Source organism: Mesoplodon mirus (genome assembly GCF_964341445.2).
Source record: "Mesoplodon mirus genome assembly, chromosome: 15".
Taxonomy (NCBI): Eukaryota; Metazoa; Chordata; class Mammalia; order Artiodactyla; family Ziphiidae; genus Mesoplodon; species Mesoplodon mirus.
Genome location: NC_138991.1, coordinates 28,698,980 through 28,770,372, shown reverse-complemented (window position 1 = coordinate 28,770,372; position 71,393 = coordinate 28,698,980). Strand labels below are relative to the sequence as shown.

At 49.4% G+C, this 71,393-nt stretch overlaps 1 protein-coding gene across 1 annotated transcript; it reads right to left on the bottom strand.

The window, feature by feature from the left end:
• Positions 1–22,944: 22,944 nt before the first annotated feature.
• STK35 (serine/threonine kinase 35) lies at positions 22,945–68,709 on the bottom strand. Its single transcript, XM_082644654.1, has 4 exons — positions 68,246–68,709; positions 67,054–67,654; positions 53,387–54,136; positions 22,945–27,510 (listed from the first exon to the last, which is right to left on the bottom strand). Exons 1-3 carry the CDS (start codon positions 68,549–68,551, stop codon positions 53,424–53,426), a joined length of 1,620 nt encoding a protein of 539 aa, XP_082500780.1. The 5' UTR covers positions 68,552–68,709; the 3' UTR covers positions 22,945–27,510; positions 53,387–53,423.
• Between the last annotated feature and the right edge of the window lie 2,684 nt (positions 68,710–71,393).

Here is a 71,393-nt window from a genome sequence, read left to right as displayed (position 1 = left end):
AATCTTCTGCAAACACCTGCCTATGTGTGCCTTTCCCCACGTGGCATGTCTGTGTCTCTGGGCCTCTGCCTCATCTTGTCTCCCATGTGATTACGTTGCCTGATACTAAAATCAGCTCATCATTTCATGTCGGTCACATCCTGAATGCTGACTTTAACTATAATTGCAGCAGGCAGACCATAATACATTTATTTAACATACCTTGAATTAGGACCTCCTGCATATATTTGCATGAGATTTGCATCTATTTGATTGGACTGGAAAAAAATCAACAGATGTAGATCTTGAATCAGGCAGCCTGGAAAGGGGCTGAGCAGCACCCAGCTTGGCCCTGTGCCTGGGGCTGCACTAATCAGTGGCTGAGCAGACCCTCATCTCTGCTCTGCCCACAGGGATACCTAGGCAGGAGCTGGGGCTCTAATCTGAGTCTCTTCTCACCCCAGGACTCACCATGCCTAGGACTGGGGTGATGCCCCTCTAGAGTCCAAATCCCCCTCCTACACGTGTCACCCCAGACCATGCTCCGTGAAGGCCAACATCACCTCTGTCTTGTCGCTGCTGGATTCCCGTAGACTGTTGGATGAATGGATGAGTGAACAAATGGATGCACATGGTCTGGTCTATTTTCTAGATCCTGCCCCTTCCTTGCTCAAAAATTTGTGGTGGCTCCCTATGAACACAGGATAAAACCTAGGGCTTCGGGGCTTCCCTGGTGGCGCGGTTGTTGAGAGTCCGCCTGCCGATGCAGGGGACACGGGTTCGTGCCCTGGTCCAGGAAGATCCCACATGCTGCGGAGTGGCTGGGCCCATGAGCCACGGCCGCTGAGCCTGCGCATCCGGAGCCTGTGCTCCTCAAGGGGAGAGGCCACAACAGTGAGAGGCCCACGTACCGCAAAAAAAAAAAAAAAAAAAAACAAAAAAAAAAAACACCAAAAAACCCAGGGCTTCATTCAAAGCCTTTCACATCTGATTCCAAATGCATGAAGTACAAAGGCTGATTGCGCCCTACCATACCAGGCCTCTGACAATGATCCTGAAATTTGGCTTGGAGAGGTGAAGCGGTGAGCTGACTTGCCTGAGTCACACTGTTTCCCACTTCTCCTTCCCGCCTTCCTTCTGCACACCTGGTGAGAACATTTTGAGGTTCAGGCCTGGGGCCAAAGGCCCGGGTAGGGAGGGAAAGCCCAGCAATGATAAAGAGACCCCACCTGGGAGGGGGCTGGCAGGAATCCCTGGTACCTGCAAGGAAGGAGTTAGGTTGAGCCTCAGGTCGGCGTCCTGAACCTGGCTGCACTTTCTAGATTGGGCCAGGAGGGGGCGGCAGCGTCCCTGGCTGCAGGTACCCGAGCCTCGCTGAGTTTCTGGGCAGGATGCGTCTGGGAGCTACTGAACCTGTAAGCCAGGCGTGGATGAGGGCATATGTTTGCAAGTGTGGGAGAGGGTCTGAGCATGTGACTGAGTGCCCTAACTGAGAATATGTGTGTCATGAGTGCATTTATTCATTCAACTCTGTCGCTCATTCCCAAGTGTTTATTAAGTGTCCACTCTTCCCCAAGCCCTGCTCAGATGCTTAGGACACAGCAGTGGGCATGACGAATGTGGTCCCTGCCCTCATGAAGCCAGGGCTGGATAGAGGGAAGACAAAGAAAAAAGCAAGCCAACAAACCAGTGATGTCACAGGGTGGGAAAGATGACCTCAGGTGGGGATCAGGACTCATTTAAGCCAGATGGGCAGAGAGCACCTCTCCAAGGAGGTGACACTGAAGCTGAGTCCAGAAGGACTAGGAGGAATCAGCCAAGCAAAGATCATTCCAGGTGGAGGGAGTGGAGAGGGCAAAAGGTTGATGGCGACGCCTGTAGGAATCTGGGTTTGAAGAGCTTAAATCTTATTCTAAGAAGTCCTCAGACTTTTTAAACAGGGAGTGATGTGATGTTGGTTTACAGTTTTAAAAATTCTCTGGCTGCTGAGTGGAAAATGACTGGGAACTGGGCAGGGTAGACAGTGAGGCGCCTCCTGCAAGGGTCCAGGCAAGAGCTGATGGTGGCTGCACCCCGGTGTGACCGTGGAGCTGCGGGACTGATGTGGACCCCCGCACTGTGTAGGCGGCTTGACAGTGGGCGAGAGGAGGGAATCAAGGGCACTCCTGGGTTCTCGGCCTGGACGGCTCAGCTTCTAAGTGGAAGCAGCTGTGTTAGGGGGCGTTTTGCATTTGAAAGGCCTGTTTCTGCCTGGGGCCTCTGTCTGGCTCCCTGGCCTGACCAGCTCAGACCTCCTGGGGCCAAGTCCACCCCCTCCTGCCTCCTGTGCTCCAGCCCTGCCCTCCAGGCTTACCCAGGCTTCAGGGACTCAGTTCGCTTGGGTCCTGTATGGGGACCTGTCAGCTCCAGGCAGCTGCCTCTCCTCCGCCCTATGCTTTGTTACCCGCACATTCAATCCTTCCCCTGGGTGGCGGGGTAGAAATGGGCTTTGGAGACAGAGAGACAGACTCTCCCGGGACTCTTGCTCTTGGAAGCGAGGCCCCACGGAGAGCCACTTAGGCCACAGCCAGCAGCTACCACCCAGCCCAGCGTGAAGAAGCCTTCGGGAGGCTCGAGCCCCAGCCCCTGAGCTACCAGGCTAAAGCCAACAGGAGCAGAGATGAGTGGTCTCTGCCAGGCCCCGCCAAATTGCACTTTCAGGCACACAAGAAGTGTTGCTGTTTCAAGTTGTGGGGTAGTTTGTCACACAGCAATAGAGGGTGGCTTCATCTGTGGAGGGTCACACAGACAGCGAGCAGAGATGTGGAAGCCTGGCCTGAGGCCTGTGCCACGTGTACTGCCTGGTCTGTGTCCCCCACGCTGAAGCAGTCCCTAGAGACCCAAGCTGGGCTGGCCACGGAAGGGGTGAGGTGGGGTCTGAAGAAAGGTCGGCGCCCAGAGGCTCAGTGCTTCTAGGTCCATGACCTGAGGGTGTCCACAGAGGGGACTGCCTGCCGGAGCCGCCGCCCAGGTGCCACATGGGCTCCTCCCACCCCAGGGAGTTCAGGGCCTTGACCACTTCACTTCTGGGGACCTTCCCCTCCGCTGCAGTTGCACCCTAGACCTTATATCTCCGGGCCTTGGGAGGCATGAGACCCGCAAGCACCATCTCTCTCCACCTCCTCATCTTCCTCCTCTCCCACTAAACTCACTCTGAAACCTACCCATGACCTCCGACCCCTCCACTCTCTGTCTCTTCAGGCCACAGTTGAGGGGGGCTGCCTGCCGACCCACCACCTGATCCTGGGCCGCACACTGGGCCAGGCTGTCTCAGTTTCCTCACCTGTGCAGGGGGAGGATGATCCCCATTTGCTGGTTCTCCTCAGGATTAAGGATGATAATAACTACACAGTAGCACCTGTGTACTTCTAGGAGGGCCAAGGGCAAAGGTCCTGAAGCGGGAAGCTCTCTAAGTGGGAGCAGCTGTGTCAGAGGCCACTTTGCATTTGAAAGGCCTATTTCTGCCTGGGGCCTCTCTGTCTGGCTCCCTGGCCTGTCTGACCAGCTCAGACCTCCTGGGGCCAGTCCCTCCAGCCTCCTCTGTTCCAGCCCTGCTCTCCAGGCTCACCCAGGCTTCAGGGATGGTGGTGTGGTCTGGGCCGGTGACGTGGGCCACCACCGGAACCCATGGCCACCCACGGTGTGTGGTGGTGCCTGTTACCAGGCAACAGGCCTCAGCTCAGACCCTGTGCCCCGGGGTCAGCTGCCCACCAGCTGGCCTGTTATTTCTGGGCTGTGGGGCTGCCAGTGTCCTCCTAGATTTCCCTCCTCCATCGAGCCTGGGAGGGAGGAGGGGGCAGGCTGTGCTCTGGGGACTCCTTAATTTGCCCTGCTCCTTGACAGGCAAATCCACGTGGGGGGCTGGGGAGTGAGGAGTCCCATCATGTTTGGGGCCCAGCGAAGGGAAGGAGCTCGTCAAGACACAGAGCAAGTCAGTGGTGGAGCATGCGCTCTAGAACACAGATCGATCTCCTAGTTTCCATCCCCACTGGAGAGATGATGCAGATGGTTCAGAGGTGTCAAGTGACCAACCCAAGATCACACAGCAAGTAAGGAGCAAAGCGAGGATTCCCGCTGCCCCTGTCTGCTCCAAGACATCATTTATGTACCTTGTGGTTTGCAGGTGGGACTGCTAGGCACCTCAGGTGTCTGCAGAAGTGTCTCGGGGCCTCAGAGGGGAGGTGACAGAGAAGCTGACTCACAAGTCGAACTCCTCCCCCACTTTCATCCATTTTATTTGGGTCTCACAAGGAACACAGGAAGGCTAAAATTTTTGAAAACTTGCTGACTGATTCAGCACCTTAATCACATCAATGTGAAAAGCAAGGCTCACAGAGGAGAAGGGGTTTGCCTGAGGAGCACAGCAAGGGCCAGGAGCCAGGGTTCCTGAGTCCCCAGCCAGGAGCTTCCCAGGGTCAGGGGATGGGAGATAACATGGATGGAATACAGGGGGGCTTTGTATACACCAGGCAGCAGCTAAGACGCTAAGTACTCTCTTTACACCAGTACATGAACATTTTCTTTTACCCCATCACATTACCTAAGCAGCACCCTGTTCATTTCTTTCCCATTCGTCTTGGTATTTGGTGTCCTCAGGAATCATCATGTTATTTGTCGAATCACTTGTTCAGTGCCAGCCTCCCCACAACCAGAAGGTGCACCCTGGGGGGCAGGGACGAGGTCCATCTCCCTGTACAGTGCTCGGTTCAGTCCCAGAAATGATGAAGCAAGTCTTCACAACACCCCAAGCTGGGACATTTGTCATTTTGGGTCACCCAGTATCCATCCTCTCCTTCCTAGCAGAACCCCGATTTCCTTTGCGGGAATTACCTTTTCCACATTGTGTGAAATCCTCGTGATTTGACAAATCACGTAAGATAATTTCTGTAGTTCTCCCCTCCCTCTGCAGAATATAATAAAAATAATACCAACCAGCATTTATTGAGTGCTTTCTGAATGTCAGGTTCTGTTCTAAGAGGTTTGCACATATCACTTTATTTCATGTTTGCAGTAAATAAACCCAGAACACTGAGGCAGCTCCCAATGCATTTACACAGGGCCAAAACAAGCTCAAAGATTGATTTGCTCGGACGCAGCAGCCTGGGATTTAAGCTCAGATAGGCTGTCTCTGAAGGTTTCACACTTTCTCATTGCCCTGTGGGTGTCTTTTCCTCAGGCCCTGCTTCTTCCCTGCTTCATGGTACAGCTGAGGTGGGACATGTGACCGTGTATAGGGCCTTTGACTTCTGAGCAGATGATGCAAGGACGAAGGCTTTGGTGGAATGGCCCCTTCCACAGGCAGGGCCCTGACAGTCTCGTAGCTACTATTCTGGTTCCTGCCTGATTCCAAGCCTGGTTTTCCAGGTTTCACTGCAATTCTGTGATCTCCAATAATCTCCCAATAAATTCCCTTTTTACCCAAGTACCAAAGAACCTAACAGATACAAGACCAAGAGGTGATATATCAGTTAGCTGCTGTTGTGGAGCAAGACAGCCTCCCCAAATTTAGTGGATTAAAACCAGTATTTAGTTCTCACAATCCTGTGGGTCTACTGGAGAGTTCTGATCTGAACCAGCTCCTCAGAGCTAGATGGTCTAGGATGGCCTTCATCACCTGTCTGGCCGTTGACGGGTTGGTTGGTCTGGGGCCTCAGCTGGGATGGCTGGGTTCTGTCTCCTCCAGGAGGCTAGCTCAGGCTCTTCACTGGGTGCTCTCAGAGCCTCAAAGAGCAGCACGTGCTTTGAAACCTCTGCTTGTGTCGCATTTGCAACTGTCCCGTTGGCCATAGCAAGTCACATGGCCATGCCCGGAGTCAGGGTGAAGGGGAGCCACCAAAGAGAACGGACAGAGGGAGGGGCACCGTGTGGCCATTCTTACCATCCACTGCCGGCAGCGATTGTTAGTGGTGGTGATCACCATTGTCCAGACAAGGAAACCAAGGCACAGAGAGGGAGAGTAACGCCTGGCAGCCCTGGGTAGAGGCAGAGCAAGGATTTCCCAACCCCCTGGAATCTCTCGCCTTTATCCACTGGTTAAAGCAGAGCCTGATTTTTCTCTCTGATGTGAAACAAGCTGATACGATAATCCTCCTTGCAATAAGGAAAAGCCATAGTGAAACATTTGTGGTATAAAATTAATGGGCTTCCCTGGTGGCGCAGTTGTTGAGAGTCTGCCTGCCGATGCAGGGGACACGGGTTCGTGCCCTGGTCTGGGAAGATCCCACATGCTGCGGAGTGACTGGGCCCGTGAGCCATGGCCGCTGAGCCTGTGTGTCCGGAGCCTGTGCTCTGCAACGGGAGAGGCCACAACAGTGAGAGGCCCGCGTACCGCAAAAAAGAAAAAAAGGAAAAAAATGAGCGAGTCCCATTTCCTGTGTGGAGACCTGACCTGGGATAATTGTCTTTATGCACAGGAAAATACAAAAAGGACCTGAGAGCGCTTTCCAGGGCCCAGAAAATTCGCCTTCTTTAAAAAATCAATTACCTATTCCCATTTCAGAGAAAACACTTCACACACGCATTTTACATTCTAAGTAGAACCCAGCTCTCCCAGCTGAAACCTACCTGAAAATTCTTTTCAGGGACCGAGCGGTCAGACAGAGGCCCTCAATTATTTCAGCTATTGATGTTTCAGGTGGCGGAATGCAGTGGTCCCCTCAACAATGAACTGCTTTTACCATCCAGAAGAAAACCCCAAATTGTAAAATAAACCTTGGATTTGGTTTCCCCTCCCCCTGCCTGGTCCGCTGCCCCCTGGGGTTTCCTGTCCCCTTCCCCCTCCCCCTCCCTCTCTGCACACTTACTGGTCTTCTGGCTCTGCATGAGCTCTGGCATCAGACAGACCCAAGTCCAATCCTTGTTCTACCTCTTTCCAATCGTTTGAAATTGGCTAATGACTTAACAGCTCTTGACCTTGGTTTCCTCATCTGTAAAATGGGCACAATAAGAGTAAATCACAGAGTCAGGGACAACGGTGTCCTAACAAGCCATTCCAGGTGGCAGTACCCTGTACAGAGGCAAGGATAAGGGAGCGATGTCTATCAAGCACTTTCTGTGGCCTCAGCCTCCCTCAGTCCTGACTGCAGCCAAGGGTAGGCTTAGGCTCTGGAGCAGGACTGCCTGGCTCTGCCACTTACCAGCTGGCTGACTTTAGGCAAGTCACTTCATTCTTTGTGCCTTGGTTTTCTCATCTGTAGAGTGGGGGTGTCTGCCTCGTAGAGCAGATGCATGAGGGAGCAAGTAAGCTATTATTACCTGGCAAGTGCTGAGGGTGACACTGTCTCCTCGCCCTTGGGGGTGCGAAGAAGTGGGTGGGCGAGGGAGGGCATTGGTTGCACCCTCGGCCTGTGGCTGCTGCGGCACCGGCCTCCCACTTATCTAGACCCCCACTCAGGGCCTTGGCACTTGCTGTTCCTCTCCCAAGCCACCAACTGTCTCGCCCCTCACTCCAGCCAGGCCTCTGCTCAAACAGCACCTCTTCAGGGAACCTGCCCTGCCACCCTGACCCCTCCGTCCCATTGCCCTGATTTCTCTCCTTCCCAGCACTCAACTGCCTGCTGCATACTTGTGTTTGTTTATGTATATCTGTCTCCCTGCACTGGGCTCTAAGTGCCAAGAAGGCAGAAGCAGGCAGGATGCGCTGATGATTCTGGGTCCCCAGTGGTCTGTGTGGGCCTGGCTCAGAGTGACCCCTCCGTGACCGTGACCCTCGCTCCATGACTCTGAGAGGGAGCCCAGTCCCTGACGTGCGTGCATGGTGCTGAAAGGTCAGTCACCAGTACCACTCCCTGGGGGCAGAAGAGGACACTGAGGCTGGCAGAGCCCCTACCCCGCCTGGGTCACTCTGTGGGCAGTGGAGGCCTGGGGCCTGGGCTGTGCCTCTCCTGGCAACTCAGGCCATGAGTCCCAGCTCAGGAAAGGTCAGTGAGCAGACAGGCAGAGTCTCAAGTGAGCACCTGCAGCCCAGGTGTGTGCGGGCAGGGGGACAGGCAGCCTCTCGGGGTCCCCACTGCCCGTTCGGGGTAAGGCCCCCGGGCAACAGCGTCCGGGACATACCAGCGCCCCAGCTCCTCCCAGGCCCTGGGCATCCGTGCAGCCTCCTTTCAGGGCCAGTGGGCATGGTGAATGGGCTGTGGGGCCTGTCGGGGCGATTAAGGAGCACAAAGCTGAAGGGTTGGCAGCTCAGGATGTGGCTGGGGAAGCTTCTCTGGGCAAACACATAATAAAGGCCCTGCCTGCCCCTCTCACCCTGCCGGGTGCCAGATTATGTAATTTGTTGATGCTGCAGGTGGCACCCACCCAACCCTCTGAGAACTCTGCCTACACCCAGGAGATGGGTCTCACCACCCCAGCCAGCCCAACACACATGTACATGTTTGCACATGCATGCATGCACACACACACATACCACTGTCCAGAGGGAAGCAGGGACTGGCATTGGCATCAGTCACTCCAGAAGTTTCTCTCTCTTTTTTTAAAATGCAATCTGTCTTTTCCTTTCTTTCTTTTTCTTTCTTTTATAAAGCTGTTATTTATTTATTTATTTTTGGCTGCATTGGGTCTTCGTTGCTGCGCACGGACTTTCTCTAGTTGTGGCGAGTGGGGGCTACTCTTCACTGCAGTGCACAGGCTTCTCATTGCGGTGGCTTCTCTTGCTGCAGAGCACGGGCCCTCGAGCACGTGGGCTCCAGCAGCTGTGGCTCGCGGGCTCTAGAGCACAGGCTCAGTAGTTGTGGTGCAAGGGCTTAGTTGCTCCGCAGCATGTGGGATCTTCCCAGACCAGGGTTTGAACCCATGTCCCCTACATTGTCAGGCGGATTCTCAACCACTGCGCCACCAGGGAAGTCCACTCCAGAAGTCTTTATTGAGCACCTACTTTGTTGCAGGCACCCTTCTAGGTGCTGGGAATACAGCAGTGAAGGAACAGACAAGCCGACTGCCCTGGGGAAGTGGCATTCTGGTAGGAGAGGAGGGCAAAAAACACGACAGATGGATGGCAGGTGACATGGTGAGGTGCGCTCAGGACAAAGACAAGACAAAGCCAGTGAGGAGGAGGATGACAGGAGGGGAGAGAGGGCGCTGGGAGCTGGCGCAGGGGTGGGGAGGGCATTTCCAGAGAGCAACAAGTACAAAGCCCTGAGGGGGGCACGGCCCTGATGTGTGTCCTCAAAACAGCACAGAGGCTGGTGGGGCTGGAGCAGCATGGGTGAGGCCAGGAGGAGAGAAGACGGGCAGGGAGGGGACAGCGGCAGACCCAGGGCCTGTGTGCCACGGTAGGACTTGAGTTGGCACACAGGGTTTCTGAGGGTGAGCCGGGCTGAAGGCACACAGTTGCCTATCTACGAGCAGAGCTGGTGGCCTCTCACCTCTTGAGGCCGTGGCAGGGGCTGGAGGGGACGTCCGAAGTCCCTGGGCTGCTTCTCCACACCTGCCCCCTCCCCCGAGATTTGCCCACGCTTTATTCTGAGCTCCCCAGGGGCTCCAGGAGCAAGAGGAACTGGGCAGGAGGGGACAAGCGCCCTGCCCCCAGTGGCCCAGGCCGGACAGGCCAGGCAGGGCTGTGGCTGCTGAGAAGAGAAAGAAACACCGGGTACTGCCTGGTGGGCAGAGGTCTGAGCCCTAAGCCAACTTGCCAAGCAACCCCTACCCATTCTCCTCCAACTTTTAACTCCAACTCCAACTTTACACCAACAGAAAAGTTAAGAAACATGCAATGAACATCCATGTACCCTTCAGCTAGACTCACCAATTGTTAGTATTTGTCACAATGCACTCCCTCTCCCTCTCTCTCTCTCTCTCTCTCTCTCTCCCCCTCCCGTCCTTCCCTCTCTTCCTCCTTCCCTTCCTTCTCTCTCTCCCTGGAAGGACAGAGTGAGAGAGAGAGGGAAGGGGAGAGAGAGAGAGAGACATAGAGAGAGAGAGAGAGAGACAGAGAGTATGGAGGTATATAGGTAGAGCTATCATACTTCAGCATGTACCCATGTATGGCCCAGAAACAAGGGCATTCTTCTCTACAACAAAAACACCAAACACCAAAATAACCAAAATGTTTCACGTTGTTACAATACATTGTTGCAATAAAATCAGCATATGGTCTATCATCTTATAGCCCATATTCTGAATTCCCCAAATGTCTTGATAATGTCCTTTATAGCTATTTTATTTGGACTTTATTTCAACCTCAGAGTCCATCAAGATTAGGAACATCACTTGCTTTAGTGCCTGACCTAGAATGAACTGTGTACACTGCACCACCCACGCCCCCTGTTTTTCCTTTTATGACGTCGACAGATTTAAAGAGACAGCCCCATTGTCATGTTGAGTGTTCCTCCATTTGGGCGAATCTGATTGTTTCCTCCTGATTAGATCAGATTTGGGTGGAACATTTTGGGCAATAACACTACAGAGGTGAGGTCGCGTCCTCCCCAGCGCATTATATAAGGAGGGAGTCATGCCAGTTTGTCCTGTCATCAGTGATGCTAAAGGTGATCATTTGATTAAAGTGGTTCCAGCAGATCTCTCCACTGTAGAGTTAATCCTTCCCTTTGTAAATAATTCATCTGTTTAATGAATGATGATATTTGAGACTGTGTGAGTATCCTGTGCAAATTTTCCCCAAATTTTCACACAGTGATTTGAGCAGCTATTGATACCTTGCCTGAATCAATTATTGCATTGGTGGCTGCAATATGGGAATTTTCCTAATTCTATTACCCTTTCTACATTCTTCTGTAAAGAAAATTTTCCTCTCCCTCTCCTCCCTTTTTTTGTAAGATTACCACACACTTATGGATTCTTTTATTATTATTACTATTCAATGTATTAAAAAGCCATTATCGTCATTGTTCATTTTGATGTTCAAATTGTTCCAAGTTTGACCTGTGGGGGTCCCTTCAAGCTGACTCTTATGTCCCCCAATATTTTTAACTAACAATTTTATTGAGGCATAGTTGACATATTTAAAGTGTGCAATTTAATAATTGTTTATGTGAATACATCTGGGAAGCCATGTCCGTATTCAAGATAGTGAACACATCCATCACTCCCAAAAACCTCCTGGTGCATTCCCATTCTCATGTCATAGTCCTCCCCTCCAGCCCTTCACCATCCCCAGGCAACCACTGATCTGCTTTCAGTTACTATTGATTAGTTTGCATTTTCTAGAGCTTTATATATGAGAACTAAAACATTGCCTGCCATTTCAGTAAACAAAGGATGTTGCAGCCATCACGCCATCACATTACAGCTGCCCAGATGGTAAGCCCTGAGGGAACTCAGGATGGAGACAAACGGGGGCTGCCGACTGCCAAGCCCATCTAGTAGTCAGCCACTGCAGCCACCCTCACGTGCACCCTGAGGAAACTCAGGGTGAGAAAACACAGGAGGAATGATTTCAGTGAGCCCAGCCTCTTGCATCTTCCCATACATAGAAAATCACTAAATTCCTTAACTTAAGATGTCTGGTTTTCTTTTATTAACAGTAGTCCTTTGATATTCTGACTACCTGGTCTTTTGCTGCAAAAACTTCTGTATATCCGGGCTTACCCCCCTTGCCTCTTTGGAACAGTTTTCTCAGCATTATCTGAGATGCTGTGTCCTGGGTTTAAGTTCTCAGAAAGTCACCGAATAAAACATAACTCTCAACTTTTAGGTTGTGCATTTTTTTTCAGTTGACAGTATATACAGAATCACTTTTTTGTATTTTTTTTAAGTGTCTGGTTGCTTTTAAGTCCAGTTCCTTTCACTCAGCATGGTACTTTGAGATTCATCCATGTTATTGTGTGTATCGAGTTCATTCCTTTCTGTTGCTGAGTAGCACTCCATTGTATGGATATATCACAATTTGCTTATCTGTATGTTGATAAGTTGAAGAACATTTGGGTTGTTTCCAGTTTGTGGCTATTACAAATAAAGCTTCTATGTGCATTCATGTAAGTCTTTGTATGGACATATATATTTTATCTTTTTAATTTTTATAAATACATATCAGTACCACTACTCTTTTTTTAATTTTTAATTAATTAATTAATTAATTAATTAATTTATGGCTGCATTGTGTCCTCTTTGCTGCATGTGGGCTTTCTCTAGTTGCGGCAAGCGGGGGCCACTCTTCGTTGTGGTTCATGGTCTTCTCATTGCGGTGGCTTCTCTTGTTGCAGAGCACGGGCTCTAGGCATGCGAGCTTTAGTAGTTGTGGCTCGCGTGGTCTAGAGTGCAGGCTCAGTAGTTGTGGTGCATGGGCTTACTTTTTCCGTGGCATGTGGGATCTTCCCAGACCAGGGTTTGAACCCCTGTCCCTTACATTGGCGGACAGATTCTTAACCACTGAGCCACCAGGGAAGTCCCTATTTCTTTTTCTTTTGGGTAATTGTCTAAGAGTGGAATAGCTTGATCATATGGGAGGTATACGTTTAAGTTTTAAGAAACTATCAAAGTGTTTTCAGTGCGGTGATACCATCTTCCATTCCTTCCAGCAGTGTATAGGAGTTCCAGTTCCTCCACATACCCACCAAGATTGTCATGGTCAGTCTTTTTAATTTTAGCCATTACATTAGGTGTGTAGTGAGTATCTCACTGGGGTTTTAATTTAATTTTTAAATTAATGACAAGTGATTTTGAACATCTTTTCATGTACTATTTGTCATTTGTTTATTTTCTCTTGTTACATGTTTTTTCAAATCTCTTGCAAATTTTTTATTGGATTGTTTGTTTTCTTATTGTTCAGTTTTTTGTTTTGTTTTGTTTTGTTTTTTTGCGGTACGCGGGCCTCTCACTGTTGTGGCCTCTCCCGTTGCGGAGCACAGGCTCCGGACGCGCAGGCTCAACGGCCATGGCTCACGGGCCCAGCCGCTCCGCGGCATGTGGGATCTTCCCGGACCGGGGCACGAACCCGCATCCCCTGCATCGGCAGGTGGACTCTCAACCACTGCGCCACCAGGGAAGCCCTTATTGTTCAGTTTTGAGAGTTCTTTAAATATTCTAGATACAAGTCTTTTTTATTAAATATATGCTTTGTAAAGTTTTTTTCCCAGTCTGTGTCTTGTCTTCTCATTCTCTTAAGTGACTCTTGAAGTGCAGAAGTTTTATATTTTGATGTAGTTCAATCCATCCATTTGTTCTTTTATGGATTGTGCTATTGGTGGCATATTTAAGAGCTACTTGCCTAGCTAACACAAAGATTTTCCTATGTTTTCTTCCAGAAGTTTTATTGTTTCGCATTTTACACTTAAGTCTATGATCCATTTCTTTCTTTTATTTGGCTGCACTGCATGGCATGAGGGATCATAGTTCCTCGACCAGGGATTGAACCCATGGCCCCTGCAGTAGAAGCGTGGATTCTTAACTGCTGGACCACCAGGTAAGTCCCTCTGTGGTCCACTTTGAGTTAAATTTTGTACACTGTTTGAGGCATAAATTGAATTTTTAAAAAATGTTTATCCAGTTGTTCCAGTACCATTTATTAAAAATGTTATTCTTTTTCCATGGAATTGCCTTCATAACTTTGTCAAAAATCAGTTGGCCAAATATGTGTGGGTCTAATTTGGACTCTATTCTGTTATATTGATATACACGTCTATCTTTATGCCAATACCATACTGTTCTGATTACTGTAGCTTCATAATAATTCTTGAAATCAGATAATGTTAGCCTTCTAACTTAGTTCTTTTTAAAATCTGTTTTGACCATTTTAGGTCCTTTATATTTCCATATGAATTTTAAAATCAGCTTGTCCGTTTCTACAGAAAATCCTGCTGAGATTTTGATTGGAATTGCATTGAATCTATAAATCAATTCAGGGAAAATTGCCATCTTAATATTGAGTTCTCTGACCCATAAACAAATACAGCTGAGTCTCTTTATTCCCAGTAGTTATTGCCTATACAATCACCATGAACACCGAGTTGGTGAATACTGAGCCATCGCTCCTAGGGAAAATATAGGGTTAGGTTCCTGTGAACCTCTAATCACAGTTTTGTCAACTGATCAATAAGTAAACTTGTTTTATGTGTGTTTCTGTTTAAAGGTATCTTTTGTCATATCTACTGTTGATTTATTAATATTGAATTCACAGCCAACAGCATAATAACTCAGGCCTGAACAAAGTTTATCTAACACAGGAGTTTTTGTTAAGGCACCTCCCAGACTTCTTGCACAAAAGAGCACCAGAGAGCACTTCTGCACTATGCTTGGGGGTCATTTTAAAATCACCAACAAAAAGGACAAATGTGAAAACATAGTGCCAAATAGACTGGGAAAAGGACACTTACTAAGAGTCTGAAACAAGAAGACAGAGAGTCGGGGACTTCCCTGGTGGCGCAGTGGTTAAGAATCTGCCTGCCAATGCAGGGGACCCTGGTCCGGGAAGATCCCACATGCCGCGGAGCAACTAAGCCTGTGTGCCACAACTACTGAGCCTGAGCTCTAGAGCCCATGCACCGCAACTACTGAAGCCCGTGCGCCTAGAGCCTGTACTCTGCAACAAGAGAAGCCACAGCAATGAGAAGCTCTCGCACCGCAACAAAGAGTAGCCCCCACTCGCCGCAACTAGAGAAAGCCTGCGCAGCAACGAAGACACAACACAGCCAATTAATTAATTAATTAATTAATTAAAAATAAAAAGAAGACAAGAGTGTCACCTTATTGACCTCAGCTGAGAACCTGCGCGTTGTGCTGTCCTGGGCAGCCTGTGAATCTGTGGCAGTACTGCCATCACTGACTTGGGGTTGCAAATGAACTTTAAAGAGTAAGTGAATTCGCGAATGCGGAATCTACAAATGAGAATCGGCTTTTTATATCTCTCCATTTGTAGGTTTTCTTTAATTTCAGCAGTGTTTTATAGTTTTCACTGTACAAGTCTTTCATATGTTTTATCCCTAAGTAGTTCATATTTTTTGATGATATTGTAAATGGCATTATTTTTTCTAATTCAATTGCCGATTTTTCATTGCTGGCATAGAGAAATACAATTGATTGTTGTATATTGATCTTGTATCCTGGAACCTTGCTAAACTCAATTAATTCTAGTAGCTTTTTTTTAGATTCTATTGGATTTTCTATATAAATGTCATGTGCTAATCAAGAGTTTTACTTCTTTCTAATCTCATGCTTTTTCTTTCTTTAGTTTTACTTCTTGCCTCTTTGCACTGGCTAGAAACTCCAGTATAGTGTTGAATGGTAAGGGTGGACATACTTTCTTGTTCTGATCTTAGGGGGAAAGCATTCAGTCTTTTACCATTAAGTATGATGTTAGTGGTAGTTTTTTCATAAACGCCCAAGGAAGGACAAACTTGGAAGGGGTTTAGACCTTGTTGGAAAATGTGTAGTTCAGTCACCAGATAGCAGAGAAATTTGATGATTTAGCCAGGCTGGAGCTGGTCTGGAATTCCTGAGCAAGCAATAGGCAACCCTCCAGTGTATACGTGTGGGGACAGCAGGCCTTTAGCCAACAGTGTCTCGGGCACTGGGAGAATGGGCATGTGCGGGGCAGGTGGACTTCAGGTTAACCGGACCACACACAGGTTTGCGGAGGGGACACTACTGTGTCTGTGAGACCCTCCAGGCCACAGGCAACTGCGTGCAGGCCACGAAGGGGCTGCGGTTTCAAGAGGGCTCTGGAAAGGTTATCACTGGGCCAAGGCTGCAAAGTTGCAGATGGATCACATTCTGTTGCCCATGGCTGGGGTTGGAATCCACCGCAGACCTCCTGCTCTGAGCTGGAAATTGCAGGAAGCCTTTTCCTCCTGCCATGTCCTTCCAGAGTCTTCTACTGAGAGCTTAAATTCATGTTCACTTTAAAGAAGAAATGCGTAAAGGAATTCTGTTGCTAATCATACAGCACACATTGAAGGAGCATTTAGAACTGAGAGGCAATAATTAATACCTGACATAGGTGGGCAGAGCTCACTGTTTTAACCACCCTCCAAAGCTGGCTGGGGAGGGTATGTGAGGGTCTGAAGAAAGGGTGGGGCAGAGAGAAAGTGTCAAAGAAACTGCCCTGGGAAGTGAGTCTGGGGCCCTGGGAGCAGAGAACTGGCTGGCCTCTGAGGTGAAGGCAACTGGCTCAGCTCTGCAGGCATCCACGGCTAACCATCTTTTGTTCCCAGATTACTGTCCATCTGATGACTTGGGAAAACAAAGGACGGCTTTTCTGTGCTGGAATTGGGTGACCTCGTCCCCCAGAGTCCTGTCCACAGGCCTGGCTGCCTGTCCAGAACTATGGGACACAGACATGGACAGGCTGCATCCCACCAGAGACTGGGACCAGCCCCAAGTCTCTTAGCCCCTTAGATCCGTCTTGCCTGGACCAAAGTTCTCAGGATATGTCCTCTGTGTGTCCCTCGCCTGACCTCACACCTCTGCCTAGCCGCCTTCATGACTGTCAGCTTGGTGCACAGTTGGGGGCACAGGAACATCCCTGTGATGAGGGAATCAGGTCTAGATGTATTCCATCTATGAATCTGCAGCGCCCAGCAGAGTGGGTGCTCAGTGAATGCTCAAGGCGGCAGGAAGAAAGCGAAGTAGGTGTCGAGGAGCTCCGTGAGTCCATTGAAGAGATCACAGTGCTTTTATTCAGCGTTCAAAACACTTTATTTGTATTAGTTCATTGAACTCTCAGAATAATCTTGTGATGGTGTTTATCATCTTCTCCAACTTAGAGGTGAAGACAACGAAGCCCAGAGAGGTTAAATAAGTTGCCAAGGATCACACAGGAAGTGGCAGAGCTGGGACTCTAACCAGACACTGTATTTCAGACCCCACTCTCTTAATTGCCACAAAATACTGCCTCTTCACCCATCTCTTCTCTATCCTCAGCCCCAGAAGAGTGCTGACACATAGAGGCACTCGATACATATGTATTAACTAAATACTCAGCATTGGGTGGTTCCCCTGCTCGCACCACACAGGTGGCCACTGTCCCAACTCTGAATAAGGCGCCCTGGATCTCTTCTGGCTTATTTGGTTATTTCCTTTCTTTCTGAGCCCAGGTCTGTAGCACTGTTATTAATAATGGGTAGTACCTAACATTTATTAGAAGGAGCCATAGGCACACTCGCTACTTGCCTACCCAACACCCAGTCTCCCCTCAACCTTAGTGACAGGTCCACTGCCCCCTTGTGTCCCAGCCTCCTTGGCAGCAGATGTGACCCAGTGCTAAGGTCTAGCCAGTGAGAGGTAAGTGGAAGGGTGGTGTGGGACTTCAGCGAAGTCTCCATAAAAGGGGAGGCAAGCTCTCTTCCTCCCTCCCTCTTTGCTATCACCTGGGATAAGGAGAAAATGCCTGAAACTCCAACCAGCTTCCTGGACCGGGAGGCAACCTTAAAGGTGGAAGCCACTTGCTGAAGATGTTGGAGCAGGAAGCCAGAAGGAGACCCCTGATGACTTCATGTAATCAGCACCAGAGCCCTGGATTGCCACCTCACACTTCTTGTATGTGAGAGAGAAACTAACTTCCCTCTTGTTTCAGCTGCTGTTATTTGGGGTCTCCTGTTTAGGCAGCCATATCGAAGCCTCACAGACACAGGTGCAGTTATTATCTCCATTTTACATATGAGGAAACTGAGTCCTTAAAGAGGTAGAGCCAGTTGGTGTGAACCAGGCAGTCTCACGGCAGGGCGTGTGTGCGGCCCCGCTAACTACAGGAGCCTCCCAGCAGAGAGCGGCTGGGCTCTGCCAGCGTGGGAACCAGGAATGCGAGGGTTTTGGCAGTGGCCTTGGTCTGCTGGCTGGGGGAACTGCTCTCTGTGTTCTCACCACATTCGAGTTGTCTGAGCTGGGGCCCTACAGCACTTTGGCAGGGGACCCAGACCATGGTTATTAAATTCCTCATATTTTGATCTGCCCTCAAGGAACCAGTTGACCAAACAGAAGCAATTATTGGAGGCTTTTGCAAGAGGGAAGTGATTCCAGCCCCATGTGCAACCTGATGGACGGCTAAAGTCCCCTGACAGGGAATTAGGTAGGTTCTGAGAGCTGCAAAGATGATCTTGTTTAGCATCTCTCGGAGTGGGCCTCAAAGCGTTTTCCCAGAACACTAGTGTCAGGAGATGTTAATAGGTGTTCAGTGTGGAAGCACTGATGATCCAAGAAGCCTGAGAAATAGAACGCACTACAGCACTTCTCATAACCTTTACTGTACATTGGGACACGGAGGGGAGCTTTCCTTAACAGTATTTGAACTTTGAGCCTCCCTCCCTTTTTCTGAGGAGCACCTTAAAGAATGTCTTTCCTCTGTAAAAAGGATTATCAATATCATTTATGGCTAGTTTACTGCCTGTGAGGCACTATGCTATGGAATATACATGCACTATCATTAATACTCAGAAGAATCTATGAAGTGGGGTAATGGTATTATTGCCATCTCACAGGTGAGGAAACAGAGGCTCAGAGAGTCACAGGTCATGGTCACAGGGCTGTCAGCATAAAGCAGTAATCCCAGCCTCTGTCTGGCCCTGAGCCCACCATCTGACCCAGAGAGGAGAGACCTTGCCACAACCCGCGGCTGGTTGGAGGCAGTGCTGGATCTGGATTCAGGCTTCTTGACTCCTGTTCCAATTGTTTTTTCATCCTTTTCTGCTTCTAAATTTATGAACATATGTCAGGTGGTGGGTGATGTCCATCTCCCTGCATTGTCCTTCCCTCCCCACACCCAGAGCTGCGGCCAAAAGACCAGCTAGAGATGAAACAGAGCCTCTGGCCTGGTTCTCCCCCATCACCCTACACGACCTCTCATTCACCCCTGTGGACGTGACACATGACCCAGGGCCACATCCCTGAGCTGGACCCATCAGTTCCGGGCCATGCTGTCTACCACAGGCCCAGCTGTAGACTGCTCTGGATGTGTGGTTTTTACGTTTTGAAATGGTTGATAAAAAATAGTATTTTGTGATACTGTAGTGCCAGTCATATGAAATCCAAACGTCAGTGTCCACAACTAACGTCTGATGGGCTCACAGCCACACTCACCTGCTTGCATACTGTGTGTGGCTGCTCATGTGGGAAAACGGCAGAGCTGAGCAGCGGCAACAGGGGCCCGGGGCCCGGGGCCCGCGAAGCCCCGGGAATTAGGATCTGAGAGCTAAAGTGCTTACTTTTTGGCCCTTGACAGAAAAAGTTGGCTGATCCTTGTTCCAGATGAAAGAAATTAAAGCCCAACAGTATCATCATCCACATCTGGTGATTCCTTCTCAAGTAGGTAGTTTCATTCGACTTCTCAGGGGTTGGCAGGAATGAAATGGACTGTGACTAAACCTCAGGAACGGAGAAGAGTTGCAGGCCAGGCCAAGAGGGTGGGACGGGCTCAGGAGCCCGGGATTCATGTGATTGGGGCTGCCCCTACCCTGCAGGCCCCTGAGCAAGTTCCTTCCATGGGGCCATGTTCCTGCAAATATGATGTGCTCTCACCCATGTACTTTGTAAACATGTAGTGAATGCCTACTATGGGCCATATCGGGCACTGTTTAAGGATGTAGAGATTACTTATATACATTCACAGACATGCTTGTGTATGTATTATATACATGTATGTAACATAAAACTTTCTGCTAGTGGTTAACTGCCCTAAGGAAAAAGAAAGCATATTAAAGAGATAGAGACGGTGAAGAGGTGTTTCTTTAAATAAGGGGGCCAGGAGAGCGCTCTCAAGTGCATGATCAGAGACCTAAATGAAGCAATGAAGTAATGCCTTCCAGGCAGCAGGAACAGCAAGTGCAAAGCCCCTGAGATGGAAATGTCCTGTGTGTGCTTAAAGGACAGCAGTAAGGCGGAGACGGCTAGAGGGTAGAGCCTGAGGGGCGCTGGTAGCAAGAGGGTCTGGGGAGTTAGAGGAGGAAGATGGAGAAGGGCCTATAGGCCAAGGAGAGGGTCTGGGTGATCCCCTAAGTGCAGTGGAGCCTCAGCGGGTTTGGGCCATGACCTGTTCTGATGATTTAAAAGGAAATCTGTGTGGAGGCTGGATTGAGGGGTGGGTCTCAATGCCACAGGCCCTCCTTTGGGTCCTCGGGGGGGGATACGATGAGGCAAAGACCTCCTGGGAGGCGGGAAGATGCTGCAACTCTCCAAGTCGAAAGACTAACAAAGGCTGGGGTCCTGTGCCCACTGCAGTCTGTCAGGGCACTGCAGGCTGGGGGCCGCAGCACAGCCTGGAGAGGGCTGGAGGCCCGGGTCAGACAGCAGGTTGGACCAAGCACAGGTTGGATCAAGCCTCTGGCCTCACCTCGTCCAGCACGTTCCCACCACGCTCGCTCCACAGCCTGGGAACTTCCCTCTGTCTCAGGCCGGGCACACCATGGTGCACCTGTCTTCTCCGAGTCCTTCCTCCTCTGGATCTGGAGCTCCTGGCCCGCAGGGCCTACCTGGTTCACAAGCACCGAGTAGGTGGCTGGGAGCAGCTATCTACCCAATGACTGAGCCAGAGGCTGGAGTTGGAGGGACTTGTGGGAGCAGGGTGGGAGGGGACAGGCAGTGAGGGCCCGGATGTGTGCCCTCTCCTTCCATGGGAGAAGAGAACTCCAGATCCCTCCCTCCAGGGCCTGGGTGACGCACTCTCTCCGCGACAGAGCCTGGCCTCGAGAGACCCCGTGTCACAGTGATGCCCATGTTCCTCATCACCCGCGCCCAAACCCGACACACAGTGAGCCCCTCAAGGCCCCTCCATTTCTGATCCCGGCCCTAATTAACCCCACAGTGCCCAGGGCATGGGGAGAGAAGGAGATGCTCTGGAGTACCCACCACGCATGTGGCATGAAAAGCTTCAGTCCTGCCAACCATCCTATGAAGGGGATATTTACTATTTTGCAGATGAGAAAATCAAGTCAGAAAGGCGATCTGCCTCAAGGTCAAGGAGCCAACAAAACAGCAGAGTTAGTGTGCGTTCTCTGAACTCTGCACCCCACGCCTGCTGGAGCGCTGACTGGATCTGAGTCTAAAGTAGCTATTTACTATTCTCCCTTACCCGCCATTAGCAGTATAGTGGTGAAGACATCTGTAACACCCACTAGGACGACCACAAAAGACAGTAACAAGCGTGGGCAAGGATGTGGAGAAAGTGAAACCCTCGCACATGGCTGGTGGGAATGTAAAATGGTGCACCCTCTTTGGAAAACAATTTGGCAGGTTCTCAGAAATTATGTTTCTTTACCATATGATGCAGTCAGTCTACTGCCAGGTATGTATGTGCTGAAGAGCATTAAAAACACAGGCCCACGTAAAAACCTGTACATGAATCTTCATATTAGCATTATTTGTAATAGCCAAAAAAATGGAAAAAATCCAAATGTCTATCAACTGATGAGTGGATACATAAAATGTGGTATTTCCATGCAATGGAATACTATTCAGCAATAAAAAGGAACTGAAGCACTGGTATGTGCTAATGACGTGGATGAGCCTTGAAAACATTATGAAGTGAAAGAGGCCAGACACAAAAGGCCACACACTGTGTGATCCCATTTATATGGAATGTCCAGAACAGGCAAATCCATAGACACAAAAGGCAGATTAGTGGTTGCCTACGGCTGGGGGGGTGGGGGGTGGGAGGAGAGTGCTTGGGAGGGGATGACTGCAAATAGGCATGGGTTTCTTTTTTGAGGCGATAAAAATGTTCTGGAATTAGACAGTGGTGATGGTTGCACAACTCTGAATATGCTAAAAACCACTGTCGTGTACACTTCAAAAGGGTGAATTACCTCAGCAGTTATTAAAAAAAAAAAAAATGTACTTGTGGGTTGTTCTCCTTGCTCCAGGCTACTGCCCAGGCTAAGCACAGAAGTACCCTTTGCCAGAAGCTTCATCTCCAGCAGTCACTGGACACCAAAGCCCGGGCCTGGAATGCAGCCTGTTCACTTTCAGGTTGGGCAGGGAGCCCCGTCTTATCTTCTCCTCTAAACCTACATTCCAAAGTCCTGACTCTGTCCTCCTGCAGCTCTATTAGTCCTGGGCTCACCGTCTCCACCGCAAGAGCCCAGGTGGTGGGTCCCATATCACACACCAAGCCTTTCCAGACTTTTAAGCTTTACTGAGGCAGTGCAGTGCCAGGAGTCAGGGTCTGGAGCTCAGCAGGCTCCGGGAGAATCCCAAACCCGTCTCTTTGGGAAAAGCAACCATTTGTTGAGAGCCTACTAAGTGCTGGGCCCAATACTAGGCTTTTATTGAGCCCTCAGCTGCTCTGAAGGTAGTTACCACCACCACCACTGTACACGGGTCCATGAGGAAAGGGACGTGCAGCCAGGCTGAAACGCCTCTCCCAGCCGGCATGCGGCATGTGGCTTTTCCTGGTGCACCAAGCACTCAGCAGTCTGGATTTCTCTGGGTTTTAGTTTGCTCCTCAGCAAAGGGGCACACACCACACCTACCACGCAGGCCAGCGAAGGTAACAGAAGCGCCTGACTTTTAATAAAAGCCAGTCCTCACTCCGTATGCAATGTGGTTTCTGCTGGCCAGGCGGAGGGAGATGGGCTATGTGCTCTGCCCTGCGCCCCTCCCACCACCCCCGGCCAATCACTGGTCCCCGGACACGGGTGCTACCCCCTCACCCACAGAGCTGTTTCGCCCAGCTCCTTTGAGAGCCTGTCTCCCAGCTGAGCTTTCCAAAAATGTCCCCTTCCCCTTGCTGCCATGGTTGGGAGACTCCTCTCAGCTCTACATTAAAAATCCCTGAGGGCAGAACTTGCAGAAGCACAGAGCTGGGGCTGGAAGGGCCTTTGGATGTCTGGGGGGCTGGCAATGCTGGCTGGGCCCTGGGCCCCTGGGGAGAGCAGACCAGGCCTGGTGTGGCTTCCTGTCCCAGGTGTGGAGGGGGAGGACCACCCAAGGCCACCAGGCGTCTTCTCACCAAGCAGCTGAGTGTCCTCTTCTGCCGCTCATGCAACCAGGACCCAAACAAGCTCCTCCAAACCGGAGGCGACAAAACCACAAAGCACTTCTTTTCAAATCACGTATGGCTTCTTTGACCCCATCAAATAACTTTATTCACACAAACGTCCCTTAATTTACAAAGCCTCAGTCATTCATACACATTAGGGGGATCCACAGTGTTCAAGGAACTTAAATATAATGTATCATACCAACCCAAGTAAACCAAGTACAAAAAATATTCATATATAAAGTTGTTCACACGTAGGTCCTAGATTACCAGCTTCTGTGCAAAAAAAGAAAATAAAGAAAATAGATTTATTAACTAGTCTTTGAAACTAACCTTGTGCCTGGGTTAAACCCTCCCTCACACCCAAGTCGGCCCCACACGAATATGAATCATTGCAGCAACATTCTCCCCTGCTCTGATGGAGAGGCGCCTGGTACACAAAAAGGTTTCTTTAAAATGTCCCTAAATGAACTCCCTTCCTCCTGTGGCCTCTCAGGGAAAAAGACGCAGGGGCCTCCTCCCCGTTACCCCCAGTCTAAGGACTCCTGGAGCTGCTGGCAGTGGACTCATCCCTCGGCTATGGATGCTGACATCGGCCAACCTCACGGCACATCCTGGTCTCCCGCCTCCCAGGGCATCTCTCCAGACAGGATCCCCGGCCACCTAAGCCTGGCAGGGCAGGATCAGAGACGGCCCGCACTGTCCCGAAGGCTCCACTGTCTCCAGCCAGGGGCCTGGAGAGCGGAGCAGTGTAAGCTCAGATCTTCTCAGGTCACCAGGTCCTAGGAGACTCCAGCAGCTGGGCCCCCAGACAGGCCCAGGATAGGGAAGGAGCAAGAACCCGAGCCCCACTTAGACGCAGAGCCACCAGTGCCCCCAAGATGCGCAGGGAGGGAGCGGCACACGAGGAGCAAAGGTGGGCGGCGCACTTGGCGGGTAGGGCTGGGAGCCCGGGCAGCGGAGCAGTTAGGGGTGGAGGCCCGACTCCTACCTCTCCAAGCTTCCTAAGGCTGAAACACAGACACCCACCCAAGTAAGATCTGTCTTCTAAAAAGGTAAACAGCCAACAGCAGGAAAAGAAAGATTCCCACAATGCCCGCTCTTTTCCTTTTCTTAGAACAAGACTCAAGCAAAAAAAAGTTATCTTATTGCTCCACACACTGGTTTTCTAGGAGATGACTGATATGTTACGGAGCGAGATCCTGGAGGAAGAGAACGAGGGGCGGGAACGAGGCTGTGAGGAAGGTGGTGAGTGGCCTTAGCACCGCAGGGTCGGGGGCAGAGGGGGTGCAGGGCCTGTGCCCCGGCCCCCTGCCTTCATTCGCTCTGGGGTCACCACTGGCAGTGCCATAAAGGAGCCAGGCGCCGTCCAGAGGGTCAAATCTCCACCCAGCATGGGGCACGTTTCTCCTCCAGCTGTAAACACGGTATTTCTTAAGTAAACATTTAATACACTCCCTCAGAAAGGCAGCCATGGGGGCACGAACCACATGTGGGCGAGAGGAAAGAATTCCATTCTCTTGTCCCAGTGCATCTGGGATGAGAGCGTGCTAAGGCCCCCGGTGCCCAGGAGGGGGTCAGATGGAGCTGGTCTCCAAGGAAGAGACGGCATCCTCCCGGCTGGAGGTAAGAGGCGGGACCTGCTGGGGAGGAGGTGGCCGAGAGTGCACCTGTCTGCAGCACAGCCCTGTCCTCAGCAGAAGCTGCTAGTGAGCGCCCTGTGGTGGCTGGGGGTCACGTGCCTGGCTGCAGCTCTTAGGAAAGGATGGGGCAAAGACCGGGCGTTCATCCTCCCGCGAGGCTATCTGTGGGCGGGGGGTGAGAGTTTAAGTGGCAGATGAACACCGAAAGGGAGAAAGAAGCCTTGCACTGCCAACTGAGCCAGGCGGTCGGGCGGGGAGGGCAATGGAATAAGGCACTATGATCTGTCTTGCTGATTCCTCTCACTGAGGGGGATGGAGCTCAGATCCGTAGGGCTGAGGCCCAGATCCTCCCTCCAGAGGCTATCCTTTTCACAGATCCCAGGAGACAAGAATAACTGACTGCTATTTTAAGGGTTGGAAACTCCTAGAACTTGGACAGGACTAACAAATTGGTGGCGCTGAGATGATGCTCCCCAGAGCGGCTGCCAGGCCCGAGACCCAGGTAAAAGGCAGGAAGAGACGACAAGGCTGACTCCAGTGGGAAGAGGTGAAGAGTGGCTAAGGGAGAGGACGGCTACCTGGGCCTAACCGAGGCTAGTCTGCCGACCGGGCAGAGCCAGCCTTGACTTCGGGCTGACTTCCACCTGGCTGCTGGGTATCCGAGGTGGATGAAGTGGAGAACAGGGGAGGGAGAAGAGAGACAGGCACTTGGGGCTAACAAGCTGGGCCTCAGGAGCTAGGGAAGGAGGTCCTGCCACCAAGGAAGGACGGGCTGGGAGTCCTGCAAGACAAGGGTATGTGGAGGCTGGCTACCCCGACCGAGGCTGCCCACCTCACCCGAAAGGTATGGCCACCTGTGACCTACAGCTCCAAGACCTTAGTCAGAGCTAAGAGAACTGGGGAGGGCGGAAGGGAAGGATAAGCAAAAGGTAAATAAATAACCTGTTAGGCTTGAACCCTCGCTAGGACTTCAGAGTGTGGGATGCGGCCAGGGACAGGTGAGGGTGCCAAGTCCGGGGACTGTTTTTCCCACGTGCTCATGGACAGACAGACAGCTGTCCCCAAGGGAAGGCGGGGAGGTGGGGCAGAGAAGGGGTGCACACTGCAGTTAGGGGATGTGCTCTCCCAGCTGCAGCTCAGAGTAGACTCTAGGTTGTCTGAGAAGTCAGAGGGAAGAGACAAGAGACAGGTGATGACAAAGAATTTCGGCTGAGGGAGGGGCCTGGTCACCTCCTGCTGCCCTGCTGGATCCTGGTAACCACAGACGGCCACCTGCCCAGGAGGAGGAAGAGGACTTGAGAAAAGGCGGAAAGAATGTGAGCAAACATATTGCTGAGTTTGCAAGCCTGGGCTGATGCTGTGCTGGTCTCTCCTAAACTCCCAGGGCCGAAGGGCTGCGGCTCTGGGGGGAAGCCCTCCTTGGTCACATACAAACTTAAATGCCCTCCAACATCTCTCCTATCCATCCTATGCTGGTTTAGAGAAAACAAACAAAAACAACTAAACACAAAAGAAGAATTCCTTTTCCCTTCCTTGCTTTGCTGTAATGGGGTGAGGAGCCAGGTGAGGGGCAACAGGGACAGCTCTCCTTCTCCTGGCAAGGGGAGAGGACACCCCACTTCACAAGCCCAGGAGTAGGGAGGTTGCGAGTCGTTGGGAGAAAGGAAGAAAGGCTACAGACAGACACTGGAGGTGGGGTCACAGGGTCACAGCCAACAAGCCCACAGGCACCTGAGGGCCATGGTCCACCCCGTCAGCCAGGTCCATCCTTTCCCATCAGACACATTTACACTGAGGGTAGCCCCTAACAGTAAGTCCCTGCAGTGAGGGAGATGATGGTCGACACTGTCACCATATGTGACACCACGGGGCCGGCACACAGGGCACACCCCTCGCTGTGAGGAGATGACAATGGCAGCCGGTTTAGGACACCCTGTTCCTATGGCAATGGTCACAACTGGGTCCTGGGGACTCAGGCAGTGTCTGACGACCTGGACATCTAGTGGGTACATCTGGGAAGACGACGATCCAGGAGGCAGGAGGTGATGGGTGCTGAGCTCACAGGAGTGACAGATGCCCGCTGAAGACCCACCTGTGTCCCAGGCAGAGGTTTGGCACACAGTTTTCTCTGGGAATCATCCTCTGGGAGGAAGATCACTAACAGAAAGGTAGGCTTGCAGAGCTGGGGTGGGCTGGCCGTTCAAACGCCAGGCAGTACGAGATGATCACCCTGTCCCTTCCCCCCTCAGAACTCCTGGTTTTAAAGGGCAGTAGAGGGAATGGATTCCCTCTGTAAGTCCTGGTGTGGCCCTGGGCTTCCAACTGCTTAAAGAGGACAAACCCAAAATACAGATCTTCTTTCTCGAGTTCTCCTGGCCAAGCCCTGGTCCTCCCCTTCCAGGTGGTTCTTGGCCTCTGATCATCTCCAAGGCCCAAGGGCCAGCCAGCAGCAGGCCACCAGGGAGTCCAGCAGTTCCTGCACCTGGTGGGGAGGCAGCACAGAGGCCTCCTTCTGGCTTCATGCCCCCCATTCCAGGAGAAATCCCCAAATTCTCCATGGAGGGGCAGGCCTTCTCTGGGGAAGTGAGGTGTTATAAGCAGAACTAAGAGATGGGTAAAAGAAAGAAGACAGGAAAAATAAAGGACAAAAACAAAATAGCGCCCTAACCCCTTATAAAAATGAAATTTATACATATGCTTTGTCCATATTGAGTTTCTTTAAAGAAATGGATGCCTGTCCACAGCATAGCTTCCTGTTCTTCTGAAGTCTTAATCGTTTAAATTTTTTTTTAAAAAGTGGGGGGGAAAAGAAGACAAAAAATAAAAAAATAAAAAAGTTAAGCAAAACTAAAAGGAGGGGGAAAACCCAAACAAGCTTCACATTGCTGGAGATCCAGCTGTTGGGAGATCGCCAACCGGCCAAGCCACCGCCTGTACCCTCTGCCGTCCTCTGTGCGAGACATGATGAGACTGTGGGTCCCGAGGATCAACCTGAAAGACAGAAGGCAGGGAGAGTGGACGTGGGTCAGTGGGCATGGGGCACCTCCAAGCTCCAGAGCCCCCACTTGGTGCCAGCACCCAACCCTGATGAACTCCAGAGCCGTGCCGTGCTGGGAGCCGGGGGAGCTGGGTCCTAAGTGCTCTCTATGGAGTGAATCCAGCCTCACTACAACCACCACGCCGTGGACACGTTATCCCCCTTTTCAGATAAACTGTGGTGCAGCTTAAGCACCATGCCCCAAGTCACATCACTGGAGGGGCAGACTCCGGCTGGAAACCCAGGCACGCTGGCCCCAGCTACAAATCCGGGCATAAACCCCACCCCTCTGTCCTGGCTTCCCCACACTGTTAGGAGACAGATGCCCCAGGACCCAAGCGTTCTGTCCCCCCAGCCTTGGCAACCCGAGTTCCCTCACCACCCCCCACCCTCTGTGACCAATCATGCTGCACTGGAAGTTCACAGCAACCCTCTTACCCCATTTCAGAGACAAGAAAAGTGAGGCTCAGGCCTCTGAGAACCTGCACCAGGCTACCCACCCAGGTCACAGAGGGGCCAGAGTCCCACAGGCAGGGGTAGTGTTGGTCTCCGAGCCGCCCGCCGGGCCCCAGGCTGCAGGACACTGCCGTGCTTAGGAAGGAGGCTGTAGCCAGAACTGTGGTCCAGTCCACAGTCTCTGCCACTGGACTGTGGGCAAATTTGAGTCCTCTGGTTCTTTGGTCTTGTCACCTGTACCACATCACAGGTTATTACAAGGACCAAAGGAACTAATACATGGAAAACTTACAGCAGTGCCTGGCTGCATTGTTATTAGCTGTTATTTGGGAATGGCCTTGGTGCCAGGCCTCAGAATGAGACCAGCGGCCAGCCTTTCAGGGACCTGTTCTAATGGAGGCCTAGAATACAAGAACCCGCAGAGATTAGCCCTGGGCCAGCCCCAACCCTGCCCAGCCCAACTTTCCCAGTCTGAACCTGATTAGAACTAAGTATAGCCCTAATACTGGGCAGGCGGGCCACCCAGGGCAGCAATGCTCCGTGGCGACCCATGGTCTCTTCAGAGTTTCCAAGTGCCCACTCTCACCCTGAATGACTGAATCAGACAGTCTTACTCAGTGTGTGTGAAATGCCCCCACTGGCTTCAAGGCTCAGTAAGCTCCCTGCAGCCTGACAGGTATGCCCTCCCAGCCCTGCTCCCTCCCCACCACTGCCTGCCGCCTGTACAGTCATATCACACTGGCCTGTCATCCTCAGGTCCCAGGGAGATGCCTGGCTAGTCCTCACGAGATGCAGCAGGGTACTGCAATGTTGGACAGTTTTACTTCTCCCGGTCAGCCTTCGTTTCCTCCTCTGAGAAGTGGGGCTCGTTTTCGAGGTTTGAGTGGAATACCGACTGTGAAGTACCTGGCCCACGGCAGGACCCAACTCCTCAACATCCCATCCTCTCCCAGCCGTTCGTCCCCAACCAGAAATTATGAATGTGTCAGGCTTAACAGGCCGCGGTCCTCAGCCAGTGAACCATCCAAACTGCTTCCAGCCGGGCGAAGGTGCCACGGCAAGGACACGCACTCCACTGGGGGAGTATGACAAAGCCTTCTAGAAAGCAATTTGGCAACGTTTTCAGAGCTTCAAATGTATTTAGACCCTATAATTCCACTCTGGAAATCTAGTCTAACTGATTATCCTAAATAGGAAAAGGACTTTATGAATAAAGATGTCCAGTGAAGTAGTATTTAAATTGAGGTAATAATCGCAAATCCAAAGACGAGAGATTGAAGCAAATGACCTATCTACTCCAAGATACATTACAGAGGAAATGAGAAGGCTGTGTGGCATTTTGAACAACAGTATGGCAGAAGCATTTCCACGGGTTAAGTGGAAAAAAGCAGGCTATGAAGTTCTGTGACATATGACCATAACTACGTAAAAAATAAAACCCTCCAAGTATAGGAATCTGGCAAGAAAATACATCAAAATGTTGTACTTGTCATGGGTGGATTTTCCTCTTCCTCCACTCTCCCTCTGTACTTTTAATACTGAGTACACATCATACTGTCACACTTCACTTTTTAATGGGAAAAAAAAGTGTACTTTAATGAATAAAGAAAGCTGGCAGCCCCATGAGAAAGGTCCCTGGAGTAGCGAGGGGTCCCAGAGACCAGACCCAGGCTCTTCTTTGGGCTCTTCCATACACAGTGGACAGTGGAGAATCTTCCACACCTGTCAGACAAGAGGCTAGACTGTGTGATTCCTTCCTCCACTGCACAGGTGAGGGGTGACTCAGGGTACATGTGTGGAATCAAGTGGGGATGGATGATAAAGGCACTGGAAAAGTATTTGATCAAAGTAGTTGATCTCAGGCCCAGCTTTTTATTCTACTGCTTCTGTTACCCTGCCTGTTAATTCCTCTCAACAAACATCCACTGGTGGGTCTTATATGGCAGTTCTTTTTTTTTTTTTTTTGCGGTACGCGGGCCTCTCACTGTTGTGGCCTCTCCCGTTGCGGAGCACAGGCTCCGCACGCGCAGGCTCAGCGGCCATGGCTCACGGGCCCAGCCACTCCGCGGCATGTGGGATCTTCCCGGACCGGGGCACGAACCCGCGTCCCCTGCATCGGCAGGCGAACTCTCAACCACTGCGCCACCAGGGAAGCCCTATATGCCAGTTTTGACTTGGAAAAATACAATCATCATGAGCACATCCTGTGATGGTCCAGCAGCCACCTCAAACCTAGCTTTATTCAGCAGGCCTAAGGGCCTTCTCCCTGTTGCTTTCAGTAGATGAAAGCAGAGCAACCAGAAGATTGGGGAGGGAGGGCTTGGGGGAACCTCACCATCTAAGATGCTAAGTCCTTGTGAGATACAAGAAAGGCCCGGGAAGTTGTATGGTCATGTGTGATTTGCTAAGATAATCTTTGGAACCAGTTATGAGCTGTTTAACACGGCTTTCCTACCTCCCCTGGTTGGACCCAAGCTGAGGACAACCTCAAACGGATGACCATCACAGCAGGAAGGTGACGCATGGCAGCAGAAAAGCAGTGTCGGCAGGGAGGCAGAAGTCTCTTTACATAATAAACTAGCAGAACAGACTGTGCCTGCAAAAGGTCACACCAAGCACCCAGCACTGCGAGAGTGCCTGACACCAGCGTCATGACCGCTCTAACCCAGGCTCCCCTGCCAGGAAGTGGCTGACATTTCCCACAGGCTCCTCCACACTCCCTCCCTCCAGCTTTGGCACTGGCTCTGGCCCTCCTGGTAGGATGCCTCAGGACAGTCCACAGGTTTGCCTCCTTCTGCCCAGTGGGCAGGGACAAGAGAAATAGGGCTCTTTCTTCCACAGAGAGAACCCTGGCTTTGCATTCCCTTCCCGTCTTCCATTAGAGAAGGTGCATCTTCCCCCAAGGAGCCAATAGCTGCGACCTCCCTGGAAAGGGGAGGTGGGGGTTGGGGTGGGGTGGGCAGGCTGGGGCTTTCTACAGCCCCAGGTAGGAAGGGCTCAGACCACGTGGTTCTGGGGTAAAGCAGCAGCAGGCCCTCCCAGGCACCTGCTGGAGCAATGAATGGTTTGGGTCCCAGCCCAGTGGGGACCCATCTACTAGGCCCTTCGTCCTAGTAGATGCCACACCTCCACTCCGACTGCCTGGGCTGTGGCTCGACTGCCTGATTGCCGGCTTCAGCCAGGACTTGCCACGTCCCTTTCAGTTGGAAGGCTGACTTCCGACCACAGAGCCCTCCTAGAGGGTAAAGCCGCCCCTCTGAGCACAATGAAAAACAGTGATGTGGTTAACCTGCAGGGGACGCCTGTAGTGCACTCCCATCTCTCACCTGCCTGACAAGCTCATCCAGTGAGGAGTTAACAAGTGAACGGGCCCAGAGATGATGCCACTTGCCCCACACCAGAGCAGCAGGACTGGCACTCAGCCCCATCTTCTCCAGCCTCACTGCCCACAGCCTTTCTACTACGAGCCTCCATTTAGTGATTCCAGAGCCGGCTCCGCCAGTGGCTCTAACAGCCTGCATTTGAGATGGTCTCCTGGGGGAAAGGTGGCCAGGAAGGTGCTGGCAAATGCTTCCCTTTCTTATTTCAGCTCTCGGACTAAGTTCCCTCAATACATCCGAGCTCCTTATTTCTCTGTGATGATCGTTAACAGCAATCACTTACTCAGCATTGAATATGTGCAGGCATGTTCTACAATGGATAAAGGTAGGACACTTTTATATGTAACAACTTGGTAAGGCTGTGTAGGAGGGCTGACAGCCTTTCCAAGTTGTTACATATAAAAGTGTCCTACCTTTATCCATTGTCTCCCAGTGAGCCATGCCCTGCTGTATCCTGGACCTGCCGCTTGCAGCCACGAGAGCGTGTGTCCTCGCTGTGCTGCGTGGGCTGCAGGGTGGGCTCAGCTGACACACACACAGCCCACCTCCTCTTGGTGACATTCGTCCACTTTAAGGGAGACTCAGGTTCTGCTTGAAAGCCTGTAGAAGAGGGACCTCACCATACTGCTGTTCTGTTTGGAAGGGCCCTGGTGCAGGAGCTGGAGTCGCCCTCCCACCCTAACCCCCCATCACAGCGCCCAGGCCCCCTTTGCCTGGGGAGCCCGCATAGCACTCCTGTGCTGCCTTCTGGTTAGAGGGTTTCCTCAATCGAGAAGGAGCCTACAAAGCTCGTCTTGATTCTCAGTACTCCTTGGGTCCTGAGAATCTGAATGTTGAGGATATTCCCCCAGAAAAATTCATGTGACTTACACACACCGAGATGCTTCCTGTGCCTTCAAGGGGATTGCTGTGTGTGCATCCTTGGAGTTAGAAGGACCCAGGGTTACGGACCCCTGGTCCCAAGCCCCTCAGCACATGAAGAAACCAGGTCCCCAGAGAAGAGTGGCGAGAGCTCAATGAGACTGGAAGCCGGCTTTGCCACCTGTACTCTCAACACTGGGCGGGTCAGTGTCTCTTTTTTTTAAAAAAAAAATCTATTTATTTATTTTTTTATTTTTGGCTGCATTGGGTCTTCGTTGCTGTGCGCAGGCTTTCTCTAGTTGCGGCGAGCGGGGGCTACCCTTCATTGTGGTGCGCAGGCTTCTCATTGCAGTGGCTTCTCTTGTTGAGTAGCACAGGCTCTAGGCGCATGGGCTTCAGTAGTTGTGGCGCGCAGGCTCAGTAGTTATGGGCTGTGTCACGGCCCCAAGTGTTTTACATCTACTGCCTCATCTCACTCAACCACCCTACTAGGTAGGAGCTGCTGTTGGCCCAGTTCTAGAGACGAGGAAGTTAAAGTTCAGAGACAAGATGTGCATGGCTAGCAAGTGGTAGAGAAAAGGGTTGCACCTAGGTCTGACTCACTCCAAAGCTCCTGCTTTTAACATGTAACTTTGTAATGTAAAATCCCTTCCTAGAGAGACAAAAAGAGCTTAAGTGGAGTTTAAAATCCATTTAATCCCTTCACCTATAAACAGATTCCCTCAGAAAAGGCTTCCAGAAGGCTTGGCTGAGGTACCTCTGCATGGGTCTGGGGTCCAGAGCACAAAGGGGGATGCGGTGCCAACCAGGTGGTGAACAGCCTTCTGGCAAGTTCCTCTGCCAGCCAAGCAGTTGTCCCTTCTGTCCCAGGAGACTGAGGAACCAAACTGCTCCCATTAAGGCCATCAGCAGGTCGGAGAACAGAAGCTGGGGAAAGCTGAGGTGGGAGCAGGCAGCCATGGGGCTGGGGACCCAGTGGGCTCCCACGGCCAGCTCCTTCCCCTAGTCTTCAGCTCGCAGACTGCGAATGGCTGGGTGAACAAAAGATTACCCTTTATTCTAAAAGTATGGCCTTCCTACCTTGGTCAAAATGTCATTTCTTTGATGATATGACGATGAAAGTATATGGGAGTTTAAAAAACTCGTCTTCCATCTCCTACCCCCACTCCCTGGCTTTTAAATTGTACTGTCCTTCAAAATGTGTAAGTTTGGCAACCACAGGATTTAAAAATCTCTGGGAGTCACAGCTAAGCTTTATTTTATTTTTATATTTTTTTAAGTTATTTATTTTTGGCTGCACTGGGGCTTCATTGCTGTGCGCAGGCTTCCTCTAGTTGTGGTGAGCGGGGGCTACTCTTTGTTGCAGTGCAAGGGCTTTTCATTGCAGTGGCTTCTCTTGTTGTGGAGCACAGGCTCTAGGTGCGTGGGCTTCAGTAGTGGTGGCACGCGGGCTCAGTAGTTGTGGCTCGTGGGCTCTAGAGCGCAGGCTCAGTAGTTGTGGCACATGGGCTTAGTTGCTCCACGGCATGTGAGATCTTCCCGGACCAGGGCTCGAACCCGTGTCCCCTGCATTGGCAGGAAGATTCTTAACCACTGCGCCACCAGGGAAATCCCACAGCTAAGCTTTAACTCTGCACCTTTACTCCAGTGCTCTATGAGGGAAGCAGCGCAGGCTGTGGTGAACAGTCCTGGGTTCAAATTTGAGCTCTGCCACTCACTAGCAGTTTACATTATCCGAGCCTCCTTTTCCTTCCTAGCAAATGGGGATGCTGCTATTTCCACTCTGGGGTCAGCTGTAAGGAGTGAGGATCCCCAGCAGTGGGGCAGTCAGGCAGCTCTACCTTGTTTTTAGTTATGTTGATGGTCTTTTTGGTTTCTAGGGGGTCACACACTCAACTATGTATAACTTATCCGGAGTCAAAGTTTAATTCAGGAACTTTCTCTCCTGTGTTTTCAAAATGGGAGATTTAAGAATGAGGACAGTGAAGGTGATGGTGGAGGGGGAAGGGTAGCTCTCCACTGCCACACCTTTACCATAATGCCCCAAGGACAGCCAGATGGTAGCAAAAGTATCCTCAGCACCTTTCGACCTGCTCAGGCCTAAAGGTGGATTTTTTTTTTTTTTTGATGTGGACCAGTTTTAAAATCCTTATTGAATTTGTTACAGTATCACTTCTGTTTTATGTTTTGGTTTTTTGGCCGCGAGGCATGTGAGACGTTGGAAGGCGAAGTCTTAACCACTGGACCGCCAGGGAAGTCCCCTAAAGGTGGATTTTTGAAGTCCAGGGACCTAGAAATCAGAAATACCACCTGGCTGTTTAGGAGGACCAATTTTCTGTGGCTTCGCACAAAAGTGTCACAGCTACTCGTTCAAAGGGCAGGCCAGTTCCCCAGGTGACCACTGGTGCTCCTCAGGAGGGCTCCTGCAGCAGCCTGCAGGCTTCAGGGTGGCACTCGAGTTTGTGCTCTGTGCTAGGGTAAGCAGGAACGCTGAGCAAGAGTCCTCACAATACTCTCTTTACTTTACACAGATACATCTATCCATTAAAAAGGCACTCCCCACGGATGAGGAATTTTAGTCTCAGAAGTTACTTAGCAAGTTGCAAAAGGTTAAATGGGTAGTAAATGGTTAACTGGGAATCAAATCTAAAGTCTAGTTTTCTCTGTTCCTCTCTGCCTCTCACCTATTTAACAGGAAAGAAAGTCATCTGACCGGCATACTCGAGTCGTGGTTTACTGGGTGGGAAGCCAAGAACTCACCCTTACCTAAGCTCCCCTAACATCCAGCCTGGTCTTATCACTGTAGTTAATGATGCCTGTGATAAACGAGACACTATGCAAGGCCTGATATGCAAAGCCTCCTTTGTCCAGGCAAAGGACCATGTAGGAATTATCCCCATTTTACAGATGAGCAAACTGAGGCTCAGGTTATTTATTTTCAGCGTATCATGCTGGAGAAGCCCAGAGGCAAGGTAATCTCAGGGTCACAGAGGGCAGGCCTCTCCTTCTAAGCAAGATTAGCTTCAAAATGAGTCATTTTTCATTTGTTTCATACACCAGACAGCTGGCTTTTCATACTCAGATATCAACATACCGCCCTGGGGGGATCAGCGGCTCCGGCACTACTGTCTGCTCTAATCTGTCAGAGGGACTGAGGCCATGGAGCCAAGCTTGGTGCATCATTCCTCTAAGGCTCAGCTAAGCAGCAGTGGTGCTCACAGTAGGGCAAAACCAGGGACGACTGTGCTGTGGGTGGCTCATGGCACAGCATACGAAGTCCCGTCATCAGGGTAAAAGAAAATGAAGTAGACATTATAAATGGGATAATGGTGCCTTCAGTCTCCAGGTCCACAGAAGGGGAATGGCGTTAGGGAAGGGGAAGGGAGGTCAGAGAGCACCGAAGCTTACCCAGCAGGAGCTTCACAGCAGATACGTACAACAACCTGGAAGGCCGTGGTGCTGTGTTTGCGGTCTCTGAGTCCTGACCAGGGGATCAAAACAAGGCAGAAGTGCAGGAGCAGGTCCCCAGTATGGCGGGAGTACCATTCAAAGAGCACAGGTAGTCTGGGGCTCTGTCAAGGGCTTGGGCAGGAAGCCCTTGAGTAGGAAGATCTAAGGTTTAAACCCCAGCTCAGCCAATTACTAGCTCTCATCTTTATCAAGTCTGTTTTCTTGACCTACGATGTGGAAACCTCTACCTTGCAGGGTGTGAAGCCCAGTGATGGTCTTTGTAACGGTCTCAGTGAGATATGCAGGAGGTACTTAATCAAGCTGCGATGGCAGCCTTAAATCACATCCCCCAAACCAAAAACCTCACAAAAGTCATTCGCTCAGGCAAAAATTCCAGACAAGATAAATTGGCCTCATGATAGGCTTCTCTGGAGGAGACAGTGTCCTTTCTGCTTCGGGCCTCAGGAACTGCGAGTCTGGTTGCACCCCTCTTCCCCTTGCTGTCAGCTCAGACGATGCACACTTCCTCCAGGAAGCATTCCCAGGGGCCCAGCCTCGGTAGGGACTCTTCTCTGTTCTCTGGTGAGTAGGCACAGGAAGACCACAGACGCTCCACTAACCATGCTGCGCGTCCTCTCACCACCCCCTAACTACAAGCTTCCTGGGGGACAGGACAACCCTCTGCTCCTCTGAAGACTCTCAGGTTGCCAAGCATAGAAGGAGCTCGAATACTGGGTGACTGATAGGAACTGGGAGTTAGCATATGGCAATAAAAAGTTAATTCGCGGAATCATTCATTCAGCACGACAGGAGTTTAACATAAAAATATGACTATAAAACCCCTGCCTTGGGCCTCCCTGGTGGCGCAGTGGTTGAGAGTCCGCCTGCCGATGCAGGGGATACGGGTTCGTGCCCCGGTCTGGGAGGATCCCATATGCCGCGGAGCGGCTGGGCCCGTGAGCCATGGCCGCTGGGCCTGCGCATCCGGAGCCTGTGCTCCGCAACGGGAGAGGCCACAACAGTGAGAGGCCCGCATACCGCAAAAAAAAAAACAAAACAAAACAAAACAAAAAAAACACCCCTGCCTTTGGTTGAGTTCCTACCAAACATCCCAACAAGCCAGGTGCACAGAAGGATGCTCACCCCACCCCAGGAGGTCGGCCGCCTCTCCAGCCCCCAGTGGCTTCGAAGGGAGTGGCTGGGGTTTCACTGGCGCTATTTTTCTCCCCCACTCCACTGTGTCCCCACCCTACCCTCAGAGCCCAGTGGGCGAAATGGGCACACGGGGAGGAAGGGTTTTCCTGACACAACACAGCCTGTCAGTGACAGAACCAGGAGGCTCCTCCACTACTCCCCCCGTACCCACTTCCCCACAGGAGGCCGGCCCTCACAGGGGAAGGACACAGCCCGCAGTCTGCAAACACAGATTGTTTCATCTGGAAAGGGAGCTTGAAATCCAGCTGCAGCTAGCTGGAGCCGGCCTGGCTTCAGAGAATGTCCCCAGTCTAAGTCAGTCACAGGAAGAGGTTAATGAGAAGGACTGGAAGACTTGGGTTTGGCCTCAACTCTTTGGACTTCCCAGATCTTAAAGAACCACTGTGGCCTCCTTCCACGCCCAGCCATCCGCAAAATGGCAGAAATGTCCAACAACTCTCCTTAGCTGACAAGTGGCTCAAGAGGTGGTGGAGTTCATACCTGGCTGCCTCCCATTCTCCACAGTGGAAGGACATGGACTATGGAAACAGGCGGCAGGACAGGGCAGCCCCATGAGGAACTAAGCACTGCCCTTGTGCAGCCAGAGGACTTGTCCTTTGCCTAAGAAGCCACCCCTCCCATCTTTCACATCCTCCTCACCTACTTATGCTCATCCAGAGCAAGTGCCCAGTGAGTTCTCTGAAAGGCACACTGTCACCCAGGATGTGACAGCACAGACACAACCAGAGTGTACCCCCGCATGGCAGCCTATTAAGAGACACTGGGACTTCCCTGGTGGCGCAGTGGTTAAGAATCTGCCTGCCAATGCAGGGGACACGGGTTCGAGCCCTGGTCCAGGAAGATCCGACGTGCCGTGGAGCAACTAAGCCCGCGCGCGGCAACTACTGAAGCCCGTGCGCCTAGAGCCTGTGCTCCTCAAGAAGAGAAGCCACTGCAATGAGAAGCCCACGCACCACAATGAAGAGTAGCCCCCGCTCGCCACAACTAGAGAAAGCCTGCGCACAGCAATGAAGACCCAATGCAGCCATACATACATACATACATACATATATATATATAATTATTATTATTATTATTTTTAAAGAGACAATGACCCGCCCAGTGTTGAGAGTACAGGTGGCAAAGCAGGCTTCCAGTCTCATCGAGCTCTCCCCACTCTTCTCTGGGGACCTGGTTTCTTCATGTGCTGAGGGGCTTGGGACCAGGGGTCCGTAACCCTGGGTCCTTCTAACTCCAAGGATGCACACACAGCAATCCCCTTGAAGGCACAGGAAGCATCTCGGTGTGTGTAAGTCACATGAATTTTTCTGGGGGAATATCCTCAACATTCAGATTCTCAGGACCCAAGGAGTACTGAGAATCAAGACAAGCTTTGTAGGCTCCTTCTTGATTGAGGAAACCCTCTAACCAGAAGGCAGCACAGGAGTGCTATGCGGGCTCCCCAGGCAAAGGGGGCCTGGGCGCTGTGATGGGGGGTTAGGGTGGGAGGGCGACTCCAGCTCCTGCACCAGGGCCCTTCCAAACAGAACAGCAGTATGGTGAGGTCCCTCTTCTACAGGCTTTCAAGCAGAACCTGAGTCTCCCTTAAAGGGGACGAATGTCACCAAGAGGAGGTGGGCTGTGTGTGTGTCAGCTGAGCCCACCCTGCAGCCCACGCAGCACAGCGAGGACACACGCTCTCGTGGCTGCAAGCGGCAGGTCCAGGATACAGCAGGGCATGGCTCACTGGGAAACAGGGAGTGGACGGAGCTTAAAGCCAGGATGGCGTGTGGATGCAAACACATGGCAGCTTTATCTCTAGAACGTCCCAAGTTCAGTCAGGGCAGTGACTGGTTCTATGCAAACTGCAGCAGTCGCTGCGAAGCTCCTAGATAAGGAGACTCGGTCATATTTTAGCAGTGGCCGTGGTGTCACCATCGCTGACTTGCTTGATATTGTTTTAAAACTTCCGATTCCCTGAAGTGTGCTGCCCCAAATGCTAGTATTTAAGTTTGCCAAATGCACAAAAAGAACAATCATTGGGCAAGACCTAAGATTCTGAGGTTTGGAGGTCTCTGGGGATCTGCACGCTGAGTCACCATCTACGTCTGAGGATGCAGATCCAATTAAACCCGGTCCTTTTGGCCTTGAGAAGTCACCGGGCTGTCAGGGCCTGGGGGCTGGTGTTTCCCTTAACCAACTCAGTTGGTAAACAGGTATGGGTGGAACTCACTCAAGACAAACTAAGGGGGAGCTTTTTGTCTCCAGAAACAGCCCTGGTAATTGGCAGTCAGCTGCGGGGATACCCTAATTCCCTTCCTCAACTTATTAAGTGTGGGGATGAAATGAAGGCTGCCAACAGCCTCAACTGGCCCCCAAAGAGACGGGGGTTCAGCTGCGGCTACTGTGATTAGCAGAGAAAGGGCTCAGGGGGAGGCTGGGCTGCTGGGAGAGATCTCCTCCCCTCTTGGGCCCTTAGCCAGGAGGAAGATGTCTAAGGAATTGTCAGAGCTAAAGGGGAGAGGTGGCTCCTCTATGTGGGGACGGGACAATTTGTGGTTGTGAGCGGCGTGGCTCAAACAAGGTCATGCCCAGAGTGGTCAGGGCCGAAGGAGACCATATGGACTCTGGTTACAGCAAGCAGTCCAAAGCCCAGTGTGCTGAGGTGAACTCACTGGGGGCACTTGCTAAGGGGTTTGGCGCTCTCTTAGGGAAAAGAAGGGCACTGCAAATTGTTAGTGAGAAGTGAAGCAGAAACGAATGATTAGCCTATGAGATCTGGCAAAAACAGGACAAGGGAGCTACACAGAGGCAGCCATCATTTGACTGAACCCCCGCCGTGTGTGAGGAGTTGCACTGGGTACTTTGTTTCTTGTGCATTTTGGCCTCACAACAGCATACAGTGAGCATCACTGTTAAAGGGGCATCATTTAATGGATTAGGAAATGGGGGCCCAGAAGAGTTACGTGACTTGCCCAAGGCACCCTGCTGATAAGAGGCAGAGAGGTGATTCAAAGCTAGGTTTATCAGCATATCAGATTCAAAAGCAAAAATGGAAGCACAGGGTCTGTAATCGCCCTGGTCAGTGGTGGCCCTTTCTCCCCTCCTGTGCTCGGGCAGGTGCCAGTGCAGTCCTGCACCTTCTGAAGACCGGCACTGTCAGGTGCAGCACCTCATCTCTTCCCCTAGGGGGCTAACAGCTCTCCCCTCACTGTGACCCACTCACCTGCCAAAAATCCAGCCTTGTACATCACCGCCACCTTTTTTGTAGGATGAAGTTCACCTTTCTTAGGCTGACATTCAAGGCTCTTGGCAACTTGGTGCTACTTCACTCCCCAACTTGAGCCTCTGCGTGAACCAAACCAAAGATCTGCTCTTTCCACGAATTCTCAGCGTTCTGCTTTTGCTCACATTGTGTCTCCTGCTTAGAAGACCCTTGCCTGCTCTCCATTCTTCAAGGGCCATCTTAAGTCACACATCCTACAGGTTGCTGTTACTTACTTCTTCAACAAAGAGCCAGTACTCGGTCCTCTGAGCTCCTGGGAGCACGAGACGGTACCGTGCTGCAACATCTGTGGAAGCTCGATGGAGAAGAGCGTGGACACCCGAGCTTTCGCCTGGAGCTGGCACACGCTAGCCACGTGGCCAGTGGGGCAAAGCACTCTCTGGAGTGGGAGCAGGGCAGACACCATGCCTAGGATGCACGTGAGCATTTAACGAGACAGTAAACGGGAAGAGTATGAATCTGGCAAACAGCCCACGCTCAGGAAGTTTAGGTAAGAGGAAGTGCTCCCTGGCACCTCCCCACCATGCCTTACAGATGATAAAGGCTCCAGGCTGTAGCAGGCTTGATCCTATACAGAAACAAGCGCATACAAGACCCCCAGCAAGCCGCAAAAGCTCTCCTTAAGCATTTGCTAAACAAGTGCAAAGAAGGACTCTCCTGGGTTCCTGAAAGGAGATCTGGTGGAAGGCAGGTGGGGCCATCCTCCACCCCAAGGCCTACATAGAATTCAAACCAAGGCACGACAGGACAGCTGAAGGACTGACTTTAAGGGAAGGCCCATCCCTCTGCTCCTGGAATTTGCACTTAGAAACCTGAAGGCAACAGACCAGAGATCTTCTCCCTCTACCTCCTTCCCCCGTACTCCTTTCTTTAACCCCAAATAGAAAGTATTTCCCAATTTACAAATTAAACTGGCTCTCAAAATCAATTTTATAGCCAGCAATCATGGTTCTGACGTTATGTAACTATTAAAAAAAAAACAAACCAGTGAGATGCCAGCGCTAGAAAGCTGCTCTTTGGCAGAACCACCAGCCTGCCCATGTGACAGCACAGGTTTTCAGCTCTAAGAAGCAAAAGTAAATACAAAAACAAAATGTTGTGTCCTTGAGGCATAATTACAGCGGAATGAATATGCAAACACAGACTCAGAAGAGTCAGATACATCAGTCAACTAATGAGAAGCTGATTACAAAGGGGGTTAGAACAAAACACAGCAAGACTCAGCCGTCAAATAAAGGCTGTGAAGGCAACCCTGGGTCTATGGAGGTCACTCCGTGCCCATGAAGGCGCTTTATGTTCAGTGTTTTTTTTGGGGGGGGTGGCAAGGGGGAGCCAAGAACCTGCACACATTCTGAGATACAACTTCTAGCTCTGTTACCAGCATGGCCAACAACTGGTATGAAAGAACGGCAGGACGCAACAGCTGTGGAGTACCTACTGCACACCCAACATCCCTAGGCTAGTTTTACGTGAATTCTTCATTTACTCCTCACGAAAAGCCTATGGGTAAGTGCTGGCAACCCCCCTTTACAAATGAGGACTCCACGACTCAGAGAGATGCCTAAGGTTTAGATGGACTGAGGCCAGGAGGCCCACACCAGGCACACAGCAGGTACTTAACACATGCCTGGAAAGAATAAGGGAAGTTTCCTAGTCTGGTTCAAAGCCACGCCTAAGACTCCACTCAGAGACGTAAGTCCGACTCCAGCCCCATTGCTTCCCCCTTTCCTATGCCTGCTGCCCCTCAACTTCCCCTTCCTCTAACAGTGACCTCCTGTCCTATCACAGCGGCCTCACGGGATCTGTTATGTCCCTGAATGACTCTCCGGAGGGCACCCCTACACGCTCGCTGTTATTATGGCTTAGAAGCCCACTTCCCCAGGGCCTGGGAAGCCCGAGGAGTTCAACTGTTTTCCTCCTCCTCCTCCCCCCAGGAGCAGATGGCCACAGGGCCTCACCTCATCCTCAAGACAAATGCACAAGGCAGAAACTAAGCAAGAATTAGAGGAGTCCCCGTCCTAGAACCACACCCACTGTGGAACTCTGAACGTGCCGGGGCTGAGGGAGGAGGGGAAAGAGGACCACCTTTTACACTCTGGTTTTCTGGATGAGGAAACCACGACCTACAGGGCGTGACCTGTCCAAAGCCCCATGCTATGTAAGTACAGAAGACAGAGCCCGAATTAGAACCTGGCAGGCCCTCCTAGTTCTCAGGCCTCGATGCAAGCTTTCTAAGGGTAGAATTGTAGGATGCTAGGCAGATGGTGCCTTTACCCTCTTCTGCCAGGGCAGTTTTCAAACCTGAGCGTGCCATCAGCATCACCTGGAGGTTCCTGTTGAACCACTCACCCCCAGCTTCCAGCTCTGTAGGTCTGAGGTGGCGTCAGAAATACGTATTTTTAAGAAGTTTCCTGGAGATGCTGCCAGTCTGGGGACCACACTTTGAGAACCAACAGTGCTGAAGTTTGTCGTGGACACTGTGTGTGTGCCTGGGGGGTGCGAGCTGGTGAGGAGGAGCAGGGAGGAATGTGGCAATAGCATGTTGATATCTTCAAGGTCACAGGATAGACTCTGGATCTATTAAGTAGAAAACCTCTTACTCCTGACACCCTCAGTTCCTTCCACTGATAAAATGGAAGCAACCTGTCTAAACTTTACCCAGGGTGTGTAACATGAGTCTGTGGATTCTGAAGATGCACATCTGGGTCTGCCTATGTCATCACTATCGTATGACCATCTCAAGGAAATTCTAAGAGTAGGTGGGAAACTGGACTTCTGGGGACAGGTGTCCCCCTGCTATAGGACTTCCAAAACACTGGGCTGGAGTGATGTGCTCCCGAAGGCTCTCCATGCTACACCGGGTTGGTGCCCATGCCCCGAGATGCTCAGGGTGGGGGAGGGAGGAGGATCTCTGGATCACCTCAGTGGTGACATCTGGATTTCAGTTTAGGCAACTGGCCTAAACTCCCAAGCAATTTTTTTTGGAAGGTGAAAGTCACCCTGTTCTTTGGTCTCGGGTGTGGTACATTCACACTCATTTCCGCTGTCCCATGCAAACCAAGGGTTCCTTCCAAACATTCATCACATCCAAGCCCACAATCTGGTTACTAACAACAAATGAGTCTTTAGTTGTCACTCCCAGCTCTCCTTATGTCTGGTACAAGGCTGTGCTGTGCTGGAAAAGCCCACGTATTCTGCCAAGATCTGACGTGCCTACCCTTCTTTCAGTCCATGCCTTAGCTTTGCCCTAGACTGGAACTCTCTGGGAGGACATGCCTTAGACATGTATGAAAAAAGCAGAAAGGAAAAAAACAAAAGGGTGCCGTACATGATATTTAAGGGCTTCCTTTTTGCAAAAGGATGGAAGTAAACACAGAATGAGTCAATTGGCTCACATCATCTGTGTCTTTCCCACTGGAACAGAGGGTCAATAACAAAATCCAACATGATGTACCATAGCCCACCAGCCTTCCACTACTGCTCCAGTGCCAGGCCTCGGAATTACAAAAAGCCAAGGTTACCTACCATTCATAATATTACCTACCCAGGCCCCACGTCTGGCTCCTTTATACAGCCTGGGAAAATAGAAGCATTTTCATCTTCTTCATTATGCCCTAAGGTGTGCCTGGGTGGCTCTAATCCATTCCTCCTGAGTCCCTAGACATCACTTCCTTTTACAAAGAAACAAAATACAGAATTCTGACCTGTGTACGATGCAGGCTGAGTTACAGCTTTCCCCTGGCACCTGTAACTGAAAGCATAATTCCTTTAAAGTTGGGAAATTCATTGCAGTATTTTACGGTATTGATTTATTTTAAACTTTGTTGGCAGTTCTAAGGCCTGCGTGCCTCTGAATCCTAGAAATGCTGGAGGAGGTCTCCATTTCCTTTGACTCTGTAAAATCACAGAAGACTCACTAGCGGAAGTGAAAAGAGCGGCTGGGAGCTTATATGTTGCTGCCCTAGTTTATCAAGACAGAACCCTGGGCATTCTCTCCAGGTCCTCATCTTGAATGCCCCTCCGACTGGGGATTTCACTACAACGACAGTCCCCTCTCCCCTTACCAGCTGAGTCCTGTACCCAACAAAGCCTCAGTGTGCCAGGGCGAGTTTCACACAATCCCTGAGATGTGACCTCCTCACTTACCACCTGGCTTACAAGGTGCCCCTAAACCTACCTTCAAGAACCAGCCCAAGGCACCACCTTCTCCAGGAAGCTTTCCCTCCACTCTCTCCAGGCTTCCTGTATTTCTCTTCCTGTATTTCTCCAACTAAATGTTGTCTTAGGTCCACAGCTAACCTGTGAGCTCCCAGAGGACAGCACTGGGGTCTACACTATCAAGACCACTGCTGGGCAAGCGCCTGTCATACGAGGGCTCCTGCTCACCAAATCTGACTTGGCCTCAGAATCTTTCAACACAGGGCTGCAGGCAGCCACATCAACAACAGGGACGAATCACGAAAGCCCTCGGCTTTGGTCAAGATTCAATAAATGAGCTGGAAGATGGGTCAGGGAAAAACCCAGCAACCCTGCCATTTTGCTTTGGATCCTCATCAACCTTAAGTGTCCAGGCTAAGCTCACTTAGAACGGGCTTCTGCCAGGTCCTGGGGAACAGAGACAACAGGGTGCCTTTGGGTCACATCAGAGCCCTTCCTTGTCCTGGTGCATAGACTGTCCTGTCAGCACCCCCTCAGTGCCAGTGCTTTCCTGCTGACCCCAAAGGGGATGCACTTTGGGTCACCCGCTTTCCAACCTTTGGGGAATTTTAACCTCTGCCTGCTTGTGTGGCTTCTGCCACTGTTGCCTGGCCCTTGGTTATGTGGGTGCCTCACCATCCCAGCCTTGCCTCGCCTGCCCATGTTTGAGGCTGTGTCAGTGTGACACAAGAGGAATCAACACACAGGTGACCTCACCTGAAGGAGCAGAAGGTGGCCCTGCTGCGGTGTGCTGTGCTGAGACCGACTGTCAGACTCCGAAAGATGCCCACGGGCAGCACCAACACTAATACCTGGGGGCCTCTCCACCTATAAACCCATCAAAAGCTGCTTTCAAAGAAGCTGTAGGAAGCAGGATAGAACAGTGGAATTTCCAGTCAGGTATCCGGTTTCAAATCCTGTCTCTGAAAACTGTGTCAAAATGATTCTCAGCTTCCTCACCTGCAGAATGATGGCAGATAACAGAACACTTATGCAGATGATGTGATAATACGATACTGTATGTAAAAGTACTTAATTCAGGGCTGGAGATAAAAGGGCAGGGCCTCTGCCCTGCACAAGTCAGAGGGCCCCTCAAAACAGGTTTTTAGAACCAGAGCTGTTATTGTTGGAGGGAGTATCTGTGTCCCTAGCGTAAGAGGAAATGGGAGTTGGAGAGACCCCAACCGTCAGGCAGCTTTGCTCACAGCTGGAGGATTACAGGCGCTACTCTGATTTGCCCAAAGGGATGCTGCCTAGGCTGACAGGAGCCAAGGATGCCAGGGAGGAGGAGAATGTGAGCAACAACAGCCCTGGGGCAGGCCTGTCCCCTCATGAATGCTTTGATGTCCTGCAGAGCTTCAAGGGACAGATTATCCTTGTGGGCAACCAGCCCCATTACATAACAGACAGCTCAGTTCCCTTGTGTTGAGACAGCAGGAGTGACAGACGGAGAGGGCAACAGCGGGGGCAAAAGCTGGTGCCCAGGGAGCTGCCTGCCCTTACAAACACCAGCCTTCCCCACCTGGGGGATCTGCCAAGAAACACCAGTAGACAGACCCAGAACCAAGGGATGGCCTGCACACCGCAGACAAGGGGTTCCTAGAACTGCCGGGTCTTCAGTGAACGCTGAGCTTTACATTCCCAGGGAAAAGAGCAGCAAACCCACAACCCTCTGCTCTCACACAGCCCCGTGAAGCCTAGTGAGACTGGGTAACAGCAACGCTGGGGCCTCCAGTTATATAGACAGGGACTCAAAAGATGCTCAGCAGTTCTAGTTCTGCTTGGATCTAAGCATTAATAGTCACTGGCTAAATACCAACCCCCCTGCCCCCAAATCTAACTAAAACTTCCACTCCTTCCAAGGACCTAATCATCCACTTCAGGGTGAGGCTGGCACTTCCCTCTTCTACTCCTCCCATCCTCCCTTTGGGCAGTTCAAGGCTCCACCAGACACTTCGAGGGATGAGCCTCTGGGCTGTGAGAATCACACTTCTGACTTGGGTCTCTTCGGCAGTCACACCCTCTCCAGGAAGCCTTCCTCCGTCGCTGTCCATTGGGCTGCCTAGGTGTGTATTTACCAGCACACTCTAAACCTTCTCAGAGTAGAAGAAACAACCTCCCAACTGGAAACCGACTAAGTGCCAGGCTCCTCGGGTCCTCCTTACTCAACTCAGAATGCACTTCCTGCCCCACCTAGTGCCGCGCAATCTATGCGAGGCTCAACTGTTTGTTGAATTTTGAAAACATTTGAGATTTATAGGCAATTCCATGGGGCAATACACCATATTGGTTACAGCCATGGACTTAGACCTGGGTTCAAATCTAGGCTTTGACCCTTACTAGCTCTGAGAGCTTCAGGAAGTTACTTGAAAAAAAGTAAATGAAATAATGGTCATAAAGCACCCAGCCCAGGGATGTCCATTAATTATCATCATCTCTGGCACTGTTGCCCTCCATCAAAGCCTTAGCCTTCTAGACTCAGGAGGTGAGGCTCCAAGTGGGGGTCTTACATTCCCATAAGCTAGGTCTCACCCATGGTCTCATCCTGCCCCTTCCCACAGGGAGGGCAGTCCCGTGAGAGAAAGGCCTGTCTTATGTGTTCCTGGGTTAGTTCCGATGGCTGGGTCAGGAAGTCACACTCAGAGATGGGGCCTGGAGACCTATCTAGTCTTGGGTTCCCAATTTCGCACTTAAAATCTTTTTAAAATTTACCACCACCGGCCCCCCTACCCCGGATTCTGTTTTGAAGACTCCATTATTTAAAACAAACCACAGGGGCTTCCCTGGTGGCGCAGTGGTTGAGAGTCCGCCTGCCGATGCAGGGGACACGGGTTCGTGCTCCGGACCAGGAAGATCCCACATGCCGCAGAGCGGCTGGGCCGCTGAGCCATGGCCGCTGAGCCTGTGCGTCCGGAGCCTGTGCTCCGCAACGGGAGAGGCCACAACGGTGAGAGGCCCGCGTACCACCCACCCACCCACACCCACACCCACTAAATAAATAATAAATAAAATACAGTATAAAAAAAAACAAACCACCTTAATTAAACATTTTCCCCCCATTTTTAAGTTTTTAGTCTTACTGTTGATTAACTCGATACCTATAATGTGACACAATTTGGGTATAATTCCAGCTGAAAGGAAGCGAATGATCTGAATTGGCTTCTACAGCTTCAGTGTAAGCGTATGTGCTGCTTGCTGCCTGTGAGATGAGCTGAAAAAGCTTTTGAATCTCCAGCAAAGGGGCTCGACTAGGGGTTTAGGAATCCTCATGTTAAAAAACCTCAGATCTCATAAAACAGAAAGAAAATGTGAAGCCCAGGTCAAGGGGCCAACCGGATACCCAGCATATTAGCCCAGAGCCACATCTTTGGACCCTAGGCCAGGGAATAATATATCATTTATTACTTCAACAAGAAATTAGGCCCGATTTCTTTCTGATGTTGGGCAGCTACCAAGATCACATATGGTACAAAGAACATTCTCTATGACCCCTTAGGTCATAACAACATCTGATTTCCTTCAGCCGACCTGAGCTGCCCACTCCAAATAAACATCATTCAAGGCCCTGGCTTCAAAAGGCCCTAGGTAACTGAGGTTTGTGTATTAGACAGCACACTTGGCCATGAATGCAGAGTCCCTTATCCCACAACAACCTCCCTGGTAACATGTGGGCAGTGGTACCTGGAACATCAGTCTGGCTGGCTTCCTGCTTTGGGTAAGGCTTTTGGCTGGCTGGTAGGAACCATTAGGGATTATCAAACATCTTCAAAAAGTGACAAGTAAGAGAGACATAGCACCCCTCACTGAGTAACCTTCAAAAACAGATACATTTTTCTGGAACAAGCAATTTGATAGAGTTGCCTTGACTACAGCTTTGTTTCAAAGAAGAAAGCTATCTGGCAATCCTCAGAAACAAGGCAACTAAAGACCAACATCTTCAGAGGAACAGAAGACAACGCTTCCACCCCGAGCCCAAGCGTGCGTCTAGGACTGCGCCGTCCAGCATCTCACTTAAGACAGTTTCTACGGGGCACTTTCACAACCTCTTGCAACTCCCCAACAACCTCAGTCAGATAAGTATGATCGACTCCACTTTATGGATGATGAAACCCAGAGAGGTAAAATAACTTGCCTGAGGTCACAGAGCCAGTAAAGCACAGCAAGTGGGACTCGATTCTGGACAGTCCACGAGACAACACTCCTTTCAGAGGAATCCCATGTTTCCAACCCAAAGTGCAATTCCATTCATGGTTGCAAAAAACTGAAACCATTTAGCCCCAACTTAAACATGACTCTGAAATCTACAATCCTAGATTGCTGAGGCGTTCCTTCACCATTCCTTCATCACGCTGCTGCTGGGAACGACTGGGTTTCCTTTATGCAGCTAGAGTTTGACCCACGACAAAAAGTTTCGTAGGAAAGCGGGCCAGGAATCGGGACACACAAGTGCTGCCCCTTCATTTGGGACCCTGAGTAAGTCCCTTCCCTCTAGGTCTCTCCCTACTTCTCCGCTCCCCTTCACAGTAAAATTCCTCAGGAAGAGGCATCAAAATGTGGTTTGTAGCTCGGGAGTTCACGAAGCCAAAACTTTTCATAGTTATTTGCCTTTTCCACTTTCATTCTCTCACAAGTGTACTGTGAAGTTTTCCAGGAGTTACATGATGAGTGACATAGCACCAGGTTACAAAGCAAAAGCAAATAAGAATCCAGCTGACTATCAAGGCAGTTGTTAAGATTTGCAAAAATATAAAACAATGCCACTCTACTCACTAAATATGTTTTTGAAAAGTTATTTTTCATAAGTTATGTATGTTAATATGTAACTCAATTACTATTCATTTGAAAGGAACATTTAAAACATTTCTCAGTTTTAATTTCTAATACCAATACCCATAGATATAACCCAAAACAAAAACTCTGGAATCCTCAATTTCAGGAGTGCAATGGGGCCTTCAGACCAAAAGCTTTGAGAATCACTGGCCGACTCTCTCACGGTCTCCAATTCCTCCCCTTCATTCTCTCTGCAACCCACTCTAGCTGGGGTTCTCCTCATTATGAGCCACCAAAATTGCTCACGGACACTGACTTCCCAATCGCTAAATCCAATGGTCAGTGGCCAGTCTCATCTCATCTCATCTCACTCAGCCTACCTACAGAACACGCCGCGGCGGATTCCTTCCTCCTCCTGAGGTCTTTTCTCCATCTGGCTTCCAGGACACCATGCCCAGGTCTCCTACACCTCTGGCTTCCTTTCCTTCTCTCCAAGCTGTTTTGCTTTGAAATCTTCTCTATGCCCACTTTAGAACCTTGGTCATCTCCCAATTTGTACCTGAATTCTAGACTCATACAACAGCCTACTCGACTTCTGTACTTGGTCACCAGTGATTTTTTTTCTTTTTCTGCCGAGCCGCATGGGTATGCGGAATCTTAGTTCCCTGACCAGGGATGGAACCCATGCACCCTGCAGTGGAAGTGTGGAGTCCTAACCACTGGACCACCAGGGAAGTCCCTCAACTTCTGTACTTGGATTCTAAACAGGCATTCCAAACTTTCAGATGACCAAGACCTAACTTTCTCCAGCCAAATCTGTTCTTCCCCATGTCTTCCCCATCTCACGTGATCCTCTCTATCCTTCCAATGGCTTCCAAGGCCAAGAACTTGTAGGCATCCTTAATTCCTCTCTCTCACATCTTATGTTCAATCTAGCATGAAATCCTGTTGGTTGACTTCAAAATTCACCCAAAATCCAATCATTACCTCCCCTGTTCCACTGTTCAAAGCCACCATTATCTCTCACCTGGGTTATCATAGTAGCCTCCCATCTCATCCCCTCACTTGCTCCCTTCAGTTTACTTTTAACACTGCAGGTACAGTGATCCTTTCAAAAGATCAGACATCACACAGCTGAAAACACACCAATGACCAGAAGATTAAAAGCCAAAATCCTCACAGTGGCCTACAAGGGCTATTCTAGTTGACTCCTAATTACCTCTCTGGTTTCTTTTCCTATACTCTCCTCCCTGCTCACTCTATCTAGTCTTCAAGCTGTTATAATGGTTATTGCCTCTGTCTGGGATGTTCTTCCTCCAGAAATCCTCATGGATCACTCCCTCTACTCCTTCTAACCTTTGCTCAAAGGTCACTGTCTTAAGAAGACCAACCCTGATCTCTTCCACTTGGAAGTACACCTCCATCCCTCACCTCCCTGTATTCTGATCTCCCTTATCCTGGTCTACATCCCTCCACTAACCCACAGCTAAGTTATGTCTGTCTCCCCAGTAGATGTAAGCTCTACAACTGTAAGAATTTTTGTTGGTTTTGCTCATTAATGTATCTTCTGTGCCTGAAATAGTCCCTGGCAAATAGTTTCTCAATAAATATGTTGAATGAATATATGGAATTAGCTTCTCCATCTATAAAGCTTGATTGGGAGAGAGGGGAGTTTAGACTCAATAGTTCCTCCCAGCTCAAGCCTCTGATTCTCTAACCAGCCAAATACTCATTTATACCACAACTGATTTGAACCTTTGGCACTACAAGGCTCAGCTCCTGATCACAAAGACCAGGGCCCTGGACCCGGCCCACAATTCTAAGTGCCCAGCTAGGACAGGGCAGGATAGGTACCAACTGACCAAGCACTGTCCTCATTAGTTGTCAGAGTCTGGGACACTTGGCCGTAACTATGTTTCTGATCTTTTCTCATCCCAAGGTCACCTATTTCTCCTACCTGAAGCAATCACTGCTATTTAGCTTTAACTTTGCCCTGCAACAAAGCACAAATCCCAAGTGTGGATGTCCAAATGGGAGCCATGATTTCAATTAGTTATGACAACCCCATAATCCTAACCCAAATTCGGATCCCTCTTCCAATGACAACCTTCTTTCTACCCCAGGGCAAACTGGAATTCTAAGAGGTTTTTTTAAAGTAGAAAAGATGAGATGGAAATGGAAAGTGACGGCATGAAATACAATTAAAATACTGTCTAGCCAACCCTTTTTAGGCTCAAACATGGTACTACCCCAAACCTAGCTTTAAGAATGCTGTTCTCTTACTCACTGGGCAGTACGACAAACTGGCCTGGCACCTGGAAGATAATGTTTGTGGAATGGAAGAATTAAACCTGGAGTGACTCATTTGAGAAGTAAGTTCACTGAATACTGAAGCATAACCAGGCTCGAATCAGCATTAACCAATACCAACCAGAAATGTGAGGGTGATGAAGGGAAAGAAGGGACTAAGAGCCCACCTAGGTAATGGAGGGCTCTGTGCCCCAGGTGCTGAGGCTCCTTCCTCATGACCACTGGGATCAGCTTCCACCCCCTATCACCTCCTCTCAAGCCTTCAGCAAAATCTAAGTCTAGCTTATTTCCAGCTTGCCATCTTGACACTAAGAAAAAAGGGGCTGGGGGGAGAAGGAACATGAGTTAAGATATACCTGCCCTTAAATTAGTAGGATCGTGGGTAAATGACTTAACCCTTGCAGGGTTGCAAAGGTGAAACAAAATGGTACATGTGAAAATACCTAGCATTCATGGTAGGTATTCAATGTTCTTTTCTTTTCCATTCCCTTTAAGGAAAATGAATCAAATCTGACCAATACGCTAGCCAGCAGGTGTATCTACTGACATTTATCTCCCAACATCTATTACTTCCTTCTACTTCGATATTGGCCAGTTGCCTTGCCAATTCTGCCCCGAAGGTCCAAGCACTCCTCTATCCTCAGTGTTACTACATTTAGGTTCAACAACATCCCTTACTAGCGTGAATCAAGTAATTGGTCCAACTGGTCTCCCAATCTCCGGTTCAAATCAGCTTACACATGCTGAAGCTCTTAATGCTACATTGCTCTGCTCTGGTTTGCATATGGCTCCCAAATGCCTACTAAGTCAAGGTCAGATTCCAGGGCCCCATGTTTCACCTCATTTCTAGTCTTATTTCCCTTGCTCACATCTCAGACTCTGGTCCAACTGAACTACCGGTGCTGTTCCTGGTACACACTTCTGGATTTTCCACCTCAGCTCTATCCACGCTCCAGTAGGCCACTGTCCTCCCAACTACCACCTGTCTACTACATCTCTCACTACTCCAAACTGCTGGAGGCTCTCCAATATGCTAGGCTCCCGCTGGCTTCACGTCCCTTGCAGAGGCTAGGCCTTTTACCTGGGATGCTCCCCTCTGCTTCCAATTCCCTACTCTTGCTCCTGGGCACTATTCCTTGAAAGGTCAATTTCCTTACGTTCGTTGTAAAGCAACTATGATAAATACTGATTTAATGTTTCTCTCCTTGACTAAGCTGCAGAAGTCATGAGGATGGGGCATGTTTCTGATTTTGCTTACCATTGTTATCCCAGAGCCTAGCACGGTACTTGACAAATGAAAGCCCACAATCAATCTGTTAAATAAGCAAAGATTTCTCTAAAAGAATATTCACTCACACACTGTTTATAGTATCTAAAATGGAGAAATGGACATCTGCTATCTGAAGTGGGAGAATGGTTACATTACTGTACCTATAATAGAATGTCAATTAATGAAGGTCATGCTTTCAAAGTATGACATGGAAAATGCTTGGGTTAGAGCTGAATGGAAGAGCAGGAAACTAAACCTAAAAGAGCATGATCTAAACTATGCAGAATTGGATGTGCCGAGTAGGAAGGATACAAATTGGGGACAGTGTTTATATTCTGAAAAAAATGTCTGTACTTCTTTTGAACATTTTCTACAGTAAGCATTTATTAATTGATGAGAAAGTGTTTCTAAAAAACTTAAAGAGACTCAGCTCAAATGCAATGTCTACTCAAAACTTCCCTAGACTTTCTCATTTGTACTCAAATAATCCCACATCTCCTCATTGAGACTTGGGAGGAATATTTGGTAACCAGCACTCACTTCTCTTCAACCCTGCATTTTGCCCCCAACTCCACACCCCCCGCCTCCCTGGGCTCAGATGCAAGAATCTAGTAGTCCAGGAAGTGTGCATGCAGAACAAAAAGAAGTACACTCACCTAGTTTAAAAACACCCAAGATGTTTTGCCCTGAATTTTAAGCAGCACATGTGACCTGGTCCATTCTGGTTTCAAGTTCAAAGGCATCAGGCCGGTCCTGTGGGTTAGCAGCTAACATATCTTTCAAGAGCTGCTTGATCCCCTCAGACATGGAAGTCCTGCGTTTCTGGGGGATGTGCAACTCCATCTTTGGGTTTTCTAGCAGCGCCTCACCAACAGGGACGATCTCAGTCCCCTGTTTGATATAGGTCCCCAGGAGCTCCTTCTTGGTCTCAGAGTCAATGAAAGTGATTCTTTCTATCATTGCCCAGATGATAATGCCCAGGGCAAAGATGTCAGCCTTGGCTGTGTAGTGTCCCTCCCAGACTTCAGGGGCCATGTAGAAGTCTGAGCCGCAGGCTGAGGACAGCCAGTATTTATTCACATTCACATTTTTGTTGTCTTGATTGCCCTCTTTACCTCGGGGAGCCAGCCCAGCACAGACCTTGCTTAGTCCAAAGTCTGCCACCTTGAGGATGGGGGTGCCAGACCGCTCTGTGATGAGGATGTTGTCTGGCTTTAGGTCCCTGTGCACGATGTGGTTTTTGTGCAGGAAGGCAATGGCGCTCGTGAGCTGTAGCATGAAGCTCTTGTTGGTGGCTGGGTCCGGCCTCCGGGACAGGACATACTGATTCAGGTCTCCACCTTCACAGAACTCCATGACAAACCAGAGATAGCAGGGCTCCTCAGCATAACCCAGGATCCTTTCTCCTAAATCAAGGGAAGACCAGAAAGAGCCCAAATGAGATGGACACAGTCACACCACTTGTAGACTAAGGGGATGTAGCATATTAGAGTAGGAGTGACAGTGATGACAATCGCTCCAATTCAAGAGGACCAGCACAACTGGCACGGAGCCAACTCTGCACAACAAGGCCCATCTCTACTCATACAGGGTGAGTCAAGTCATAACAAGATAAGGGAAACCTGGTTTACTGATGATTAGCCAGGAGGCAACTTAGTTCACCTTTCCCAGTTTCCACTTCTGCTTCTTCACCAGTAAATGGCCATGTGTAACACAGAGTACTAACACTGGCACCTGACGTTCAATTTAATATTTACTACCACCCTAGGAGGTAGGAAGAAATAGCCCCACCTAATAAAATGAAGAACCCGAGGCTCACAGAGACTTAGACTTAATAGACTCAAACCCATGACTGCAGTGCCACTGTGTTTCATTATACTGTCCCCAAATAGGCAGCACCATACCACCCACATCTCCCAGGGATGCTGCTGCTGAGATGAGGGAAAATATGTGAGAAGACTGTCAAATGTCTGTTACTCCGTGCTAAGCCAAAGACCTTCCCTCCCTTCCTTCCTGCCTTGTGCAGGGATTCTTGTCGATGCAACTAGAATGGCACTACAAGTTTATTTCAGACACACTCCAACTCAGTGTTTTCTGGAAGCCCACCACATGCCGAGCACAAGTTAGGTACGTGACAGGCCCATCTCTATGAAGTTTACTTTGAAGGAGATAATGGATGTTTAAAACAGCAAGCATCATTAGCTGTGCATCTGCATCAAGGTCAAGTTTTACGAACAGTGAAGAGTGGGTAGGAGTCACCAGATCTAAAGAAGTCCGAAGGGGCAGGACTTGAGCGACCCCTAAGAGACAGGCAGTAAATCAGCAGGGAGAAGCCAGAGGAAACTCTAGGCTGAGATGGGATGGATAACGAGGCACAGGAACAAATGGACCAGAGAGGTGTAAATAGGAAAGTCTGAAGTGGATGTAAGAGGTAATCAAGTTATGTGGAAACTTGAAACTCCAGCTCTGCCTTCCTCAGAAAGTCTTTCCTTTTGAACCACAGAAACTCCAGGAAAGCTGCTGACTGGCATCTCCAAACAAATCCCAATACACTTTATAAAGCAATTAACGGTACATTGAACCCTTAGCGTGAAGTTATTTGGTGACTGCAAGAGCCCAAAAAGCTTGAGCCTAAGTAGGCAGGTGTCTCATCTTGCTGATGAGGAGGCTGGGTCAGCCCCGGGTGGTCACATGGATCATTTGTGACCGAGCCAGACCCTGAGGAAAAGTCCTCTGATCCCCCGTACAGTGTCTCCATTCTACCAAAAATGAAGGCTGCAACCCCTCACACAGCCTCTGCCGGAGGGTTTCTTTCACTAGTCATTTACTTTATTACAAAGAGAATGGGTGATCCAGATGAGATGTTGCTAAGTCCCAAAATTACCAAGGAACATAGCCTACAAAAAGCCAGTGGTTTGGGAGTTCTAGGTTGATCCAAGAAGATGACTAGATGGACAAGGCAAAAGCTTTAGGTTTTTGATCACGATCTGACAGACCACATTTCCCCTGTAATTATATAATTTGTTTATACTGCTCACAATCAAAAGTCATACAGGTAGAACTAGTTTAGGGCAGATGTTTTTTTTTTAAATCAGCTGTTTCCCATCTCATAATCCTCTTTCTAGGTCATCTGCTCCAGTAGGCTGAGGTTCTACCTAAAAAGACTGCAGGGACTTCCCTGGTGGCACAGTGGTTAAGAATCCGCCTGCCAATTCAGGGGACACGGGTTCAAGCCCTGGTCCGGGAAGATCCCACATGCTGCAGAGCAACTAAGACCGTGAGCCACAACTACTGAAACCCGCGTGCCTAGAGCCCATGCTCCGCAACGAGAAGCTACCACCATAAGAAGCCCGTGCACTGCAACGAAGAGTAACCCCCGCTCACTGCAACTAGAGAAAGCCCACACGCAGCAACAAAGATGCAACGCAGCCAAAAATAAATTAAAAATAAATAAATAAATAAAAAGACTGCAAAATGAAGTGGTGATCTGAGCCCTGATCAATCAACCTAGACTCCCGAGTCAAGACCCATAAAAAGGAGAGCAAGAAATGTTTGGGGGTGGCAGAGCCAGAAAGGAAACTATTAAAAAGGCATCAAATTCCTTCTGCAAAGGCCACATCAGAAGACAGTGAAACTTCTGGTGGGGAAATAAAGGGTGGGGAATGATGATTATTTTATACGCAAAGTTGGTAACTATGGCAATTGAAATAAAAAGACAACAACTCTGTAAAACAGACTACGTGTAAGTCCAGGTTATGAGAATCCAGGGAAAGAAAAAAAATAAAAGGTAAAAAAGTGCCCTCAGTCAGTGAGTGGGTGGGTAGATGAGACCCGGGATCGAGGGACTTGCTCTGGGGAATGAGCTACGGTCAGGAGATGCCAAAGAAGGGGGCTGTTTGTAGAGATGACAGAACTGGACAGGAAGCAGACAAAGCATCAGTGAGCATGACGGAATGGGAAGTGGGGGCCGTAGCTGCTTGTCCCAGAGACAAAAAGCACTTTGCACAGGGAAGGACCTTGGGCTTATTTCATGAGAAGCTGCAGTATGTGTTTTCATGAAGGAATCCCAACTGTCCACAAAAAACATAAGAGGCATGTAAGAATTCCAGTCCTTTCCTTCAGGCAGATTGTCTACCTGGGCCTCTCAGCTACCTCTCATCACAGCAAGATGGAGGAAGGGAATGCGGCACTCAACGCACTGGGTGCATTTCTGTTGAGAAGCAAGTAGTAGAGAAGCACACAGTAACAGAAGAGCAACAGAAGACCAGAAGACAGGAGTCTAGGTTGAGACCCCAATTCTGCCCCCGGTTTACTGGGTGGTTTCGAGACTGAGTATGACGGGAAGATAGCTAGAACCTGGGGCAAGTCCCCGAACCTCTCAGACTCAGTCTTCTCATCCATCAAATGAGAATGACACTTACACCACATATTCCTGAGTTAAGTCACAGTCGGCAGAGTATAAGGTACTTTGGGGGAATCACATCCTTTACCGTCTCCTACATCATCATTCCCACCGGACCCCAGCCAAGTCCTAGCAAGTCACGGATTTCAATACTCTCAGTGCTGGAGGCCAGAGAATACAGCTCTCACACATTAGGCAAAAGATGAAACTGAGATCAGAAAATGAATGGATGATTATATCACATTTCTCAGGCTGTAATAGCTAAAATCCATATTCTAGCCAGAGCAGTCCACTTTTATTTGAGGTGACCTCTCTACGTAAGAGGTGACCCCTCTCCCCAAATCTGTGCAGGTGCATCTGAATGTGTACCTTAGGACCCAGCTTGAAAGCTAACCTACTCGACATGTGCCTGATTTCCCAGGTAACTTTTCTCTTCTGAGCAGCCAGAGCCCAAGTCTCATTATTTACCAGGGTGACTGTGCACTGGGGAAGGGAAAATGGTCAAACTTCCAGGGATTATTGAACACTGGTTCTAAGCTGACACAAATTCCTGGAGACTCAAAACGTCACCATGGTCCAGTCAGGGTAGGGGGGCCGATAGAGGTCAGGTGACCAGTGGAGTTTCAGCTCAGGTCTGTTTCACAGTGACCCCAGTGGGTCACTGAAGCCACCCTGTGGTTACTTCCCCAGTTTGGGGATGTAAAACTGGAACAAACACATGCAGACACTAGTAGAATCCTCACATGAAATTCAGTTTTTTGAACTGATAGAAACAAACAAAATTTACTTAAGTTTTATAATTCCCTTGTTTGGTATAAATCTGACAGTTCTGCAAGACTAAAAAGGGCTGAAAATTTGGCTGCCCAGAGCTGTAGAAAAGAGAGTGATATTTGAAGGTGATAAGGATTTGTGGCAAATTAACCTTTGAGAGGCCACTGGGTTCCAGGAACTATTTATCACAGCTGTGAGTGGTCAGTAAGGTGAGATCCTGCACAGCCACATTCCTCCACCAGAACGTGCTACCTCCCAGGTTACAGGGGGCAAAGAAATGCACTTTGATTAGAGGCAGGCCTACCTTCAGGGGCGTTTTATTACCTTTCCCAAGTCCAGTGGCCAGAAGACCACAAAATAAACTCTGTATTTCAAAACATATCCTATGCCACAGTTCACAGGGAAACAATTAAAAAAAAAAAAAAGCAAGCAGGGGACTTCCCTGGTGGTCCAGTGGCTAAGACTTGGTGCTTCCAATGCAGGAGCGATCCCTGGGTTCGATCCCTGGTCAGGGAACTAGGTCCCACATGCTGTAACTAAAAGATCCCACACTCGGCAATCAAGATCCCGAGTGCTGCAACTGAGTCCTGGCCCTGCCAAATAAATAAATTAAAAAAAATAAAGTTAAAAAAAAAATCAAGCAGGTGCCTCGCATCTCATTACTCATGGGCATAAGCAGTGGCTGAAGTCTCCCAACAAAATGGGCTGTATTCAGAAACTTGAGGTCAGGAAGCTCAGCATGAGGGTAAGTCAGTATGAGCTGTGGAAAGGCAGGCACTTCCTGGAAAGGGATACAAAATATCCAGAATTTTATAAGCCTATTTCCAAGCATCCTCCAGAAATTTGACTTTTTTAAAAATATTGAAATATAGTTGATTTACAATGTTGTGCCGATCTCTGCTGTACAGCAAAGTGACTCAGTTATACATGTACCTATTCTTTTCCATTATGGTTTGCCACAGGAGAGTGAACATAGCTCCCTGTGCTGTACAGCAGAACCTTGTTGTTTATCCCTCCCCCATATAATGGCTGGCATCTGCTATGCTCCAGTATACGTACACAGTTATGCTAGAGCACACACTGCTTGGCAGACCCCAGACATGTGATGAGCAAAAGCCTCTGCCCTTATGAAGGCTTCCAGCCATTAGAAGCAGAATGACTGCAGCTATGAGAGTAAGGAAGAGGAGGCAGCTCTGCCTGAGGGGTAGGGAAAGGTGGTTAGGAGAGAAGGGCAGGCTGAGAGTAAGCGGCTCATGCACTGTGTTTCCCGGGGTGAAGAGAGTGAGCACACGGCACAGGGGGGTGTAAGCGTGCAGCGAGGGACCCACGTAACCTGGGGTAATCACAGAAGAGATGTGGTAGGAGATGGGGAGAAATGAGGCTGGAGGTGAAGCTGGAGTCAGCTCATAAGAAATGGTATCTGGCAGACTACAAGAATGTGAACTCTAAGAAATGGGAAGTGACCAAAAGTTCTTGAAGTATTTTAGAAAGATAAGCTGCTTATTGAAACTAAGAAGTCTCCAATGTTAAGTCAGATGTACCATTTAGGTAAGATATCCAAGCTGTAGACAACACTCTGGTTTGCCACTGACTGAGTTCTGATTTCAGAGATGTTAACATGTGGAAGAACACGTCTGAGAATCGACTAAACAGGTTCCCTCTGGAGGCAAGAGGAGTTAGAAATGGAAGACAGACTAGAGGCCAAGAGACGCATCAGGAGGTCCTGAAAGCTGAAGAAGTGAGGGCTGGCGAGGGAGGAGGCGGGAAGGGGATGGGAGGAAGGTCTTGGAGGTTTAGAATCAACAGAACTGAGCAACTCATCACTTCACATGTGATGGAAGGAAGAAGCCAATCCTCTCTTCTTACTCCCAACTTGCATCTACGTACATGACCCTTTCACAAGTGAGGAAACTGAGGCTCAAAAGATTAAATAACTTGCCTTCGGTCTCACTACAGTCTCACAGCGGCAGACCCCAGAGTCTCCACAGCCTGGATTCCTAACCCTGATGCTTTACTGCTGCCTGCAGCAGAAGTGAACACCTGGATGCTCCATTTCCCACTGTGACAGTTGCTTGTTAAGTACTCTTATGGACGCCCCCAAGGAGTTCAATGTTCCTTAAGTCTCCAGTATTGATAGGTCAACCACATAACACGCTGATTCACTTTTCATAGAGGATTAATTATGATCTTGATAAGCATGCTGAGATAAACAATTCAGCAATATTTATCACAAGTCTTCAAAATGCTCAACGTGACATAAAAATCCCACTCCAGGAATTTATTCTAAAAGAGCACCAAAAAGGCAAAACAAAAACAAAAACCTACCACTACCAGCAACAAAAGGGCACACCAAGCGCTAAAAACACACAGAACCGGTATTCCACACAGCATAATACAAGTAAGGAGTTAGAACAACTGTCCACGAGTAATTAATGGTTAATAATGGCATTGCCACTTAGTTGAATGCTTAAAGGGCCATGTTTTACTTCAACCAAATTTACTTAAAAAGCCAAAAGAGAAGATCACATAACACATCATAAGCATGTTTAATGTGAAGTGAGACATAAGATATAAAATTTTTAAGTTATGTTTAAGAAAATATTATAAAGGAATCCAGAAATGAGGTTTGAATTTGTTATGACCATAGCTATCCCTGCTTCTGATTAAATAAAAATTTTAATATACAACTTTTAACTAAAGAAGTGGTTCAGAAGATCAGTCCTGAGATGCTGAAGATGAGGACCATTTACCACATTCTCCCAAAATGAGCACACAGACCAAGCCCTCCTCCCAGCCTCAGTGACCTTGAGCTGTGTCACTATAAAGAGGCTGGGTCCAGTGTCAACACCACAGGGTGTGTTCAATTCAAAGTACTTCATTAATCAAATGTCTTTGTGCACTACAGAACACACCCGCTCAGGGTGTCTGCCCGGGCAAGATACAGTGTCCTGTAGAGGCCAAGAGGCCAGTTAGGAACTCTCAGGCCCAGTGGGAAAGGAGAAGGAGCCAGCCAGGCCTGGGGTCAAAACCACCCACTCCCACACTTTCATGGTTAATGTGACCCTGGGCAAACTGCTAAAAAAGACCCCATGAATATTTCATTTTCCATAAATTGAGAAGAGACACTTACCTCAATGGGCTGTTGGGAGGCTTAATTGTGACATACGAAGCCTCTTGCAAGATGCCTGGACACCAGAGCAGACAACTACTGGGTACTAATCATGTTAAAAATTGTAAAGAACATCTGGATATAAACCTAGAGCCTAACCTTTCACCACTGTGGGAATGGACAAGTTACTTGACTTAATGGATCTTGATTTTCTTGTGTGTAAAACCAGGTTACAAAAAACTCCAACCTAAAGTGGAGAGGATTAAATGAGAGGATGAACCATAAAAAGCTAAGGTTAGCTATTAGGACTTGGAACATTGCAAGGCTCTTGTTAAAAATGCAGATTCCACTGGCCAGGCAGACCGGGGAGTAGGGCAGTCCTGGTTGTTTCTCTCTCCATGTGCAGTGGTCCTTGCCACATGCCTAGCCTTACTGCGTGCCAGGCTCACTTCTGATTTACCCTTTTACAACTCATCCTTCCCTCCTCTAAACTTAGTCCACATTCCTGCCAGCTGTCCCCCCGAAAGCACCTCTCACAGGCTACAGTGAAGTATCATCGGTTGTGCTGTGCCCACCTCCTCCCTTAGACTGGGCACCACAGTGGAACGAGACCATGTCTCTGGGCTCCCGCAATGCACCTCACACACATTGAGTAGGCGATCAATAACTGGGTGAAATGAATCAAAATGAGAACTGTTAGCTGGAGAGGCTTAAAACAGAGAAATATTGGGCTTCCCTGGTGGCGCAGTGGTGGAGAGTCCGCCTGCCGATGCAGGGGACACGGGTTCATGCCCTGGTCCAGGAAGATCCCACATGCCGCAGAGCGGCTGGGCCCGTGAGCCATGGCCGCTAAGCCTGCGTGTCTGGAACCTGTGCTCCGCAACGGGAGAGGCCACAATAGCGAGAGGCCTGCACACCGCAAAAAAAAAAAAAAAAAAAAAAAAAAAACAGAGAAATATCAGAGAACATTCTAGTATAGGGCATGCAGAATGTTTAGATTAAGACAACTAGGTAAGCATCCAGAATTTGTGAGTCACTGAGGAGGGCCCGTGGCTAAATACCACCAAAAGCCAAGTTCGAGCTGAAAATAAACGGATGTTCTATTGGGAAGCTAAGCTCTCTTTGAGAGTTTACTTACACTGTAAAAAGCCCTACCCAATACAATGCCAATTAATCAAAGCTCTCAAGTAAGGGTTGCTTCTACCTCCTGGGGCTGGTATCTAAAACTCCCAAGGCACACAAGAAGGAAAGCAGTCTGTCAGTAGCAAGAGAAAAGGAAAGTGTGTGTGGTTGTCCCAAGACAATCACGAGCAGAACAGAAAGGAGGCAGAGGGTCCCTGGCAGCTGAGACACAGGGGAGGCACCAGTAGAAATCAGCAGTGCCAAGTACTGGTTAACACATAACTGAAAAGAGATAGTAGCCATTAGCTTCTGAGTAAAATATGATTACACCCATTTAACAACAAGAAAAACAGGAGAGCCCAGAACTTAAGCCACCTGTCCCAAGAGTGCAGCACAGCTGTGAAGGAAAGCTGACTCAATCCAGAATGCCGGGGCTTGGAGCCTGGCTTGGTTCTGCTCAGCTGCAGAACATCGGGCAATGTCACTAACCTCAGTGCCTCAAGTTGTCTCACCCGTATAACAGGGATAATTATAGTACCGACTTCAAAAGGTGGTCATGAAGACTGAAACAGTTAAGAGGTATAAAGCCTTTAGAACAGCTCTTGGCACACAGCAATCAGTGAGTTTTAGCTTTTACTAACAGGGTGAAACTGGGACTAAGACCTTCCGACTCCCAGTCAATACCAATGTTCTACTGTATCCCATTCATTTCCAGGGCCCCTAAATGCTGCCTTTATATCTATGTCAGGGTAGCCGAAGACTACCATTCAGCTCCCTGCTTCTACCCAGGGATCTCTAAACTCTGAGACCCCAAAGCTGCAGTAGAGAATTCAGAGGTGCTTTCCAGCGGCCTGGGAGGGGGGCACCCAGCTCTGAGCCCAAGATTTCCCTGGGCTCTCAATGGGCTGAGAGGAGTTTGCAGTCCGACAACCCATCCACTAAGACACTGGCTCCCCCTCAGCTTCCTGAGGTCTACCTCCTTCCTTGCTTCCCCAGGCCTCTATGCTCCCAGAGGGAACCTCTACTCTTTTCTGGGACACCCACCACTCATGACCTTGAACGACTGTCACGGCCAGGCCTTCTGCATGCCTCGTGGAGGAAACTCTACATAGCTTCTTCTAGTGCAGTGTATGGCTCAGAGTCACACATCGGCGCGCAGACAAGACTGCCTCCCAAGGGCCAAGATTCCCACCCAGGTGAAAGCCCCTCCAGGTATCTTGAGTACAGCAAACATCAAATAATTGGTCAGGCAGAACACTTCACGTTTTACCAAGTTGGGATAAGCTAGGTTCCTGGCTTTTCCAAACTTCTAATTATTCCGTTTTATGAGCCTTGACAGTTTGTTGTGGATTTTTTCTTCTTTATTTGCTGCTATTTGTATAAGGATCAGTGTGCACTTTGTAGAGAGCATCAGAATTTCTGAGTTTGACAATGAGCTCAGGCATGCCTGATGTCTAAGTGGCAGTAATCTTGAATTCAGTTTTAGGTGCAATCAGGATAGGGTCCTTTGGCAATGGAAACGAGGGGATAAAAGCAAACTGTTAACCCTTTTTTAATGAAAAGTTCTTAAAAGTTAAACAAAGCCACCAACCCATCGACCAAATAATTTACAGGACTGTTAATCTGGTTTAAAAAAGCCTGGGAGACTGGTTTGAATACTACCACTAACTCATCTGGGGCAAGTCCTGTCTCTTTTCTGGGCTTCAATTTCCTTCCCTGTGAAATAGAAGGCCAGATCAGACATCTAAGATGGCTCACTACTGACTGTCTGAAACTTCTGTTCTCTATTTAATGCTCTGGGTAGGACTTTTTGGTCTATGTTCAGAGAGAAAGGAAGGACATAAGACACAGAAGTCTATCTAAGTGGAGAACATGAACAACTGCATTAAGAAGTCCCCTTACCCCTTTTTTGATATTGGTTTTTTCATACATAATTTTTTAAAACTACAGAAATGCCTTCTGGTGGAGTTGATACTTGGAGAGGGGTGAGGGGAAAGGAGACGGACAGACATTCTCTATTTGTTCTCTATTTGGCCAAACTGTGAAATAAATATAGCAGTCTCTTCTCTACCTATTCATGTGTTCCTAGGCCCCCTTCTTTCAAAGCCCACCTTCTCTGCTAACTTCTGGCTGATTCCTGATTCTCATTCTTGTTAATTTGTACAACACAGAACAAGGGCATTAATGAGCCAACTTGCCTTTTCCTCCATGACGTTGATTAGCATTTGAGTCTTCTACAGGTCCTCAAACTTCAAATTAAGTTCCTTTGGGACAAAGTTTTTTTTTCCTCTGCAAATACCACCATAGGGACCTCAGTAAAAGTTTGTGGATTTGGTTCACTGAGACTTTAAGGCAGATTAACACTTTTCAGTCTATTCAAAATTATTCTAAATTGTAGGAGACGGGGCAAGAGGTGACCGCATCTGTTTACAGACAGAGCTGAACCAGATCATTTGCAAATGAGAAGGAATCTGCCCTGGGGGCATATCAGGACCGCTAAATTTTGGAAGCTGAAGTCAGGAAAACTTAACCTGGAGTAATTTGGGTATTTGTTCTCCACTTTAATACTGATAGCAAAAAGCTTAACAACTATTAACTGCTTGTTAAATTTACACTTGACACGTAAATCTGAACATCAGTTTATAAGCAACATGCATTGTCTTTACTGCTCTCTCCCTAAGCCCAGAATATTAACTGACCCATAGTAGGGGCTCATATATTTAAGACTCCAAATAACTAAAAGGGACATATTAAGTATGTGGCCTAAAGCAAAATATTTCGTTTCTTTTAGGCCTCAGTTTTAGTTCACAAAGGGAGGAAGAAAATACCAGTGTTTCTGTCAACCTGGCGCTGCCTACAGTACAGGAAACAGAGTGTGTTCCATCGTCAAGTTTGGGAAACTTGAACAGGAACACTGTCAATTTTGAAGGGGATGACAGTGGAAGAAGATTCAAAACGTAGCCTGAACTTACTGAAGCAGCAAATTTCTCCTCATCTGGAGCACTTGTTGACATTCCCAGGCTGCAAAGCAATCCTATGACAGAGGAACCCTCGCCCTATGAGTAAAAGAATGCTCCCTACAGGTTTGAAACAACTTGTCCCATGCAGTCAGCTGAGACAAACTATGACTAAAAGTGAGTCTAACCCCAAAGCCTGTGTTATGCTGCCACTGTTTACTGCGGAGTTTTGACAAATTCTACAAGTGAGGAAAGTTTGAACAGTATATGTAGGGACACAAAGCAAAGACTTCCAACCCAGGCTGAAGTTTCAAAACTGGCATCAGTGAGCTGAGGATAGAAGGGGATCCTTTGGAAAAGCAAACTCCTACATCCCAAGGCAGTCATGAAAGTTGGAAGTCCAGACCATTCATTAACCAGAGAAGACAGTCTGAGAGTGAAGTGAAGAGCCTGTAGAATACAGGTAAGCTGAAAGAATCTCCTGGAAAGTCTTTTCAAAACAAATACATTTACCATGGAGAGAGGATGGGCTTTTCAGGATGGATGGGGCAGGGATGGGCATAAAAAGTAAAAGCCTATTTTGAAAAAGGACCCCGGGTAATACTGAGCATGTCCTCAATCTGCTATCAAACAACTGACCTGAAACAGGACAAGGAGTTCTCTTGGGATGGGCCTGGAGGATCTTAAAGTCAGGCAAAAGCTCCAAACAAAATGCCCTATCCAACCCCACCCCAAATCCTACCTGCTTTTACTAAGGTCAGATCTAGTTCATCCTTGGGGGAAGGAGGAAACCATTACACCTTTTAAAAGGATTGAGACCTTGAATCAAGACAGATCTGAGTTCACATCGCTTAAGCTATGAAAAATTGTAAACAAACCAGGAGCACAACCACACCTCCCTTACAAGCTGATTAACCTTCAGCAACTTAGGTTCGTTCGCCTCTAAACCTTAGTTTCTCCACTTATAGAAAGAGAAGAGGATTTACTTTTCAAGTTATACCTCAAGTCACTCTGTAAGAGATCTAGGGCAGAGTTGGGTCTCAGATTAGCAACCTCTCCCCTGAGGAAGTCTCCGCAGGCCTTCCTAGCCCACTGGCTCTCTCTTCTATGAACAGACCCTTGGCTACTTGTAGTTTGAACAAGGCACGTGAGCACTCAGGATGCACACACTCCCTAACTGCACTTAAAACCCTAAAACCAGGACCAGCCCTCCCAGGACTGCAAAATCCCCTTGCTTCACTGAGCCCCATCGTCCCTATAAATAAAACCACTTGGAAGCCAGCCTCAGAGGGTGGCTGTAAAAGGGAGGAAAAAGCTGTTAGATGTGTTGTGTGACAGCTCTAGACCCACCTGTGGAGTTATTATTCTGCAGGCCCCTAGAGGACCTAGGCTGAAAACCGCCGGTTTACTTGACTGCCCTGGGATGAAGGGCTGGGGTGGGGGGTGTCTCAGAGAAAAAGGAAGACCAGGAAACAAGAGTTAGCAGGGTGGAGCCGGAGGGTGTCAGGATTTTTGGAACCAGACAGGGAGCGGGGTGTGGGTGGGTCCAGCAAAGTTTTTTTCTTTTTGTTTGCTTTGGGAGGGAAAGAGAAGAGGCCCTAGAGTGTGAGGGGCCTCCGCAGTTCTTCCACCTACTCTGAACTCAACGCTCTCCACTCCCAAGTCCGACCTTAAAAGTGCTAGACGTTTCATAATAATGGCTCACACTTATGGAGCACTTCCTACGACAATGGTTAGCACTTAATGAGCCCTTGTTATTAAAATACCAGCTAACGTTAGTGTTGGGGACTGATCATGGATCCGGAGAGGAGAGGGCGGCCCGAATGTCTGCCCCGGAAAGGAGGGTGTGTCGGGTCCAGGGCGACAGAACCGGGACCAGGGTCTAGGGGTCAGTTAGGGCCGAGCCCAGAAGATTCGTGGGTCCAGGCCATGCGTGGCCAGGGCGGTCCTCGGCATTCCTACCTTTGAGCGATGTTTCCACCAGCCGCAGGTAAAGCTGCGAGCTCTTGTTGCCGTGGCTCATGCGCTGGGCTAGCCCGTTGCGCTGCAGGACGCACTCCTCAAACTGCACGACGTTTTGGTGGCGCCGCTTGAGGCTGGTCAGGGCCCAGAATTCGGCCAGCGCCAGCTCCACGTTCTCGGGGGCGTCGCAGCGGATCTTCTTGACCGCCACCCGGGCCCCGCTGCGCCCGGCCACTGCCTCGTACACCACGCCGTAGCTGCCGCGCCCGATCTCCGCCAAAAGGCTGTAGCGCGGCCGCGCCGACCCGCCGCCGCCCTCCGGCCGCCGCCGCGCCAGGTAGGCCTCGCCCGGGGCCTCGGCCGCCACCGGATCCATGGCCTGGGCCACCGCCGCCGGCCTCAGCTTCGCGCTGAGCGCCCGCGGCACTGGGCTTCGCCTTTTCCGCTCGGGGCTTTGTGTACCTCTGCGGGCGCCGTCCTCCTCCCCCGTTTCCATGGCTGCGGGCGGCGGGGGGAGCAGCAACGGCGCTGCCCGGGACCCCCCTGTCTCATCCCTCCGTCCGGCCCCGGGACGCGGAGGAGCGGGACCCTGGATTGTGACCTGCGGGCGAAAGAATCGGTTAAACGACCAGGCCGAGGCCGGGAGGCAAGCAGCGTAGGCCTCAGGGCGTCCCACCTCCTCCTCCGGCCGCCACGGCCCCTTTAAGACGGAAGGCACGGCTGCTGACTGAACGGGGGAGGGGAGGGGAAAGCGGGAAAGACGAAACCACGGGGCACTGGTTCAGAGGGGGAGCCGGAAAGAAAAGCAGAAACTCCCCGCCTTTTCAGTTAATTTATTGTGTAGCAATACGAGAAACAAGGACTCGCAGCTTTCGTGACTTATGAAAATCGCCCTTAAGAAGAAATTCGGACTGTGGAATTTTTTTTTTCCCGCTTGGCTCCCTCTGGGATGCCCCTCCCCGCGTCCCGCCCTGTGTTCTCCCGGGTGTAAACAGTCCATTGAATTAAGCCGGAGCGGAGCCCAGCGGACCGACCCAAGTCCCGCCGAGCTGCGGGTGTAAGGGTTGGCTTGAAAGTTCGGAGTCCCTGAGCGCGCCCAACCGGGGGCCCAACTGCCCTCCCCAGACGCCCGAGGCGGCGGGCGTAGTTCTAGCTTGGGTGCTAGCTTTCACTCCGCGGACCGCGCCCTTACCTGGCTGGCGCCCTTCCACTTCCGGGCAGCGCGTTTCCCCCCTAAGGCCCCCAGCTGGGGATGGTCCGCTCCGGGCCAGGGCTGCTTCGGGTACCTAGCCGCACGAGAGACCGTGGTCCGGGTCGGGCGTGCGACTGAGCCTGCTGCTGCACGGGGGACGGCAGCGGTGCTCTCGGGGGACAACTGGGCGTCAGGGCTTCCGAGGCTCTCCACGTGTTCGCGCCAGCTGAGCCCTTTACGTAACCTTTTTATATAAGCCGCACGTCCCGCCCGCACTTGGGCCAGCGGGGGCTCCTGGTGGCCCATCCCCCGGGAGGCCAGCCGAGTACGGCGCCTCCGGGGTCCTGCCAAGGTCGGCAGACCAGCAACTGCCGGGCTCACCCACGCGGGGCCGGGGCCCAATCACAGGCGAGAACACCCAACCAACAAAAAACAGGCGCCAAATTCCCGCGAGCGGGCTGCGGCCTCCGGTCTCCGCAGCCGCCTGCGCACCGCAACTTCCTCTCTTCCTCGCCTGCGCTGCGTGAAGAGGAGCTGCACTCCGTAGGCCCTAATAAATACTGATTGGTTGATTGGATTGGTCTGTTTAATTGATTCATAGGTCTTGCCTGGGAACCGCCCGCACTGGGATGGAATCCACGCCCCGTCTCCTATTAAGCCCCTTGATCCTAGGCAAAACATTGCCCCACTTGGAGCCTCAGTTTCCCCTTCTGAAAAACGGGTAGACTTGGCCTTGCCTCCCAGGGTTGGTAGCCCAAAATAAAAAATATATATGTTATATAAGATATTAATATATAAATAAATAATAATATATAAATATTTAGATTTTGATATAAATCTAAAGTGGCTAATTGGGTGCAGGGCTGAGAGTGCTGAATGTAAGCTCCATTTAGACATGAATTTTTAAATATTTTGTTCACTGCTTTGTACCTCAGTGCCGAGTAGGTGCTCCATATTTGTAAACTGAATCTACAGATATTGAGTGCCTGTAATGTGCTAGGCACCGTTTTTGTTCTAAATTGTTGGGGAAAGAGCGGTGAACAAGACAGTCTCTACCTTAGTTGAGATTCTGTGCCTCGTCAAATCATATGGGTGACTGTGCAAATAACACTTTCTTAAGTGTCTCTTGTCCTCATCTGTAATATGGGAAGAACAGTAGTTGAAGGATTCACTGAGGTTAGACAGTTAAAGCACTTAGAATAGGACAGGGCCTTGCACACATTAAATGTTAGATATTATTAAATAAATACATAGGATCATTTTTGACAATGTAAGTGTAACAGAGGAAAAGAATGAGCTAAAGAGTGCCTGGGGGTTGGGGACAGGCCACTTTTGTTAGTGTGGTCACTAAAAACTTAACTTTTTTTGGATAAAATTTCAAATTTACATATAAATTACAAGAATAGTAAAGAAGCTCATTTTTAATATTTAATATTATAATAATTTGTTATATTTTACTACATTTGCATTATCATATTCACTCTTGTGTATTTGTTTGTGTATGTATTATATATAATATGTATTTGTACTTTCTTTTCCCCCAAAACCACTTTAGAGTAAATTTCAGACATCATTCCCCTTTAATCCCTAAATATTTCTGTGTGTTCTTCCTAAGAACATGGATATTCTCTTGCAAAATCTCAGTACAATTATCAAAATCAAGAATTTTGACAATAATACAATTCTTTAATATGTCTTCCATATTTAAATTTTGCAAATTGTCCCGATAATATAGCTATTCCCTACCATCCAATCAGCATCACTTTGCATTTAGTTGTCATGCCTCCAGAGTCTCCTTTACTCTAGAAAGGCAGTTAATTATTCAGCTTTTCTTTGTCTTTTATGACCTTAACATTTTTGAAGAGTACTGGTGAGTTATTTTGTAGATGTCCCTAAGTTTAGATTTGTCTGGTATTTTCTCATGATTAGAATTCAGTTATGCATTTTTGGTAGGAATGGCACTGAAAGGCGTTGTGTCCTCAGTGTACCACATCAGGAGGCACGTGGCATTTTTTTATTCCAATACTGATGATGTTCACTTTGATCATTTGGTTAAGGTGGTGTCTGCCAAGGTACTACACTGAAAAGTTACTATTTTTCCGTTTGTAATTATTAAGTGTCTTGTGGGAAGATATTTTGAGACTATCCTGTTCTTCATCAGACTCTCACCCACTGTTTTTAGCATTCATTTATGGTTCTTGCCTGAGTCAATTACTCCCATGTTTACAAAATGCTGATTGAGAGGCCTCTCTATTAGTTTGCTAGGGCTGCCATAACAAAATACCACTGACTGGGTGGCTTAACAGGAATTTATTTTCTCACAGTTGTGGAGGCTAGAAGTCCAAGATCAGAGTGTTGGCAGGTTTGGTTTCTCCTGAGACCTCTGTCCTTAGTTTGCAGATGGCTGCCTTCTGGCTGTGTCCTCATAAGACATTTTCTCTGTGGGGATATCTTTTCCTCTTCTTATAAGGACACAGTCGTATTGGATTAGGGCCTACCCTAACTGGCTCATTTAACTTAATCACCCCTTTAAAGACTTTATCCCCAAATGTATTATTGATACATTCTAAGGTACTGGGGGGTTGTGAATTCCGCATATGATTTTGGCAAGGGTGAGGAGGGGGGAATTAAGTCTATACCACTCTATAACAATTAAATCTATAACAGTGACACGAGCTGAGACCTCAAGCCAGCCATGCTAAAACTAGTGGAAAGGCATTTCAGGCAGAGGGAGTAAATGCAGAAGCTGTGAGGAACATGATTGATGTCAAATTTAAGCCAATGGGTGAGAATGTGAAATGGTATAACCACTTTGGAAAAAAAAGGTTTGTCAGTTTCTTATAAAGTTAAATATATATCTACCCTACAGCCCAGTAATTGCATGCCTAGGTATTTACCCAAGAAAAATGAAAACTTGTGTTCACTAATACACTTGCATAAGAATGTTTGTAGTGGCTTTTTCTATAAGTCCCAAACTGGAAAATACTCCAATGTTCATCACTAAATGAAGGGATAACCAAATTGTGGTATTTTTGTACCAAGAAATGCTGTTCAGTGGGGGGGGGGGGGGAAGGAATGAAGTATTAATACAACATGGATGAATCAAAATAATTATGCTAAGTGAAAGAAGTCAGGAACAAAAGGGTAT

Coding starts and splice junctions, on each gene's coding strand:
- STK35 (XM_082644654.1), bottom strand. CDS start 68,551: ATGGGCCACCAGGAGCCCCCGCTGGCCCAAGTGCGGGCGGGACGTGCG. Junction 67,655..68,245: donor AGTGGAAGGGCGCCAGCCAG/GTAAGGGCGCGG, acceptor TTTCGCCCGCAG/GTCACAATCCAGGGTCCCGC. Junction 54,137..67,053: donor GGTGGAAACATCGCTCAAAG/GTAGGAATGCCG, acceptor CCCTTGATTTAG/GAGAAAGGATCCTGGGTTAT.